Source organism: Miniopterus natalensis, chromosome 13 (assembly GCF_054644295.1).
Source record: "Miniopterus natalensis isolate mMinNat1 chromosome 13, mMinNat1.hap1, whole genome shotgun sequence".
NCBI classification, from domain to species: domain Eukaryota; kingdom Metazoa; phylum Chordata; class Mammalia; order Chiroptera; family Miniopteridae; genus Miniopterus; species Miniopterus natalensis.
The window spans coordinates 63,888,719-63,960,807 of NC_142093.1; the positions used below are offsets into that span (position 1 = coordinate 63,888,719).

General features: G+C 46.6%; 1 protein-coding gene across 1 annotated transcript; it reads left to right on the plus strand.

Moving 5' to 3' along the window:
• The first annotated feature begins 6,980 nt into the window (after positions 1-6,980).
• RFX8 (regulatory factor X8) lies at positions 6,981-57,684 on the plus strand. The gene is given in 12 exon segments (XM_016207174.2): positions 6,981-7,095; positions 36,293-36,400; positions 36,950-37,003; positions 39,602-39,645; positions 39,647-39,713; positions 40,990-41,140; positions 43,271-43,329; positions 45,414-45,552; positions 47,821-47,915; positions 51,032-51,146; positions 53,164-53,480; positions 57,508-57,684. Coding segments are annotated over 12 exon segments (1,398 nt in total). The 5' UTR covers positions 6,981-7,023.
• Positions 57,685-72,089: the final 14,405 nt, after the last annotated feature.

The following is a 72,089-nucleotide window of genomic DNA, read 5'->3' on the forward strand; positions in this document are numbered from 1 at the left end:
GGGGCGTGGGCACCGGTAGTTTCAGGGAGACCAGGGTCATCCCACAGCGGGCGGGGCCGGGGCCAAGGCAGCGAGAGGCCGCTGGACGGGGGGGGGGGGGGGGCTGCCTCGCCTCTGTCCTCCTATATTTAGACCCAAGGGGGGCTACCCCTGCCCCCAACTCTCACAACGGGGTGCAGGGAGTGGCCCAGGCGCCCTCCGACGGCAGGCCCCGCGCCCCGCCTGGCTCCTTGGCCCCGCGCCCCCCCCCCCCCCCCGTGCCCCGCGCCCCGCCTGGCCCCCCGCGCCCCGCCTGGCCCCCCGCGCCCCGCCTGGCTCCTTGGCCCCGCGCCCCCCCCCCCCGTGCCCCCTGCGCCCGCCTCTAAAGTCAACGCCCAGAAGCCGACGGTCCGACGGCGCCGCGGGGGTCCCCGCCATGGCCCAGGGGGCGCCGGCCTCCCCGCCCGGGGCCTGGGGCAGCCGCGGCCCGCACAGGGGCGTCCTCCAGTGGTGAGCCGCCCGCGCCCCCACCGCGGGGCTTCCAGGTGGGTGGGGGGAGGGGGAGTCTCTCTGAACCCCACCCCGGAGGAGGGGCGGTCAGGAGGGGGCCTCAGGCCACAGTGCAGACCGACCACCTGCTCTCAGCCCAGGGAAAGGTCTGAAAGGACGGCCGGTGACACCCAGGACCGGCGACTGTCGATGCTGGGTGCCTGGGCCACAGACAGACTGGGGACAGACACACACACACACACACACACACTCAGGAAAGGCCTCCAGGTCTGGACAGACAGACACACACTCAGGAAAGGCCTCCAGGTCTGGACAGACAGACACACACTCAGGAGAGGCCTCCAGGTCTGGACAGACAGACACACACTCAGGAGAGGCCTCCAGGTCTGGACAGACAGACACACACTCAGGAGAGGCCTCCAGGTCTGGACAGACAGACACACACTCAGGAGAGGCCTCCAGGTCTGGACAGACAGACACACACTCAGGAGAGGCCTCCAGGTCTGGACAGACAGACACACACTCAGGAGAGGCCTCCAGGTCTGGACAGACAGACACACACTCAGGAGAGGCCTCCAGGTCTGGACAGACAGACACACACTCAGGAGAGGCCTCCAGGTCTGGACAGACAGACACACACTCAGGAGAGGCCTCCAGGTCTGGACAGACAGACACACACTCAGGAGAGGCCTCCAGGTCTGGACAGACAGACACACACTCAGGAGAGGCCTCCAGGTCTGGACAGACAGACACACACTCAGGAGAGGCCTCCAGGTCTGGACAGACAGACACACACTCAGGAGAGGCCTCCAGGTCTGGACAGACAGACACACACTCAGGAAAGGCCTCCAGGCCCAGGTACCTGGGGACTTCCCTGGGGCCACACTTCTGGGGAATCAGTCCAGCCTGCCCCACCGGCTGGGCCTTGTTGGTTGAACTGACCCTCACATATACCTCTGAAAGTATATGTTGTCCAGGACAGGAAAGGTTTTCTTAGTCTGAGATCCAGAACAGGATGTTTCCTAACTTAAAGCAAAGCAATTTTTAGCTGTAACAATGGATTCCACATCTTTTGTGAAATTCTCTTCTGGCTGTTTAAATAGAGGCAGAAAAAACTGGAAGGAAAATACCATTAGCCCTTGGGACACATGAAGCTTGTGGGTTTGTAACACTTCATAAGCAGGAAAATAATTTAATCCAGTCCTGAAACCTCAGTTTTATAAGGTGAATAACTAGTGGAAATCTAATTACTTTAAAAAAAAGCTTTAAGGAATATTTCTCAGGAAAGACTTTCTGAAAAAGTTATGTGAGTGAGAGAAAAAGGAAGGGTGAATTTGTGATTATAACCCCAAAATGCCTACATGGTTATTCCTTTCCTCCCAAGAAAAATTTTTGATGTATTTTGTCTTGCGTAAGAGAAAAAAAGAGAAAAGAATAAATATTAAAACACAGTGTTTTCAGAGTGTTACATAGCGATGCCCTGTTACTTTTGCATTCACTACCTCAGACCCCTTGGCGTATCGACACCTTCTCAGAAGGAAAGGCTCCGAGGACGCCTTTGTCAACTATTTCAGGTCACCTTTAGTCAACTAGAGTTTCTGGGGTTTGCTCTTATGTTCCAGAGATTTAAAAGAATGATTGCGTTTAAAAAGTACCTGCACACTCCTAAAGTTGTGTGTGCACTGAGGAAGTGTGGGTGTTCTGAGTCACTTGGGATGGTGTGAGTTGCAGTCACAATTCAAGGCTTAAGCCACAGATTCCTGCCCCTTCAGGCTCTGACCGACCCTCCAGGCTCCTGTGCTTCAAGGGGAGGGTGGGGTCCTGGCCTGTGTGGCTGATTTGATTGAGTGCGCCCCCTGCACCAAAGGTCGCTGGTTTGATTCCCAGTCAAGACACACACCCAGGCTGTGGGTTTGATCCCTTGCGCATGCTCTCTCTCCCTTCCTCTCTTTCTAAAAAGTCAATAAAGACATATTTTTTAAAAAGAAAAAAGAAAAAGGAGAGGGAGGGGCAGTGGAGGTGAGAGGGGCTTAGTTTCCTTGGAGGACTGCTCTTAGGCATCCAGTCTAGGAGGGTGTTTAACAGATCACTGACTGTTGGCATTAGCACCAACACTAAAAACACAGGCCCCACCTCTTACAGCCGTTGGGGTGGTCGTTACCAAACGAAAGGAAGTAGAAAATAAGGCGTGTTGGCGAGGATGTGGAGAAGTTGGAGCCCTTGGGCACTGTTGGTGGGAATGTAAAGTGGTGGCCACTATGGAGAACAGTAAGGAGGTACCTCAAAAAAATGAAAGTAGAACTAGCATATGATCCACCAATTCTGTTTCTGGGTATGTACCCCCAAAGAATTGAAAGCAGAGACTCAAACTGGCATTTGTATCCTCGTGTTCATAACAGCATCACTCGCAATAGCCCAGGGCGAAAGGCACGGGAACCTGCACCCCAGGTGAGCGGGGAGACTAAAGGTGTTCAGCCAGCCTTCAGCAGGGAGGGGTCTGACAGGCGCTGCCCGGGGCGAAGCTCGCAGACGCTGTTCCACGTGAAATAAGCCGTCACAGAAGCACACGCACTGTGTGAGTCCTCTCATACGAGGTACCTAAAGCCAAATTCACTGAGGCAGAGAGCAGAGAGGTGGCTGCCAGGGGCTGGGAGAAGAGGGGGTGGGAAGCTAGTGTTTAATGGGTACAGAGGGTCAGTTTTGCAAGATGAGTTCTTTGCAATGTGCAGGTACTTAATGTCTCTGAATTGTACATTTCTAAATGGTAGCATTAATGCTGTGTATGTTTCACCACAATTAAGAAATACATTTTTTTTTAAAAACAAACAAACCAGAACAGAGCCCCTCAGTTTGTAACCCAGAGCCTCGGCATCCCGGCGGTGTTAGGAGACACCCAGGGAGCCCAGCTTCCTAGCAGAGCAGCAGTGGGTACCGGCAGGCGAGCTGGGGCTTCTGAGTGAAAGACCAGGGAGGGACAGACTGCTGTCCGGGGGAAGAAATGCTCCATTTTCAGCATTACTTCACTGTAAACTTTTCCAGTCAGTCACTACGTAGGACCCACATCTCAGAGGCCTCAGTGCCACTGTTATCAGCATGTGAGGCACTCTCCAGGGAGAAAGAGAGGTCCTGCCAGAAGCAGACAGGCTCTGGAAACAGAAGTAGTAGTTTTCTGTTCCACGGACAGGGAGGACTGTAGAAATGGGGACAGAAGTGGTCAGACCTCTGGTGAGCACACAGAGCTACAGACCAGTGATCTGACTTCCCCTGCTGGGCGGTGTGACTGGTTGGCGCCCTGGCTTCAGACCTCAAGTGAAGCTCTGAGAGTCTTCTAATCCCTGTGCATGCTAAGCCTGGCTGTGGGCTGGATAACTGTCTCCTGCATGTAAATAAGACTTTTTCAGATTTCTGCAGACTCTGCTGAAATTAAGAAAATAATTTCAAAATAATTTATTTTGAAAGGAATAGATTTCCTAGTAGCTTTTGATCAAGCTGAACCAAAGGGTACTTATACCCAGGAAATGTGAGAACCGCAGGACTGGGTGTGTGGACTCTAAAGATGGCTATTAACAGATTGTCCATCACTCAAAATAAGGAGAGCATCATGCATGTTCCCAAGATCTTAGCCAACAACTTCACCCTACAATGAGATCGGGAAAACCCTGTCATTATGCAGCTAAGCAAGGAATTGGGTGATCAATCCACTTCAAACTTGGACAGCTTTATAATGGCATATCACCCAAAGACATTTGGGGGCATGGTGGAAAAGCCTTGGCCAATCCCACCTGCCAGTGGATCTGCCCAGCCCTCCTGCCTGCACCTTCCCGTTGCGCCTCTCCTTGGGCCCACACGTAGGGGAAAGCCAGGCTCACTGACCACAGGCGCTTCTGCGCTGCCAGCCTGCTAACATGGACATTTTTCTTGCTTCCATTCAGGATTTTGGAGGTAGACATAAAAATGATAACATGAGCTTCTGTGTGCCAGCCAGTGTACTCGGCACACTGCATACTTGTTTTCTAATCGTAGAAACTGTGAGTTGTCTCAGAGTCCTGGGTGATCATCACCAGCATAGTTTCCTGTGTGTGTGGAGACAGAGTGGGGAAGCAACTGCTGTTTGAGCTGAAGTCCAGGCCCGCCTCCGAGGGGAGGCGCTCCTCTCGTACAGGGCAAACCAAAGCCCACTTTCAAAACGTCCCTTGGCCCACTTACCGGATGCCTGCAGCTACCACACCAGCCCCTGAGGTCAGGCCGGGAACTCTGGGGAAAGGACCACGGGCTCATGGTCACAAACGGGGCAGGTCAGAGCAGGCTGCACGCCGAGGCGCCCTTCCCTGACGTGTGTGGGAGGAGGGACTGTCACGGGCCTTCACTGCTATTCCCGTGGAGAAGCAGGAGGACAGCAGTTCGCTGAGGCCTAGAGCAAAAGAATTGCCCTGGCACCTCACAGAAACTCGGAGTTCATTTTAAGGAGCGGCTGTTTGGTGGATGGCTTTTTCAGGAGACCCTTCCTGACTACACCAGTAGTGCTATGAATAAAGAGTGAGCCTGCGCTCCCTGCCCGTTGCCTCTGCCGCAGTCCCCAGCTCCCCAGCTTAGCCAGAACCTTCGCCTTTCTGGGACATGGTAGCTGTAGGTTTTCACACATCAACAAGTGGCATCTTCACCAAAGAAAGAGAAATACCACCTACGTATGAATTTGCTACTCCCCACTGCAGTAGACGTCTCCCTGTATTCAACCTTGAGCCAAATAATTGGTGCCATAACAGTATTTAAACCATGAGCAACACTGAGCTGTCCCATCCCATGTGATTTTATGGCAGAATCTTAGAAAATCCTGTCCCTGGGCTGCACAGTGTGAAGGGTCCCCGCAAATGGCATGGCCCTCCGGAATTTCAGAGAGTAAGCTTTTTTGGAAATAGGGCCATTAAGATGAAATCACACCAGGTTAGGGTGGGCCCTGCCTAGATGACTGGTGTCCTTGAGAAGAGGAGAGAGGACACTCAGGAGAAGGCCAGGTGAAGACACAGGAGCCAAGGGTCCTGGCTGTCCCAGGGCTGGGAGAGCGCATGGAACAGGTTCCCCTCGGGCCTCGGGACCCCGCGGTGTTGGACTTGCGCTTCCACAGCTGAGACGGGAAGTTTCTGCTGTTTTCAGCCGCAGGCCTGTGGTAATTTGTTACAGGGCCAGGTACCCCTGCCCCCGCCCCCCCATGTGTTGATTTTCCTTTCTTCCGGGAAGTCCATGGGATCGACAGTTGTGACTCTGGTCTTTAGCTCTCTAGGGAAGTAAATTTCTGCCTCGCTGTGCCTCATCCCAGAAAAATAAGCAGCATTTCATCAGTAAGAAGGGAAAAGATGTGTGGCTGGTGAATGCTAAGCAATTCTCGTGCTTAGAAATTGTGCTGGCTGGCTTTATGTGTTTCTTTAAGAGCCTGAGGAGGAACCAGGCAGTGTGTCCTTCACCAGGAAGGGAAGGCTGTGACTGGATGTCACTGTGGACCACACTTTGTGACCCCCGTCACCCTCACTACTTGCCCCCACACACTCACATGCCTGTTGCTGGAACAGGCACCCTAGGGGTGAACCTGTGGGCCCAGCTATAAGCTGTGAGTCACTGGCAGAGTCCTCCATTCCCAGGGGATCCCCACCAGCCCCAGGGCCTGAACACTTGGGCAGTTAAAGGCCCCACCCAAGCAGAGCAGAGGCCCAGGGCCTGCACACACCCTGAGTGCCACGTAGTCTTGTCCCCGGCAGGAAATAAAGGAGAGTGAAGTGTGCTGCTTTTCTGTCTCTTGGTGTCCTGCGTTTTACAGCTCATTGCAATTTAAAGAATCAAAATATAGTGGACTGCTCCAGACCACTTGGATTTGAAAATCATGCAAGCAACTGCCTCAGGGATAGAGAGGGGAGGGGAGGGGAGGGCTATGCACTGGTGCCTGGGTACAGGCACACGGGGGACTGGGAAGCCGCACCAGCTCCTACAGCCACCTGTAGGGTGGTAGACTCTGGGAGAGGGCTTGCTTGGTGTCTTAGAGAAGAAATAATTTTCCACTCCATAGTTATAGAGATCTCGGCTGCAGCCTTTATAAAGGTACATGAAACAGTGTCTGCTGAGCCCAGTAATTTGGACTTCTTTTTGGAATGGCTTCAGGCCAAAAATATAAAACAACAACAGCAAAATCTACCATGTTGATAATCTAATGGCCCAAAATCAACACACAGGGTGAGGCAAAAGTAGGTTTAGTTGTTCGTATGGGAAATCATGCAATAATTAATAAATAATAGTAAAAGAATTAATTCTGTGTTTCAAATACTCACAATTGTGAACCTACTTTGCCCCACCCTACATGAACTCTGGGCTGAGAGCAGAAGGGTATAATACATTTACTGATTGGTGACCCTTTGCATTTAGTAAATTAAACATATATCAAAATGTCCTGTTCTAGGAAAATGGATGCCAATTTTCTCTTCTTCTTCTTTGCCCAGGTTGGTGGACAATTTTTGTGTTTGCGAAGGGTACAGTGTGCCTCGCTGCCTCATGTATGAGATTTACATGGACACCTGTGGGCAAAATGCCCAGAACCAAGTCAATCCAGCCACATTTGGGAAGGTAAGTTGTGAAGATAAAAGTACAGTGTTCATTGAGTTTAAAAAAAAAGGAAGTACCCACATGAATTGATGAGGCAAGGTTAGGATTTGTTTGGCTCTAATGGGTTCTCAGTGGGTATAATTTGGCTCTGCTTGGAGAAGCCAACCAGTTGGCCAACACACTACTGCATCTCCATGGAAAAGCCATCCTTTCTTTGCCCACGCTTCATAGTGAGGGCCCAGGAAGGTAAGGAACGGGGTGACACCTCAAGAGTGCCACTGTGGCAGCTCCAAATACCTGAGTTTGCTGGGCCCTTACTCCCTGTGTGGAAATGCCCAACCTCAGCTCCACATAAGCTCCAGGAGCCACTTTGTCGCATCAAACAACTGATGTTTCCCACAATTTGGTCTTACTTAGAGAACTCATTGACTCTTAAAGATTTCCTCTGAAAGTTAAGAGCCCTGTCAGGAACTTTGTTTAGACCATATAATATTCAGACAATGTTAACACAAGGATAGTCTTCTGAGACCCTCCATATTTAATAAGTATTTATTGAGCAGCCTCTGTGTGCCAGGCACTGTTTTAGATGCTGGGGATACAACAATGAAAAAGACATTTCTACCCTCACTGAACTTATTGTATTATGGTTGGGGGAGACAGGGAAATTAGATAAAATATATAGTATATTAGATGGGATAAATGCCAAGGCAGAATACAGAGCAGAAAGAGCTAGGACTCTAGAGGAAAGAGATATCTTGTCCAGTCCAATTGCAAGTTTGACTGGGTCTCATAGACTCTAATCCAGTGCTGTCCAATAGAAATTCAATAGGAGTCATGGACATAATTTTAAATATTTTACTATCCTCATTTTTGAAGTTTTTTAATGGTGAAAATAATATTTTATAATTTTTAAGTTTAATCCAAAATATTAAAAATATTACCTTTTCACCAGGAAATCAATATTAAAAATCACCAAGTTATTTTTTCAATCTTTTCTCCAACAAAATTTTCCAAATCCAGTGTATTTTACATGCAAGCCCATCTCAATTCAGACTAGCCACACTTTAAGTGCTTATCAGCCACATGTGGCTGGTATTTCCCATCTGGGTCAGCGCAGCGAATGGTGGGTCACCAGGCAGCTCCTCCCTCCCCCGGAGCACCCCTGGGCGGCCGGGGCTCTGCGGCGCTGCACTGGCTGGGCCAGGCCCCAGCCTTCTCCTGGCTGCCTGCCTGGCTGTCTTGTCAGGTGGAAGTGGGGTGACTTCTGCTTGACATGCTTTGGTTCTGTAGGATCCTTACTTCCTTTTCTAAGAAACCAAAGACTGTTTTTCAAAATCTGTTTTAGATTTTCTTAGAAGTTGTTTCAGTCCCACTGCAGAGTATTCCACAGGACAAGTTAAAAAGAGACTCCAGTGTACAATGGGCATTTCATTAGCATTTTTCATCTTAATCCTGCCTTAGCATCCATTCCCCAAGACACTAGCTTGCAGCTCTCCTTGGGAATTCGCCTGAAGAGTGGGCCAGTCCGGTGGAGCTGGGATTGGGAAGGGAGCCTTTGCTGCCGGCTCTGTGACAACAGAGAAGGGAGAGGAAGGGGGACAGGATATGATACCAAAGCATGTTTACAAGAGAAACAACAAAATACCCAATTCCCGTTTCCTCCCCGCTCCCCCGGGAGCGGAGTCAGTTCCCGGCTCCACAGTGGTTCCTGTGCAGATGTGAGAAGGTTTCTCATTCCTTTGGGCAGTGCTGGGCATGTGAGGGCGACACTCATTCCTGCTGCAAGTGATAACCTTACTGGACGAGGGGATTTCCATAGCACTGACTTCCTTTTAAAAATAACTTTTACTCATGTTTTTCCGATTATAAAAGTAACACATTCTTTTTAGAGAAAATGTGGGAATTAGAGAAAAGCGTATAAAAAGAAGAAAATAAATACCGGCTATGGCCTTGCCATCCAGAGATGTAGCCTGCGTGTGGTTCATGTGCATGCTCATGCGCATGTGCACACACGTGCCCCGCCGGAGCTGGGGAGAGATCACACAGAGAGTTTGAACCTGCTCTTTGGGTGGCCCTTCCTAGGCCCCAATGAGCCTTGGATCTGGCAGCGGGACCTCTCTGGAAATCCTTGGGTGCTGCAAAGCCCTGTTGTCACTCTAATTTATCCAACAGTGTCAGTCTGCTGCTTAGAATGTTGTTCCACGTTCTGAACTGGGGTCAAGGTGGAAGCTTTTCCCACCTCCTCCAGTGTGGTTTCTTGCCAGCAAAGAACTAGGTGTGGGGCTGCTTCTTCCCTCCCCCCTCTCCTGCCCCCCCTCACTGGGGGTTGGTTTGACCCCTCCAGGAGGGGAGGTGAAAGGGGCTGGGAGGTTCCTCCTGCACAGCTTCCCCAGTCGTGTCTGGGGACTAGGCAGACTCTTATCTCCTGGTCCCTTCTGTGGCTTCTTCAGAGCAGCCCCCGGGGGTGTTCGCACACGCATCCCTTGCCTGGGTGACTGACTCGTTCTGAAGCCTGACTGCCCGTCCCGGGGCCCTCGCGAGGCAGAGCCCGGGCTGTCCCACACGGCAGCTCTTCACGGAAACTCCTCAGCCATTGTTGACGTGAGAGGACTATGGGTAAGCCCCCTGAAACCAGGGCAGTAGCCACTCTCCCCTGCCAGTCCACCAAGGCCGCTGGCCAGCCTGTCTCTCATCTGCCAGGACTCCTGTGCCACAGCCAGACACTAACTGCAGGAGCTTCACAATAACTCTCTAGTGAGTCCATGAATCCCCTTCTGCCAGGCCCATCGCACACACCCTTCCCAGGTAAGAGAGTGGTCTTGCCACAAGAAATGCCCTCACACTTCCTTTTCTCTCTACCTCTTTGTGGATGATTGGAATTTTAAAACCAAATTTTTGCTAAATGCCTGAGAGTGTGAGCCCCTGCTATGTGTCTCACAGGTCACTCTGCTTCCTGTGGTCTTCATGGCTCATCCTGCTGTACGGATACTATGTAGGTGGATGGACTGAAAGAAGGATGTATGCATGGATGTACAGACAGACTGGTATTCGGACAGACAGGTGGGCTGACAGATAGACAGAATGCAATTTGGCACACTTTTTGTCAGCACTAAGCCTAGAATCAGACTAATTAGGTTATAACCCTGGGCAAGTTATTTAACCTTTTTGTGCCTCAAGTTCGTCATCTGTAAAATGAGAGTATTCATAATGTTAATAGTACTAACATGATGACATGCTTTTAAGAAATTAATGAGAAAGCACACGTAAAGAGAATTAAATAATCTTGGTGCATGGGAAGCACCCAAGAAACATTAACTATGATAATTATATGCCTGTTTTCATCCAGAACATCTTAAACTTTCACATTAAAATATTCAGTGCACCCGGCCGGGTGCGGCTCAGCGGTTGGGCATCAGCCTAGGATCCAGGAGATAGATGGTGGTTCGATTCCCGGTCAGGGCCCGGGCCCGGGTTGGGGGCTTGACTCCCAGCTGGGGGCGTTCAGGGGGCACCTGATCGGTGATGACTCTCATCATCGATGTTTCCCTCTCTCTCTCCCTTCCTCTCTCTGAAATCAATAAAGACATATTAAAAACACACACACACGCACACACACACACGCACACACATTCTCCCACGCACATTGTAAAATGGCTAAAGATCCTTTTTGGATGTTCCAGAACTCTTCCAACCATCCTCTTTCCTGGAAACTTAGGTTAAGATCTTTCTCTGTTATAAGTAACATTAAGTGCCTGGTCATCTCCCCAGGAGAGACTCTAGACAATTACAGCCAATTCACACCGCTCGTGGCCGTCTTGGCATTCTTACCCAAACCTGTAATGTCCTTAGCCTAGAACACTTGCTGGTGAAGGACTGTGTTTCGCTGTCTCCGCGTGCGTGTGGGGTGGTCAGGAAGGTAAGCACTGTGGCAGGTGTTCTGGCCACATGTGCATTATGTGTACACGTGACACCACCAGACCACTTTCTGTTGGTGCGTCAGTGTTTTTACTATGGATTTATGTGAGCTCTCTCTATATTAAGTATGTAAATTTTTTACTTATTACATGTTTTGGAAATAATCATCTCAGTTGGTTTTTAAATTTTAACTGTGGTGTGCTTGATCATAAAATGAAGTCACGGGGTCATTTGGGGTTGGAAGTGCTCAATAAAGCCAACTACAGGTTATTACACCTCCAGACAACTAGGCAAGTTATTTCTGCTTCTCCCTCCAGAACACCAGACTACTTCCCAGGGCTTGAATCTGAGCCTGCTGTATGCTCTGTAATAATCCCATTAGGTACCTACTATCTTTCAACTAGACACATAGGGAAGGTTTTAATTGATCTTCTTAAGAGGAGATGAAATTGTAAGAATCTGTTGTTGAAAGTAAAATTTCTGGCTTCTAATTCTGCACTTAGACTTCACTGACTTTTTCTTTGATCTCCTATCATTTATTTTTCATGTGTACATTTTGGTCTCCTTCCCTGAAGGAACCTGTCAATTTGGCCTCATGACCTTGACGTTTAATTGTGCAGGACTTGCCTTCCCTGTTCCTTCCTTCTCCTCCCCCACACCCAGACTTGGGAGGCTCCTGTAGGGAGACGTAGGACCTGGGGCCAGACAAGAGGAATGTTTTATGACACTGTCAAATCCTGCTGCTTGGAAGCTAAGGAAAAAAAAAAAGAGGGGTGCAGCAGGAAACCACCAGAAGCGGAGGCTGAGTGATTGTGGAGGGGTGTAGAAGAAGAGCAGAAATCCTGACCTGACTGTTGGGAGCACCGCGTCTCCTTGCCCCGCATCTGTGCAATTTCATCAGGCCGCAGGGCCTCACTGTCAGCAGGCATGCCTTTGGCCCACGCATGCCCTGGCCCTCTCATAACGAGGAAACAGAACAGACTTCTATTTTTTTTAATGTTATTGATCATAAACATAATATCAGTGCTACTTAACAACGTGCATTAAAATGGTAACTGGGAGGTGAGAAGCGGAGTCAGAAGTAGCTATGTTATTCAGAGTTGTAATAGCCTTTGCTAACAAAACCTGTACAAGGAACAAATTAGGTAAACAAATGAATAATAAAATGTGAAAATGATCACGTTGGAAAAAGAGGAAAACAGTAAAATTATGGGGCACTCACACGATGGACTATTATGCAGCTGTTAACCCCTGTTTTCAGAGAATTCGTAATGACCAAAGGAAATGTTTGTGGTTCCACGTGGAGGGAAGCAAGTGGAAAGCAAGACTGCAGACATGCTCGTGTGGTGTCAGTCGTTTCATGTATGTAGCATAGAACACGGGCACCTATGGAGACTTTGATAAAAGACTAGACGGAACCACATCGGGGTGCAAATGGTGATTTCCTCTGAGTGGTATGTTTTCTTCTTTATACTTGTCTGATATTTTTCAAATTTCATTTACACATATTTTCTTTATCATCGGAACAGAGGAAGTATAGTTTATGTAGTGTGAGAGGAGAAATCGGAAGTTTTATTTCTAAATTTTTGAATTAAAACTTGAAACCTGACTTATTATTTTAGCTTGTGCACTTGGTTTTTCCTGGTCTTGTCGCCCCGAAGCCAAGCACGAGAGGAAGTGCCAGGTAGGTTTGTCATTTTTGTTTTACTTTAAATGTTAAAAAAATTTTGAAAAAAATCACAAACTAAGTGACTAAAAAAGTTCAAAATGAAACAAACTATAAATATCAACTCTTATCAGAGAGTTCCCACAATTCAAATGGAGATCCTAGTGCCTAAAATGATTCAGGTAATGTTAGAACCAAATATTAATGTCTGTTTTCTCAGCAATTTTGTTGAAATACAAAAGTCCCAATATATATTTTTCTGTCTCAGCAACTTAAATACTTAGAGATGTAAATGTCTAATTGTTGAAATATTTAAATAATTACACACACAGAATAATAGAACTGTTTTAATTACTGTTTGAGCTAAAGCTTCCAAGTATTCATCTAATTAGCATATTTGAACTATATTCAGGAGACTAGGTACCCAGGCTATATTTTTAACACAAAAAGAAATTTCAGTGTTATATGGTGCATGGTGTTATAACTGTCACTCAGTTATCATTGTTACTTGTTGTTTGTTTTAAAACAAGAAAAATCAGGAGATATCAGGAAATCAGTGGGAAGAAATGGAAGCCAAGTTAGGAGAGGGGCCTGCAAGCTTGAAGGAGTGAGTCGAAAACAGGGGAAGAGTCTGCCAAACTCAGTACTGCCCAACAGTTCATTTGAAAACTTTAGTTGCACTGCTAAGAGCCTGGACCAGCTGCGGCTCAGCAGAGGAGCCCCTGGGGTGCAGAGGGCCCAGCCCAGCTCCCAGGGCCCAGCTCCCAGTGTCCAGCTCCCAGCGCCCAGCTCCCACCTCCCAGCTCCCAGCTCCCAGCTCCCACCTCCCAGCTCCCAGCTCCCAGCTCCCAGCTCCCACCTCCCAGCTCCCACCTCCCAGCTCCCAGCTCCCAGCTCCCAGCTCCCACCTCCCACCTCCCAGCTCCCAGCTCCCACCTCCCAGTTCCCACCTCCCAGCTCCCAGCGCCCAGCAGAAGAGAACCTGGGTGTAGCTTCATGTTACTTTAAAGAGGTTAATGGCTGCAGCAGCAGGAGGCCTCCCCTGTTGAGTCCCCCCCATTAGAATGAGCCTCATATACTGAGAACGCAGAGTAGAACATTCACAGGCCCTGTTAAAAGCTGATGCTTTTGAAATAGTATGAAATTGTTGACCTACCAGAGCTTGGTCAGGCTGAGTGACTGTTAGCTTTTCCTAATAAAGGGGGCCAATGATAAAGCCTGGAGAAGCCCACGTGTGCATTAGCTAGTCCGTTTGAGTTTCTATAAAGCATGCCAGTGGCTTGACATGATCTTTAAGACAACTTCATTTTTCAGGTGTCATTATGATGGAATCTGTATCAAGAAGAGCTCTTTCTTTTATGGCCAGTATTGCTACCTTCTGGGTGAAAAAAGGTATCAGAGGTTAGTAGCTATTGTTTAAGTATTTTGGTCATCGGTCACGGCTCTGTTAATATCAGAAGAATTCATATTTTTGTTGAATCTAACTGGCTTTTTGGCTTTTCGGCCATTAATCCTGGTTCAGGGTGGAAACACACACATCACATCCACATGCCTTTGGCATGGGCAGAAAATCAGTCTCTGGCAATATCACGGGCCAGGGAAACCCATTTCCGGTTCCTTCCTTAAATGTTTTTCACCTTAGTCTTTATCTCCGCTGCCAGGTCCTGGACGGGTCCCTGCTCGCCTCCGGGTGGCTCCCTCCCCGTTAGGTCCGCGCTTTGCTGAGATGCAGCCCTTGGCACTCAGCGCGCTCTCCCCGCTGGCCCGGGGCAGGCCTCGCGCTCTCTCCCCACTGCTCGCTCCGGGCCGCCGCCCTGGACGTGGGCGCTGGCCCAGCTCTCCACCGCCAGGGCTCCTCTCGGGGTCTGCCGGACGCTTCCGTGCAGAGGGCACACCGGTGCCTCACACTCGGCGCGTACAAGCCTAAATGCACCGTCTCCGTCCAAAGCACCTCTGCCGCTTGCCTCCTTATTCCAGTCTGTGGCGCCCACGTCGCATCTGTGCGCGGCGTCCCCCCACACTGTGCCCGGCTCCCTGGGCTCACAGAGTGCTGTTAACTCGGCCTTTTCCGTTCTCCTGGCTCACGCATTCCGGTTGCCAGTATTGCCCCTGAATTCCTGTCACCTGGCAGATTCTTTCCGGGCCCCCGGCGGCCTCCCTCTGCTCAGCCTCCCCGCTCTCTGAGCGCGACCGTGGGAATAACCTCCCTAAACTGCTGCATTTTCTTCGTCTCCTTTCTGCTCAGAAACACGCAGTGTTTGCCGCTCTTCCCTCCTGTGTGAAGACGCCCCGACACACCCCGGCGATGACTCCAGCTTCCTCCAGCCATGCTGCCTGTTTCTTCTCCATATAAACCATCAACTTCAGCCACAAACTCTTACTCTGCGCAGATCAAACGTGGTTCTGTCTTCGCTGCCGCCGTCCTATCCTTCCGCGATGTCATTTCTTCTTCCCTCTGTCTAGTTGGACCTTCCTGAATCCTGCTCCTTCCCTCCAGACGCACCCCAGGGACCACCTGCCCAGTGGAACCACCCCCAGCAATACCAGCTCCGCCCTTTCACGCTGTTCACTGCTGACGACATTGTAAGCATCTCCACTTGACTCAGAAACTGCTCCCCGAGGCCTTGCCATATGGAGACCACATGTGACCAAGTAGCCAGGGACAATTTTAGTTTTACTTGTAGCCCGGCATAATTATTAAGAGTGTCCCCTTTCACTCTCAAAAGTGTTCTAGTTTGGACAATAAATTATAACAAACTATATGGTCACCTTTTGTAGAAGGTACCCTGTGTGGGAAGCAGCTGCTGAGGTGGAGCCACCAACATGGAGAAGACACGGGACCTTCTCTCCAATGGCTTAATAACAGAGTTAGATGCACATTGAACTTGGTACCAAGCGCAACGCGATGGGTATCGGAAGTACACGAAAGGTCCCGTGAGAACTCAGAGAGCAGGCGTCCTGGGCAGGGTCATGAGGGGCCTGCGAGGGTCTCGCTTTGAGCTAAGCTCTGGAGGACAGTTTAGGGTGTTGACAGGTGGGAGGCGGAGTGAGAGGGAGCAGGGTGCAGAGGCTGTCCAGGCGTAGGGAGGAGTGTGCGCAAGGACGCGGGGAAGGGAAGGCGGAGCTTTCCTGCTACGTGGGGAGCAGTGGAGCTGCAGCCCAGGATAAACCTGGGGCTGAGTTCAGAGGGCCTTGAACCCCAGGCTCGGCCCCGGTGTCCATGAGCCTTCGAGCCTCCCTTTGAGAAATGGGGTGGTATCGCCATGGGGATCTCCACAAGGGCAGGGACCCTGGAGTTTTACTGGGGCACTGAATCAGCCGAGGAAGGACCGAGAGGTCTGAATTGGGGTTTAGGAGACTGGGCTGTAAGGAGAAAGTGAGGGCGGAGAGGCGGCCCCACTTACTCAGCTGAGCGCCCGAACCAAAAAGGAGGCCGGTCGGAGAGACCTCTTGGCGCAGGCCTTCAGCTGGCCGCGTCAGTGTCCATGGGAGGGAACAGGCGACTCAGCCCAGCCTGTCCCACCAAAGCCTCAGCCTCACCTCAAATAGAGTCACTGTGCTCAGCTCCCAGCCAGCCCTTCCTCTTCAATCTCCTCTTCACCCCTTAGTTTTACGATGGAAAAATTACATCCACTGAAACGGAGAAGTTAGGGGAGAGAGATGTATTTCAGTGACAGTGAGAGCTTTCCTTGGGCAGCTGTATTCTCTCACTGGCTGGCCCGCGCCCCCCTGAAAGGCTGGGCCTGGAGCCTGCCACCCGAGCCCGGCAGGCGGGTGCGGGGCCTGCGCACACTCGTCAGGGTAAAGCAGGTGAGGCCCGCGCTGTGCCCGGGTGGGGGCCCCAGCACCGGGTCTCTGGGTTGATGTCGCAGAGAGCAGGGCTGGCACCAGCCTTTGCTGGGGGAAAATAGGCTCTATCCTTAGGGAGGAAGAGGAGGGCAGGGCTGTCGGTAACAGATGACGAGGGAAGGTGACATTGCTTATCCATGAGATAAGCCCAGCAGCAAACACTTTGCAAGTTCTCTGCTCAGCGCTGGCTTGATAACTGATAAAGTCGCAAGTCTTGGCCAATTAAGAGATTTTTTTTAAAAAAGAATCAAGATTTAAGGGTAACTTCTTTGCCAATTCCACACCTTAAGAAATATTAAATATCTATTTTAGAAGGCAGAGTCACAGTAAGTGGTATTCTGTTGTTAATTTTATGAGCTATACTAATGAAAATGTCTTCTATTTTATTACAAATTTTGTATAAGGACTCATGTGACAAATTCCTCTTAAAAATTAGGTCTCAAAATACAAACTTTATCTCTAGTTTTCAGATAATGAAAACTGCATAACTCATCCATTTATTTATTTGTTCATTCAACGAATACTTGAATTCCTGCAATAAGTCAGGCCCTGTTCTAGCTGCTGGGGGTGCAGCAATAAACAGGGTGAACGAGGCCCCCTCTTGTCACTTTTGGTGAAGGAAAGACAATAAAAAAGAAAAATAGCGAGATGGATCTGAGCAAATTAAATGGAGTCGTGGACGGCTTCCCGGAGAAGATGCCATTGGAGCAGAAGGAGTGAGGAAAGAGCCTGAGGGGGATGAGTTCCAAGCACAGCAAGAGTCGGAGGTGGGTGGCGAGTGAGCAGGGAGGAGGGAGGGCAGGGAAGGAGCTTGAAAACAGGCAGAAGCCTGGAGGTCTGAGGGAGGAGAAGGGTGTTATTCCGAGTGAGAGGGGAGCCCCGAGCTGAGCTGGGGGTGAAGCAGTGTGACTGCGCTTTAAGCGGAGCCCCCTGCAGGCCTGCTGAGACTGGGCCCCGAGAGGCCGCAGGGGGAGGCTGTGCGCCAGCCCTGGCAGAGGGGCACTGAGATTCCTCACTGGCCTAAATATAATCCTCTCCGAAAGCAGGCGGCGAATGCAACGCTGCCCGGGGATACGAGCCAGGCTCTGGAGCAAACGGCTGGCTCTGCGACCAGTAGGCTGCCTGACTTGTTTCACTTAGTGCGATGCTCTCGAGGGCTCTCCAGGACGTCGCAAATGATAACACGGCCTTCTTTCTCATGGCTAAACAGTATTTCTTTGTGTGTATGTACCACAATTTCTTTACCCGTTCATCTGCGGATATGCACTTAGGTTGTTTTTATATCTTGCCTATTGTAATATTGCTGCAGTGAACATGGGGTGCATGTATTTTTTAAGTTAGTTTTTTCATTTCCTATGAATAAATACCCAGCAGTGGAATTGTTGGGCCGTAAGGTAGTTCTCTTTTTAATTTCTGAGGAAGCTCCAGACTGTTTTCCATGGTGGCTGCACCAGTTTATATTCCCACCAACAATGCAGGAGGGTTCCCCTTTCTCCACATCTTTGCCAGCCTTTGTCATCTCTTGTTTTTGTTTTGTTCTGTTTTGTTTTCATAGCCACTCTAACAGGTGTGAGGTGGCATCTCACTATGGTTTTGATTTGTACTTTCTGGAGGACTCCCAATGTTGAGCACCCCTCAGGTGCTTGCTGGCCATCTGTATGTCTTCTTCGGAAAAAACCTATTCAGATGCTCTCCCCATTTTTAATTTTTTTTGTTTTTGTTTTACTCGAGTTGTATAATTCTTTATATTTTTGGATATTAACCCCTTATATATGATTTGCGACTGTTTTCTCTCACTAAGTGTGTTGCCTTTTTATTTTGTTGATGGCTTTCTTTGCTTTGTGGAAATATTTTAGTTTGATGTTGCCCTACTTACTTATTCTTATTTTATTGCTTTTGCTTTTGGTGTCAAATCCAAAAGTCATGGCCAAGATCAATGTCAAGGAGCTTACCTCCTATCTTTTCTTCTAGGATTTTTATGTTTTCAGGTCTTACATTCAAGTCCTAAAACATTTGAATTAATTTCTTTGTATGGTGTAAGATAGTGGTCCCGTTTCCTTCTTTTGTGTGTGGCTATCCAGTTTTTCCAGCACCATTTATTGAAGAGACTGCCCTTACTTATTGTATATTCTTGGCTCCTTTGTTGCAAATTAATTGAACATGTGGGCATAGGTTTACCTCTGGGCTCTCTATTCTGTTGCATTGTTCTATGTATCTTATGAGTGATTTTCTTTTTTCTTATTTATTTTATTTTATTTTATTATTATTTTATTTTATTTTATTATATTTTATGTTTTCCATCACCATTTATCCCCCCTATACCTTCTTCCACTTTCACCCCCCCAATCACAATTGTCTGTGTTCATGAGTTTTCTCTTTTTTCCCTTTTTGCTCAATTCCTCCAGCCCCCAGCCCCCACCACCTCCCCCACCACCAGAGCTGTCTGCCTGCTCTCTAAGAGTCTTTCCTTATTTTGCTCGGTAGTTCAGTTTGTTCATTAAATTCCACATATGAATGAAATCATATGGTTCTCGTCTTTCTCTGACTGGCCTATTTCACTTAGCATAATACTCTCCACTTCCATCTATGCTGCCACAAAGGGAAAATATCCTTATTTTTTTACGGCTGAATAGTATTCCCTCCTGTAAATGCACCACAGCTTTTTTATCCACTCCTCTACTGATGGGCACTTTGGCAGTTTTCATATCTTGGGTATTGGAAACAATGCTGCAATGAACATAGGGGCGCATGTATTCTTTAGAATTAATGTTTCCTCAGATATATACCCAAAGGTGGAATCACTGGGTCATAAGGCAGTTCCATTTTTAATTTTTTGTAGTAACTCCGTACAGCTTTCCACAGTGGCTGTGCAGTCATACACAACCAGCAGTGCACCAGGCGCCCCTTCCCCACACCCTCGCCAGCACGAGTCATGTGTTGATTTGTTGATGGGGCCATTCTGACAGGTGTGAGGTGACACCTCATTGTGGTTTTAAGTTGCAGGAGTTCTTTATAAATTTTGGATATTAACCCCTTATCAAATGTATCATTGGCAAATATGTTCTCCCATTCAAGGTTGTCTTTTCATTTTGTTGATGGTTTCCTTTGCTGCACCAAAAACTGTTTACTTAAATGTAGTACCATTTGTTTGTTTTTACTTTTGTTTCCCTTGCCCAGGGAGATACATCAGAAAAAATATTAGTAAGAGAAACAGCTGAGATTTACTGCCTATGTTATGGTACCAAGTCTTACGTTTAAGTCTATAATCCATTTTGAGTTTATTTTTGTGTATGGTGTCAGAAAGTGGTCTAGTTTAATTTCTTTTTGCATGTATCTGTCCAATTTTCCCAACACCATTTATTGAATAGACTGTCTTTACTGCATTGTATGCCCTTGCCTCCTTTATCAGATGTTAATTGACTGTATAGGCTTGGGCTTATTTCTGGGTGCTCTATTCTGTTTTATTGCTCTACGTGCATATTTTTATGCCAGCACCATGCTGTTTTGATTACCATGGCGTTTAGTATAGTTTCATATCAGGTAGCAAATTTGATTTCTCTAAATTTGTTCTTCTTTCTCAAGATTGCTTTGGATATTTGGGGTCTTTTGTGGTTCCATATAAATTTTTGGAATATTTGTTCTAGTTCTGTGAAATATGCCATTGGTATTTTGATAGGAATTGTATTAAATCTGTAGATTGCTTTACGTAGTATGGACATTTTAACAATGTTAATTCATCCTATCCATGGACATTGTATAAGGTTCCATTTATTTGTATCTTCAGTTTCTTTCTTCAGTGTTTTATAATTTTCTGAGCACAGGTGTTTTACCTCCTTGGTTAAATTTATTCCTAGGCACTTTATTTATTTTTATGCAATAGTAAGTGGGATTGTTTTCTTAGTTTCCCTTTCTGATAGTTAATTATAAAAAATGCAACTGATTTCTGGATATTTATTTTGTATCCTGCTACTTTACTGAATTTATGTATCAGTTCCAGTTGTTTTTTTGGTGGAATACTTAGGGTTCTCTATATACAGTATCATGTCATCTGCAAATAATGTGTTTTACTTCCTTCTCTCCAATGTGTATGCCTTTTATTTCTTCTTTTCTAGTTGCTGTGGCTAGACTTCCAGTACTATGTTGCATAAGAGTAGTGAAAGCAGACATCCCTGTCTTGTTCCTGATTTTAATGGAAATGCTTTTAGTTTTCCCCCATTGAGTATGATGTTAGCGTGGGTTTGTCATATACGGCCTTCGTTATATTAAGGTATGTTCCCTCTATTAACACTTTGCTGAAAGTTTTTATCATAAATGAGTGCTGGATTTTGTCAGAAGTTTTTTTGCATCTATTGATATGGTCATATGATTTTTATTCTTCATTTTGTTTATGCAGTGTACCACATTAATTGATTTGCAAGTATTATACCAACCATACATCCCAGGAATACACTCCACTTGATCATGTCATATGATATTTTTAATGTATTGCTGAATACAGTTTGATAATATTTTGTTGAAGATATTTGCATCTATATTCATCAGGGATATTGGCCTATAACTTTTTTTCTTTGTAGTGTCTTTATCTGGTTTTAGAATCAGGATAATGTTGGCCTTATAAAATGAGCTTGGAAATCTTCCCTCCTTTTGAATTTTCTGGAAAGTTTGAGCAAAATAGGTGTCATTTCTACTTTAATGTTTTGTAAAATTCACCTGTGGAGCAATCCAGTCCAGGACTTTTGTTTGTTGGAAGTTTTTTTTATTACTGCTTCAATTGTATTAGTTGTAATTTGCCTCTTCAGATTTTCTGTTTTTTCTTCATTCAGTTTTGGAAGATTTTATAATTCTAGAATTTTATTAATTTCTTCCAGATTGTGCAATTTGTTGGCATATAGTTGTTCATAATATTTTCTTATAATCCTTTGTATTTCTGTGGTGTCAGTTGTTACTTCTCCTCTTTCACTTCTGATTTTATTTATTGGGGTGCTCTCTTTTTCTTGATAAGTATGATTAAAGGTTTATCAATCTTGTTTACCTTTTCAAAGAACCATCTCTTGGTTTTATTGATGTTTTGTATTGTTTCTTTTAGACTTTATTTTACTTATTTCTCCTCTGATCTTTATTATTTCCTTTCTTCTGCTCACTTTGGGATTTTTTCATTGTTCTTTTTCTAGTTCTTTTGAGTGTAAGGTTAGATTGTTTTTTGAAGTTTTTCTTATTTCTTGAGGTAGGCCTGTAATGCTATGAATTTTCCTCTTTGTACACTTTAGCTGTGTCCCATAAATTTTGGGTGGTTGTGTTTTCATTTTCATTTGTTTCAAGGTAACTTTTGATTTCCTCCTTGATCTCATTGTTAACCCCATAATTGTTTCAAAATATGTTATTTAGCATTCATGTCTATGTGTGTTTTTCAGTTTTTCCTTTGGTTGATTACTATTTTCATACCATTATGGTCAGAGAAGATGCTTGATCTAATTTCAATGTTCTTAAATTTATTGAGACTTGTTTTGTGTCCTAACCTGTGGTCTACGCTAGAAAACATTCCATGTGCACTTGAAAGGAATGTATATTCTGCTGCTTTGGGGTGGAATGTTCTGAAGATGGCTATCAATTAAATCCACCTTATCTAGTATGTCATTTAAAGCTGCCATCTCCTTGTTAATTTTCTGTCTTTAAGATCTATTTATTGATGTCAACAGGCTGTTAATATTCCCTACTATGACTTTATTCCTGTCAATCTTTCCCTTTATGTCCATCAAAATTTGATTTATATATTTAGGTGCTCCTATGTTGGGTGCATAAATGTTTACAAATTATATCCTCTTGTATTCATCCCTTTAGCACTATGTGCCCTTCTTTGTCTCTTATGATAGCCTTTGTTTTAAAGTATATTTTGCCTGACATAAGTATTACTACCTATCTTTTTATCATTTCCATTTGCATGAAGTATTTTTTTCCATCCCTTTACTTTTAGTCTGTATGAGTCTTTTGTTCTGAGATGTGACTCTTGTAGACAGGATATATATGGGTCTTGTTTTCTTATCTATTTAGCTACCTTATGCCTTTTGATTGAAACATTTAAGCCATTTATAGTTAAAGTGATTATTAATAGGTACGTATTTTTTACCATTTTATTCTTTATAACTATGTTCCTCTTTTTCTTTTTTTCATTCTTTTTCTTAAAGAAGACCCTTTAACATTTCCTGTAATGCTGCTTTGGTGATAATGAACTCCTTTAGTCTTTTCTTATCTAGGAAGCTCTTTATTTCTCCTTGAATTCTAAATTATAGCCTTGATGGGTAATGTGGTCTTGGTTGTAGATCCTTGCTTTTCATTATTTTGAATATTTCATTCCAACCCCTTCTGGCCTGAAATGTTTCTGTTGAGATATCAACTGACAGTCTTGACGGAGCTCCCTTGCAGATAACTTTCTGCTGCTTTCTTGCTGCTTTTAAGATTCTCTCTTTGTTTTTAATTTTTGGCATTTAATTATGTATCTTGGTGTGAGTCTCTTTGGGTCATCTTCTTTGGGAGTCTCCGGGCTCCCTGGACATGTACTTCTATTTCCTTCACCAGGTTAAGAAAGTTTTATTTGTTATTTCTTCAAATAAGTTTTCAATCCCTTGCTCTCTCTCTTCTCCTTCTGGCACCCTATGATGCAGATGTTGTATACTTCATGTTTTCCCTTAGATCTCTTATATTATTGTGATTTTTAAAGTTTCTTTTGTCTTGCCTTAGCCAGTTTTGCTCAGTGGTTAGAGCATTGGCCTACAGACTGAAGGGTCCCAGGTTGAATTATGGCCAAAGACATGTAACTTGGTTGCAGGCTTGATCCCTGGCCCCAGTCGGGGCTCATGTGGGAGACAACCTGTCAATGTATCTCTTTCACATCCGTGTTTCTCTCTCTCTCTCTTTCTCCCTTCCACTCTGAAGAGCAATGAAAAAAATATCCTCAGGTGAAGATTTGAAAAAAGTTATTTTGTTTTTTTGCTGCTCTGATTGGGAGTTTCCTGCTACCTTGTCTTCCAAATCACTGATCCTCTGCTTCATTTAACCTACTGTTTATTACTTCTAGTTTATTTTTTATTTCAAATATTGTATTCTTCATTTTTGACTGGTTCTTTTTTATAATTTCTATGTTCTTTTTCATACTGTTGAAGTTCTCACAAAGTTCCTTGAGAATCCTTACAACTATTTTTAAAAATTCTGTATCTGGTAGATTGTTTGCCTCCATTTCTTAGCTCTGTTTCCGGAGATTTCTCCTGTTCTTTCATTTGGGGCATGTTTCTTTGTCTCCCCATTTTTGCTGCCTCTTTGTGTTTGCTTTTGTGTATTAGGTAGAGGTGCTGTGTCTCCCAGCCTTCATGGGGTAACCTTAAGTAGTAGGGGTCCTATGGGACCCAGAGGTGCAGTCTCTTTGATCACTTGAGCTGGGTGCTCCAGGAATGTCCCTTGTATGGGTTATGTGAGCCTTCCTCTTCTAATTGAGTCTTGATTGCTTTTGGCCCATTTGTGCATAGAGTCGACCCTCAGGCTGGCTGACTTTGAAGATTGACCCTGACCACAGTGTATTAACTCCCATAATGAGGAGGCACTGGTCAGGCTCACAAGAAGGTGAGAGGAATGGCCTCCACCTCAGAGTCACAGAACTCAATCACTGGCATCCCCTGAGTCTCTACACCTCTGGCAGCTGGCTCTTCCACAAGGTATGATCTCTGAAGGGCAGAGTGACAGGGAGTCTCGTGGGTGGGGCTAATGCAGTCTCCCAGGCTGGTGCCAATGGAAGGTAGTGTTCTACACAAGAAAGGTGGTGTCTGCAGTGTGGGAGGGGACTCAGCACAGGGACCATGCTTCAGCTCTCTCTCTGGAGCCACAAACCCTAGTCTCTTTTCACACGACTCTAGTGGGCTCCAACTTCCCTCTACTAGAGTCCGGAGTGAGTGGTTGCATATGAGATCTTGTGTGCTTGCCCTTTAAAAGGGCGCCTAGGTCTCTACCTTATCTCTCCCTCACAGACAGAAATCCCACTCATTTTCACAGCGAGACGTTATGTGGGCACCTTTTCCCATCTTGGTGCTCTGGGCTGGGGAGCTCAGCTTGGGTTTTAAGCTCCAGAGTTCTCAGTGGGAACTCCTTACAGCTGAGATCTCCCTCTGGATTCTCATCCACAGCACATAGGTGCAGGGACAGCCCATTTGGCTTCTCTGCCCTTCCTACCAGTTTCGATGTGGCTTCTTCTGTAAATCCTTGGTTTTAAGACTTCTGTTTAGCTAGTCCTTAGTTGATTATTCAGGTTTCTTGCTCTATATTTTAGTTGTAATTCCAGTTTGGTCCTGGGAGAAGGTGAATGTAACTTCCAGCAACTCTGCTGCCATCTTGTTTGTGTTTTTTTTCTCTTTTTTTCCTGGACCTTGTGTAAAGGAAAGAAATGGAAACACCACTAAGAGCATAGAGAGACCTGGTCTGAAACCAGGGTTGATGGCAAAGAGGCGAATTTAAGGGACATTGGGGGGCTTTGCTTCCTTACACCCACCACCTTAGGCACTGCAAAGAAGCATATATTCTAATTAAAATAAATTTAGTCTCAAGTAAGCCCCTACCTCTTCCCTATTTCTCTCATATTGCCCCTCTTATGCCACATCAGTATAGAATTTCTGTGCCCAGGTCTCTATCACCATCTATGCCACCACCTTATCTTACGCCAGCAGAAGCAGCAGGTAGACATGGTCCTGAGCCAGGGACGGTGGCACTGCTGATCCCCTTAAACGCCCCACCTGCATAGGCGGCACTGGTGGGGGTTGTGGGGAACTGCACTGCAAAGTGCTGAGGCAGCACCTGCCCTAGACCCAGGAGAAGCCAAGGCTCGGTTTTTAGAACAAATGAAAAGCTTGAGGCTTTGTGTGTGTGTTTTTAAAGGAAAGTAACTGTAAATATGCAGTGTGCACCATGTGAAAGGGACCCCTTCATAAAACCTAGAACATTTTGCCTCTCTGCTCCCCTCTCCAGGGTAACATCATTTCTCAGGGAGTAGGCCTCCCAGATTCCTGTCTTGTTTAGCTGGCAGCCAGCTTGAGACTTGGACCCTGGTACAATTGCTGACCTAGAAACTTACTGAGGAATTGAGGCCAGTGTAGAAAGTGCTTTATTATTGTCTGGGGAGAAGAGGGGAATGGAGTAGTGTGTGTGTGTGTGTGTGTGTGTGTGTCACATCTAGGAAAATAGTTCTGCTTAACCACCACTTAGGCAAAATCCCTGGTTAATACGTTTCAAAGAAAACTTGTTTGTTGTTTTCCAAATAGATGAATCCCCAGTCTATCTAATGTAAATTCTAAAATTAACTGTACAGAGTCTCATGTCTCTTAGAATAAATGGAAACTAACCTTTGCTCTCATTCCTACTCCCTCAATGCGCAGGGGCATGCACATGCACAGCTTTTTCAACTTAACATATTAAAGACCTTTAAAAAGCTTCTAAAATTGTGCCTCTAACATTGTGTCTTTGTTCTATTCCTTTGTTCTTTTGCCAGCTCATGAGCTCAGGGGCTGCCTGGCCTTGGCGGGTCCTGGGGAATCTGGGCTGTGGGTCCACAGCTGGCTGGCTGTGCTGCAGAAAGGCACAGGGCTTATCTTCAGGCCCAGCCTTGGTGGAGGAGAGGGAGTTGACAGGGGAGTCAGCTGGCCATGGTGGCCACTCCAGGCCTGCTGATGTCAGAGAGACACCAGCCTTCCTTCCGAGGCACTTTCCTCCCCAAGAAGAGCTGCTTTTCCTTTGTTTGTGCAACTGTGGCACCTCACCTTCCTGGGTCTAAGCCTCCCTGCGAGGGCTCTGAGGAGCCCCAGAGGGCCAGGCTCTCAGATATTAGTCAGGTGTCCAAGTGGCGACCCACTGTTTGGCCCTGTCCACCTTGTGGTGTTCAAGGCTTGTGAGAACTTGTTAAGGTTAAAAAATATGCAATTTGTTTTCTAGCAGCTCAGAAAACAGGTGTGTGGAGAATTATGCCCTAGAGTGACCCTGGCTTGGGAATGGTTTAAAAAGCTGGTGATGTTCCTAAGCTCCCTTCACAGGGAGTATCACATTTGCTCAAAGCGTCCCTCCCTTGCCCATCTCCAGCCCAGAGACACCCACTACAAAGCAATGCTCTGTTTGCTGTCTACTGGCGAGGCCTGACCTCCAGCTGCTCAAGGTGAATGTGAATGAGCTTGACTTTCAACACTTCCAAAGGTGTCCCCCTAGGTCATCATTTTGCAATTAAATTGTTCAGAGAATTGAATGGGTTAGGATAGAGTTAAACAGTATAAAAACACCCACTGCAATGCAGAAAATGACTAACCCACAATTCTGAGCAAACCACATTTAAAAATAAGGTTGTTCTTTCCTATTTTAAGATCCAAAGCTGTCTTCCTTTGTCTTCTTGTACACATTACTTTCATCACACACGCATATTTTACAAGACACGTTGGAGTGAGTAATAGAGATGAGGCCCTGAAGTCAGAGCTGGGCTTCCAGACCTACAAATTCCATTTGTCTTTTCTTGTACGTAAAAGGAGGTAATAGTGAATTGCTGTCTACCTACTTGATGGATTATCGTGAGAATTAAGGTAATCCAAGTAAGCACTTAGCAACGAGTTAGTGCTCAGCATATTTCAGTGATTAGTACTAGTGTAATCAAGATGATATTAAATACAGTGTTTTGCAATCATAATGACACGTGTCCTTATATGAATACATGTATTTACTATTTTAACTTTGGATATAAAAATATTCATTAAACTAAGGGTATCTTCTCCTAATCCAAACCAAAATAATTAGTGTGCTTTGAGTAAAAATTGAACTGAGATCCTTTAACGACTGGCAGACGACGCACCTCTGTGGTGCAACCTGACACTTCACAAGCATGGGGCCTGAACTAGGTCTTATTACATTTTTACCCTCTTACCTTGATAATTGCTTCAAGTTGTTTCGTTGCTGTTCAAGTGATCTGAGAGGGCAAATTGCGATGCCAAAATGATGTAAACGAAAGTCTGGATTAATGACAAATGATGTCAAAGCCTGAGAATGTGAACTCAGACTGTAGTTAGGCTAAAAGAAAGTTACATGCCAAAAGCATATCAAGCTAACACTACACTTGAAAGATTTTATGGGGGAAAAAGATGAGTTGTGTGCCATATAATCATTTCTCAATCCTCTTTACACTGGACCTTTTTAGCCAAATTGATCATAAAGCTAATTAAAGTAAGATGTGGCTGTCCTGCTGTGTCTGCAGGGCCCCAGAGAGACACTTCTGCATTCTCCTTGCGCAAGGCCCAGGAGGAATCTTTAACCACCGTATAGGCCTGCAGGGCACGGAGGCCACCTGTTCACAGCAGACAGGCTCTGGGAACTAGAAAGGGTCTTGGGAGTCCTCAGATCCCATCCTCCCTTTTGAGGGGTGGAAAATTGAGGCCCTCACAGCTCAAGCAGTGTGCCTAAGGCCACATAGCAAGTTAGTGGCAAAGCTGGACAAGGAGGCTTGTTCTGTCCTGGGCCTGTCCCCCCGCCCCCAGGCCACCCTGTCCTGCTCTCTCTCCCTCCATTCCCTGGCCCTGGCCCTTCCCCCCAGTAGTTGAATCTTAACATCCTGTACCCACCTGGCTTGGGCCCTGTGGAGCAGATGCTGAGGGGACAACTCACAAGGAACCCAAGTGACCTCCCTCGGCTGATTCACCTCAGGTCACTCACTTGTGTGCCATGGGCCTTTCTCTGTCATCATGATGTGGCGCCTTAAAGCATCTCAGGCCCTCAGAGGACCATGGAGGGAGACTTCTTTGTGGACTGGAAGTCCTTTCACAGCAAGACCAGCTCAGGATGTTTGCTGTGGTTGCACTAGAGCCATATTTTTTAATGACTGCTTTTGGTCATAACCTGATAAATGTCCTGTAGGACTGACTCAGAACCACATACAGAAATGACACAGAGGCGGTGACCCCAGAGCAGGAGGCCATCCTGGCTGGTGCCCTGAGAGCTGAAACTGTTAGCTCTGATGCTGCTTTGACCTTCTGGCCCTAGTTGCCCTTCCTCTTGCGGAGTAGACCCCAGTGTGCAGAAGGGGCACCATTGGTGGACCACCTGTCTACATAGTCTCACTTTCTAGCCCAGCCCAGCCTTGCCTGCAAGGTTAAAGCACAGCCATTGCCTGCAGTGCCCATTCCACCTAGTTGGCCAGATCTTCTAGGTTCTGATGCCCTTGACTTGGGCCCTTCTCTACCACCCTCTTGCCTGAGGCTGGTCTCCAGCACTGATTCTCTGCTCAGCTGCTCTGTAGCCTGGCTCTAATATTGCCTCCCACTCACCTTCTAATCATGCATATTTTCATGGATCTTTGTTTGCATACATGCTCTAAGATGAGATAATTTTTAAAATAAATAAATTAGGCTATCACCAAACCTACATGTCTTCCCCCTGTGATGAGCCATTCATCTGAATTAGGGCATTTCAATTATTGTGGCCTGGGCAGATAGTGATGGGGAGTGTTTTACAGATGACCTCCTCTCTCCATGAGGTTGATAAATATTTTTTCCCATTGTTGTTTCAATGAATAAAGTCCCTATGTAGCATTGAAACAATAATTATTGAAACTACAAAAATAACATAGCTCCCCTATGCTGGGATTGTGCCCCCTTGTCTGCTACACATAAACCTCTATATGGCAGGAATTTCCCTTTCAGTCTTCCTTATAACAGTGAAGAGGGTGATACCACTCTCCTTTCAATGGCTGTTGAATTAAACTCATTCTACATTGAACACATGGTAGAAACTTGGGAGTTTCATTTAAAAATCCAAAATAATTGATAGCATCACTCAGCCAATTGGCCTCCAAAATGACCAGGGTCAGGGTTGGGGAGAAAGGGGAGTGATAGGTGATTTTTTCAAATCAAAAACTAGACCTTCTAGCTTTCAGATTTGTTTCTGTGTATTCAAAGGCATGACCCATGAAGATTATTGTCATCATGGAAAGAGCTTAATAAGTGTTGTCCAAGTGTGGTGCTGTGATATGTGTCGGCCAAAGCACACAAATAATCCCACTGAAGCTCTCTTGAGCTTATCCAGCTGCCATTTTACAAGGATGTAAACTGTTGCTCTAATAATAGAATAGGGTGCCCCACATAGAATGTGTTGGCCAATACCCTATATTTCAGCTGTCAAAACCTTCCCTCAATATCTTTGAAATTATTTGTGTAACATCTTAGGCTATAGCCTGTGTGAGAACAGGCCTTGTCTGCCACAGCTATATCTATGAAGGCCTAGCACAATGCCTGACATAGAGTAAGCACGCAATACTATTAGATGAATGAATAAGAAATGGGCAGGTGGATGGATTGATGGATGCAGTTGAATATATTTCTACTATGGTCTTGCATTCGTTTCCAAAAAAAAACATATTATGAGTAGCATATTAACACAATGTGGAATGATAGAGAAATCACCCTCCTTCCAACTTAGTTGAAGAAACTCTCAAGTGGTTTTTACGGCGTCTCATAAAGGTTGATGACCACCCTTTACTCAGTGAAACTTCCTTTCTGACAGTTTCTTCTGTCTTCTTTTATTCTAGGTTTTATTCATTGTTTTATTGTCGATTGTTTATAAATTTTACCTAGAGAAACTCCACCATTGTCCATACTTATCCAAGAAGATACCTTTGAGACACGACAAATAGAATTCTAAAGCATTTCAAATTCTCACCCTTTGGCTCCTCTTGTATCATCCTATGTGGTGATATACAGTTGACTCTTGAGCTGCATGGGTTTCAGCTTCATAGGTCACTTATATGTAGATTTTTCCAATTGACCTGCTCAGTTAAATTGACCCAATGAGTTCAATTGACCTGTGCAATTCAAATCTAGTTGTTCAAGGGTAAACAGGTGGTTAGAAATCCACAGTATTCGAAGGGCCAGCTTAAGTTAGACATGGATTTTCAACTTTGAAGGTGATGGGCAACCAACCCCCACCCAATCCTGACCCTCAGCATTGTTCAAGGGTCAACTGTGTATATATTTGTGTGTGTATGTGTGTATCCCTTCCAGTTTGAACATATCCTATGTCCTGAACAGTTCAAATTTCAATTCCTGTTGTGATAATAACTCTTAGTAAGTGATAAAAGGAGAGTGGCTTTTTAGTGGGTTTGTTTCCAGACCCTGAATCTCTCTGCCCTGTTTTGAATAGAGTGTTACATGGAAACATTGACCAGGTGGGTATCAAGTATTCTGCCCAGTTTTCCATGACTTGAGTTAGACAGTGAACTGACACAAACCTTCACAAGAGAGCTCCCAGGACTTTGGAGAGGCTGGGAGGGGATGTAGGACCTTTATGTGTGAGACGAAAGCTATTTCCTTTCACCTCCTTTCTGACTCCCACCCCCTCCCAGACCATCTCTTCCTTGAAGACATTGCTTCCAGAAGCACAGCATTAGTCTGCTCCTTTCCTCTTTTCTTTGTGTGTTTATGTAGAGTTGGAACAATCAGGTGGAAGGACATATGTTGGAGGAACAGAGCTGCCACAGCTCTGAAGATAGTGAGGGAACTGGGAAGGAGATGCCACCACCTCTGGCATCTGAAGAATGCACATTCCCTGTGCAAAGCTGGGGTCCCTGGGTTCCCAGTTTCTCAAATGTCCACAATTAAAGGGAAAACATACCATACCACATGGATAAAACTGAGTTTGTTCTCCATGACACATTTATGTCTCCAATATAACCTTAGAAGTCCAAGAGGCTTGGTCAAGTGGAACTTCTATCTTACTCTCATTTTCCTTGTTCTGCAAAGGTACTCTGCTATATACATCAATGCAGAGCCTATCATTGTTTCTGAATTGATCATTTAAAACCCCAGATCAGAAAAGATGAGACTTCATGTCCATAATAAGCTTTCATTTCTCACAGGAGCAAGCTCTACCCATGATGACATCATATCCTCCTTCTATAGGGAATAAACCTTTAAAAATAAATATGTGGTTGTCCTAGTTATAGAAATAGATTTTTTTATAACTGAAATGAGGAGATAATCACTGGTTGTGGATATAAACTTGAAGGATGGTTTTGAAATAAAAGTTGTACCCCTTACAAATAACCTCGCTGCAAAAGAAACTTTATTTCTTTGCTCAGAAATAAGTGTCTTACTAAAATTATTGCTCTGTTATCTGTTCTGTCACAGTGGAGACATCATTGCCTTTGAAAAATCTACTAATTATGACAGCATCACCCAACAAGACGGAACAGTGAGTGCTGAATAAAATAGATTTACTATAATAGCCCCAGAAATATTCAGTAATTGCTTAATTAGATGCACCTATTTCCTTGTGTGTAATGTTCTTATTATGTGTAGCCCTAACCACTCAACCATTTGACCAGAATTTTTGAGTGTCCACTGTGTGCCACACATACTGCTGGGACAGATGAGGTCCTTGTCATCAAGGAGCATACTGTGTGGCTGCCCATCAGCTGTTTAATGTGTTTCTTTCACTATAATTAAAAAAGTTGTATATCTTGTGAACAATAAATATGTGTTAAGTGTCTCTATATTACAGTTATAACTCTTTGAATTAGGAAACAAGAACTATTAATAGCTATGCCATCACAAGTTCAGTTTTAGTTGTCCAAAACAATATGATAGCTCTTTGATGCTGTCTTGTTGACAAGTGTCATGGAATGGACAACCTTTTAAGAACCTGTCTTGTGACTAGCACTCTTGAAGACTGAATGAGGTATGAAAGAAAACTGAAAACACTAATGAAAAAACTATTCTCCCTATATTTGAATAGAATACAATTTTGGATACTTCCAGTCAAGGTGGCAGCGTAGGTAAATGAAGTACTCAAATTCTTCCACAACTACATCAAAATTACAGGTAAACTACAAAACAGCCATTATTCAGAGCCTCCTGAAATCTAGCTGAATGGAAGTACTACAACTTGGGATTTAAAGAAGAAGCCACATTGAGACTACATTGACTCCTACACAGGAGCTCCTCACTGTAGTTGCAGCCGGTCCTCACAGCCAGTTGGCCTGAGAGTCCATCCGTTTCAGTGATGCCAGCAACAATCACCTACAACAGGACAGTGCACACAGTCCATACAGGAGCACACCTGGAATGCCCAGCTTGGGTGACTGGGGAGGCTGTGCCACTGGGCCCTACACGACACCTGCTACACAAGGCCACTCTACTGAGTCAGGGAGATGTAACTGCTCTACCTAATACATAGAAACAAGCATAGGGAAGCAGCCAAGATGCAGAGACAAAGAAAAAGGCCCCAGAGGAAAGAACAGGAGAAATCTCCAGAAAAAGAACGAAATGAAATGGAGGCAAGCAAACTACAGAATACAGAGCTGAAAACAATGGTCATAAGGATGCTCAAGGAACTTAGAACTTGAACAGCTTAAAAAAGAACACAGAAGCCATAAAAAAGAACCAATCAGAAATGAAGACTACACAAACTGATATGAAGAATAATTTACGGGGAATAAAAATAGAGTAGATGACACTGAGAATCCAATCAGTGATTTGGAATATAAAAAAGCAAAAACACTCAATCAGAACAGCAAAAAGAAAAACGAGTTAAAAAAATGAAGATATAGTATAAGGAGCCTCTGGGACAACTTCAAAAGTACCAACATTCACTTCATGGAGTGCTGGAAGGAGGAGAGAGAGAACAAGAAATTGAAAGTCTATTTGAAAAAATAATGACAGAAAACTTCCCTTACCTGGTGAAGGAAATGGACATACAAGTCCAGGAAGCACACAGAGTCCCAAATAAGATGAACCCAAAGAGACCCACACCAAGAAAATGCTAAAAGTTAAAGACAAAGAGAGAATCTTAAAAGCAACAAGAAAAAAGCAGTTAGTTACCTCCAAGGGAGCTCCCATAAGACTGTCAGCTGATTTTGCAACAGAAACTTTGCAGGCCAGAAGGGAGTGGCATGAAATATTCAAAGTGATGAAAATCAAGCACCTACAACCAAGATTACTCTACCCAACAAAGCTATCATTTAGAATCAAAAGGCAGATAAAGAGCTTCTCAGACAAGAAAAAGCTAAAGGAGTTCATCACCACCAAACCAGTATTACATGAAATGTTCAAGGGTCTGCTTTAACAAGAAGAAAAAAAAGATAAAAAAATATGAACAATAAAATGGTAATAAATACATATCTATCAACAGTTGAATCTAAAAATCAAAATAAATGAGCAAGCAGAACAGAAACAGAGTCACAGATACAGAGAATATTTTTGGTGGTTGCCAGATGGGAGGGGGGTTGGGGGGATGGGTGAAAAAGGTGAACAGATTAAGAAGTATAAACTGATTATTACAGAATAGTCTTGGGGATATAAAGTGCAGCATAAGGAATATAGTCAATAATATCGTAATAACTATGTATCGTGTCAAATGGGTATGAGATTTATTGAGATGATCTCTTAGTAAGTTACAGAATGTCTAATCATTGGAGTGGACACCTGAAACTAATATAATATCCCATGTCAACTGTAATTGAAAAATAAAATTAACAAAAAAGAATACAGCTTTATAATTGGGGAGCAGAGATAGACATGAAACAATTGTGTTCTATTCAATGGGCAATGCATGCTATCAGTGGTGTGGGAACCCCAAAGTGGGAGGGAGGAAAAAAGGTTGTGTTTGGGTTTTCCTGGGAAAGGAAGCCCATGTTCATTTCCTATTGCTGCTGTAATAAATTAGCACAAATTTGATAGCCTAAAACAACACAAACTTATTATCTTGCAGTTCTACAGGTCATAAGTCCAACACAGTTTCTCCTCTTCTTTAGGCTAAGATCAAAGGGTTGGCAAGGCTACGTTCCTTCTGGGGGACCCAGGGGAGAATCTGGTCCTTGACTTTTCCAGCTTCCTGAAGCTGCCCTGTTCCTTGGCTTGTGGCTCTTCCTCAGTCTTCAAAGCCAGCAAAGGCAGTCCTTCTCCATGCTGCCACCTCTATGATTCTCTGCACCTGCGGAAGGTTCTTTGCTTTTAAGGACCCTTTTGATTATATTGGGGGCCACCTGGATGATCCAGAATAATCTCCCCATCTCAAGGCCCTTAGCCTTAATCATATCTGCAAAGTCCCTTTTGCCAGGTAGGGTTCCAGGCATTAGGATGTGGACATCTTTGGGGGCCATTACTCTGCTTGCCACACTGCCCTTGCAATGGTTCTGGAATGGCCACAAGGATCCTTCTTTAGGAGCTATTCATCTTGAGGGCGTAGCTTGAATTTGTGCTGGGAGGTATGTGGGCAGTGAGGAGCCAGAGGTGAGGATGCTGGGGAGCAGGAGACTCTGGGTGAGGTCCAGATGGTCGACAGCTTGTCAGTGCCAGGCTGAGGAATTTGGATTTCATCCATTGAGGCATCTTCAAAAGGAGATGCATTTGCTTTGGAAGTGATAATTCTGGGAGTAGTGTCTTCAAGGATGCAGGAAGAACAAAAGACATTGAGGAGAATTGATGGAGTAATCAGGGGAGGCAGGTGGTTCCTAGAGGGTTGGGTCATGTCAGGAAGACCCCTTATTGTATCTCTAGGGATTGCCACATGGTATGTGTGCACTGAAGGTTGGTGGAATAAATGAATGACAATAATTCCAATCACATTTCTTGGATCTGTTGAAAATCCCAAATTGCATTTAATATACCTGTAAAATCTAAATAGAATTTCTCTTTTTTCTTTGTTATTTTGCCAAATGACTTCTCCAGACTGGGAATCCCTCTGGTTCTTTCCTGAATGCCTCCTGCAGAATTCAAGCTTGAGTAGAGTTCTGTACCACACTTTTTAAGATTTCTGATTGTTTATATGTGAAGAGAAGATTTCAGTGCATGATTAAAGTTTTTTTTACCAAAAGATCAGTTCTTTTCACAGGAAATGGCCTGAGGGAATTGACTTCAAAAAACACATAAATTTACTTTTATTGTTTTATTTTGGAATAGCTTACCCTTATATTCTCCTTGTAATAATTTCTGTAATAATTACTACAATACTGTATTTTCAGATGACTTCTTCTGAGCAGGTGAAACTGTGATGCATTTGCCATGTTGCAATATAGAGATTTATGCAGAGTTGGACAAAGAACAGTCTGCTTGGAGCTGATGCTCTCAACTTGAGTGTACATGTGGCTCATTTGGGAAGCTACCTACAATGACAGATTTCTGGTGTCATTTGACTTACTAAGGCCCTAAAAAGGTGAATCCCAAGCACCCCCAGGGATTCTAATATAGATGGTTTCAGGACCACACTTAAGAACTATTGGCTTTGATCATTAAGGTTACCTTTTTCCTCCTTGATAGAAACAGTTTACCTTTCTGTAAATCATTCTTCTAAAGAAAAGTCTACACCTTTCGTTTTCCATGGTAGTTAGGGCCCAAGGTTTCTGATACAACTAGCCATTTTATAATATAGACGGGGTGACTCAGGGAGGGACAATTAGGTGAACGAGGGTTGTAAAATTTATTGGTGGCATTAAACTATTTACAGATAGTATTTTTTATTGCACGTTACTATACAGCCCTTGTAATAAATGACCACAAGAGTGATAATTTTGGGTAATATATTAAGTTCTAACTCTTCCCTGGTGACCATAGTTCATAGAATTATAAAGAAAGGTTAGTATCTTTTGAAATGAAATGAAGGGAAACATTGCTGAGATCAATAATGTGTGCAGAGGTAAGGATAAAAGACTACATAATAGCAATGTGATTATTGCACAGTTTATATGTGAGAAAAAGCATTTTAAAGAAATAATCCATTGCTTAAGTGGTTTTCTAGTGTGAAAATCATTCACTGATAACAGACCCAATTGGATTGCCTTTGTCTGAATTCAGGATATGTTTATTCTGAGAGCAAAGACTGGCAAAGAAAAACTCCTATAGAATGGTAGGTTTGCATGCCTGGGGGGCCAACTTCTCACACCTTTAATACCCCAGGCAGTGCGTGTCTTCTTACTTGCTTGTTAAGATTGTTGTACCAGATGGAGTGATATTTGCCTTCTCCCAGACCCATGAGGACCAGCATTTCCTCCTGGACTTGGTGGTGGTCAGGACATTCAGGTCTTCCCCTCGTCCTATAAAAAGGCTGCACCTAGGCCCACTCTGTCATCTTCTAGAGTGAGGGCCTCCCATGACCGATAAGGCAACCAATATGTGGATTTTCTAGAATCTGGGACTAAGTAATATGGAGAGGAAAAATTGGGGTTTAGGGAGAAAGATGTTGATGGTTGATGACCTTTATAAAGATTGGCACAGACCCTGGAGTTATGACATCAAACCTGAAGCTACCTCAGCATTGGGCCGATAGAGTATGCATCACTCCATAGAGGGAGGAACTCAGCTACTGCTGAGCCCAAGGACCTCAGAGAGGCCTTCGCGGAGCACTTAACTCCTGGAGCAGCCTGCAAAATGAGATACTTTTCCATCTCCTTCCTAGATGGCCTTTCTTGCTGATGAATACTGCAACTACTGTCAAGACATTTTACAAAGCGTGAGGAACCAAGAACTTGAGAGGGTAGGATTTTACCTATAAAATACAGACATTTATGACTCACTGTTAACCGTTTTACTTGAAAAGACACTTCAAGGGATGTCTTGTGGTAACTGCACTAAAAGGCTTAGAATTCAGCTATTTTATAATGAATGAGCTCTTGAGGGTGACATTTTTATTCAGTTTAATCACTTGGGAATTTTCCAAGGTGCTAAGATAGCTAACTCTATGCTTTATATATATTTACACCCTGCCCAAGTAACTCGGTTAGAGCACGGTCTCTGTAAGTCACGGTTGCAGGGTCAGTCCCTGGTCAGGGCACATACAAGAATCAACCAGCCCGGCCGGGCATAGCTCAGCCGTTGAGTGTTGACCTAGGATCCAGGCGATCGGGGTTCGAATCTCTGTCAGGGCACATGCCCATGTTGGGGGCTGCAGGAGGTAGCCGATAAATGACTCTCTCATCATTGATGTTTCTCTCTCTTCCTCTCCTTTCCTCTCTCTGAAATCAATAAAGATATATTAAAAAAAAGAAAAAAAGAACCAGTGGTGCACAAATAAGTGGAACAACAAATCCATGTTTCTCTCTCCCTAAAGTCAATAAAATAAATAAATATGATTCAGCTATTTTCTAGACCCTAATTCCAGCTGGTTTTGAATAAAGCATTGGTAATATTATTTGCCCTGGGATTTTCAATGATGCCAGAGTCATTCCACTGCCACGTGCCAACTGCGAAAGACGCAAGGCTGGAACGGGTGCTCTGACCTGGATATTGTAATGATTGGATGGCGGAAACATGAATACGTCTTCTAACCACTCTGAGTTTTATCGTTTGCAGTGCAAAAGTGGAAATCTAGGGAGACGAGTATACATTTGAACAAAAGCTTTTCTAGTGCCTTAGTGTTCTAAATACTTAACTCTGGGCGATAAGATTCATTCAGCCTAAGTACATTCAGTGCTTATCAGTGTAAAGCACGCTAGTGACATAGAGACCAAGATGTCTTCGGAAGGGCCTTGTTTTATTGATGTAATGCTTAAAATATACACCCATGTTGGATATCTAGTTCCCCTTTATTCATTCATTAATATTAAATCAATTCTTACCCTGTGACCAGTAACTTTTCTGGAACTAGGGAGGTATTTTCCATAAGGCTTGATAAACTGATAGTCTGGTACTAAAAGGAGCACTATAAGTCAATACATATGATACGGTATGGAAAGTTCTAGAGTAGCAGTATGATTGAACAATCCTGGGTGCCCAGAGGTGGAGCAGCAGATATGGCGAGAGAGTGCTCCCAGGGGAGGCCCTGTAGCTGGGCTCTAATGGGAAAGCAGAGGTTCACCAGACTAAGTGGGGTGGGAAAGGGATGTCAGGTAGAACAGGGGGTGTGGGCCCAGCGTGCACCAGGGTGCTCACAGGCACATGACAAAAGGGTCCTCAGACTAGATTTTATTATCTCTGAAGGAGAGAAGCCAGAGGGGAGGCAGGAAAGTGGGCTGGTGCTAGAAAGGGCCTCGCCTGCCCTGGGGAGAGGTCTGAGTTATTGGGAAGACAGGCTGGGGCAGCGACCAGATCGCCCTATTGGAACAGAGAGGGTTCTGTTCTGGGCAGGGTCAGAAGTGCCTCAGGAGGGCCCTCAGGTCTGGAGCAGTGACAATGACATCACAGAGAAATGCTTCTGAAGCAGATGCAGCAGGATCTGGTGACTTTGGACATGGTGGTGAGGGATTAGCAGAGATGAGCCTGTGGCTGCTGCCTCACTCAAACCCACCAACCCCAAAGGCCGTGCTTCCAACTTACCAACCTGAGAGGCAAAGGATTAATATTCCCCGCCCCTCCCACCCTCTATTTTTTGTTGACTGTCTGTGAGGCTCCTTGGAGATGCCTCCTCTGGAATTCATGCCCCTAGCAATGGCTCAGCTTCAGGTCGCTCAGGAGTCGGCCCTAACTTCCGGGACAGCTGCAGGGGCGGGTCCCTGTCAGGGTTGCGATGCCTCAGAGTACTTGAGCCTGCAGAAACCCCCAATAGTCAAGAGACTTTATTAACTGGCAACTCAGACTGGCCACCTGGTCAATCGTGGGCTCTGAAAAGTCAAATGGGGGAAAATAAAGGAAAGGAAAGAAGCTGCCACTTTGTTCCTCAACAAAAGCTGCTCTTGTCAGCCTTACGGGAGGCTCCTGCACAGAGTGAGCCCAGGCCCCTCTGGCTTACACAGTCCTTAGGCGAATTCTGAGTCATTGTCAAGGAGGTGGCCTCTTTGCTTGCACGCTGTTACCGCCTTTCAGAGCTGAGAAATAACTGAAGGTTGGACAGTCCATGAACATTTCTCCTAAACTCTGGTCTGTGCCCTCTGGCCATCCTCTCACCCTATTATAATCAACAGGGGCCCCCTTGTGGTTAAAACATCTTTCCTTCCAGAAAACTTCCACATGAAAATAGGTTCCATCCAGCTAGAAGAGCTGAAGGGCCAGGCTTTCCATTAATTGGAATGAAATTCACCCCACTATCACTTGGGGCTGGTTAGGTATCTATGGGGGATTAGTCTCACCAGGCACAAAGTGAGTTTTCAGAGATCTGTCCGGTTCCTTACTTCAGGTGGAGGACTTGCTTACTTCCTTCTGGAAATCTCTGCCGCAAGACAGTTGTGTTCATGTCATTGCCTGAAGTGTGCCAGCTTTTTAAATGCTATGATGTCCAGATGTACAAGGTAAGAAGATGTTCCTTTAGTTGCCGGTTTGACCCTTCCCAGAAGTTGGTCCAGATGCAGGGTTAGGACCACAGCCCTTCCTCCCTGCAGCTCCATGACGTCAGGCCTCTGAGGGGTGACCAGTGGGGCTGATGGGTCACAAGCTGTGGTCCTTTCCTGACACTCAGCTTTTGTTTTGAACCAGTGAGAGTCTGTACTACCTCATGTAAAGAAAAGCTAATACACATGGTAGCCTATGGCTTCAGTGACCAGGGAACCCCAAACTGAGCCAAAGTTCTTTCTCTGGGAATTTCAGCAAAAGAAGACTTTTAAAATGAGTAATTAAAAATCTAAAGAACAAAATAAACTCATGGACAAAACAGATCCAGAGACATAGAGGCATGGAACAGACTGAGGGATCTCAGAGGGCAGGCGGGGTGGGTGGGTGGGTAAAGATTAACCTAAGAACTTATATGTTTATATGCATAACCCATGGACACAGACAATAAGTGTGGGGAAGGCCTGGGGCGGGGGGTGGGGGTGGGGCAGAAGGGGTCAATGGGGGAAAAAAGGGGGACATCTGTAATATTTTCAACAATGAAGATAAATTTTTAAAAATGAGTAATTGGAATAATTGCTTTGAAATATGCATAACTGCCAAGGGGTTTGTTTCTTTGTTTTTAAACTATCTCTAGAGTGATTATTATAGTTCGGGGGTCAGTTATATTTTCTCTACAGTTTCTGTGGTGAAAATCTGTTGTTTTTTTAAGCTGGTTATGAACTTATTTTTTAATCTTCACCAGAGGATATGTTTTTATTGATTTTTAGAGCGAGAGGAAGGGATCGAACTCACAACCTGGGTATGTGCCCTGACTGGAAATCGAACCCACCACATTTTGGTCTACTGGCTGATGCTCCAGCCAACTGAGCCATTGGGCCAAGGCCACTTTTTATTCTATTTTTTTAGGAAACAATCTTGTGCTTCTAAGTTTTTAACACAAAGGATGAAAACCAGCCCCTGGGTTCAGCCATTAAAATATTTTGCTTTAACCCACCTAGTGTTGGCCAGTATAGAGTTTTTTTAATTTTTGGATCAGTTATCAATATTTTAAGCTCTTTGAAAAAATTCAGAGTCTTTTCCTGCACAGTGGGCTGTTTCAGGGGCTGCATGGTGGCTGCCCTCTTGGACCAGGTGGGACCTTCTCTCTGAGCTTGTGGCACATGTGACCTTTGGCTGCTGGTAACCAGTGGACCCCGGCACTGGCTGGCAGTCACTCCCTCTCCACACTTCTCTTAGGGAATTGAGGATGTCCTCCTTAATGATTTTCTGGAAGATGTTTCTATTCAGTACCTGAAAGCTGTCCGGTTATTCAGTAAGATGTTTAAGCTGTGGCTACTGAATGCCTTGGAAGGTTTTCCAGCCCCCTTACAGATCTCCAAACTCAAAGGTAGGCTTCCGTGGGGAATAAATAAGCTCCGGGGGTAGATTCAGAGCCTGACTTTGAGACGGAGCAGGACTCCTGGCTGTGTAATGCTCTTCTCCCTCAAGCAGGATGCAACCCTGCTCAAACCTTGGGCTTGCTTTCCAGTGCCCACGGTGCATTCCTGTGCAGGTCCACCCCAGCCTTTACCCGTTCCCCTAATGAATAATAACAAGGAATCTGGGCAGGTCAAGGGGTGGAGATGTAGAAAAGAAGCCTGACTGCCGTTAAGGTAGGGAGAGCCGGCTGGTGCAGCCAGGCCGCCCCCTGCACACCACTCCTCTTCCACCAGCTCCCCCGGCAGCCCGCAGTCCTCACTCCTTGCCCCTCAAGCAGGGCTGACCAGGGCTCAGGCACCAATATCCTTCCTCCTCTCTGTGCTCTATGACCTCCCAGAAAGCCTTCAAAGAACAGATTTCTCCTTCGAAAGTCCTCCCACATCCTTCCCTTTCTCATACCTGTGGGGCCACCAGGGTGCTGGCAGCTTCTCAGTGCCTTCTCCCTCCTGACTTTCTAGAATACTTTTCTTTCTGTCTGGCTGCCCGGCTATGGTCCCTGAAACAACTTTCACCAGGCCACCTGTCCATTTAAGGCCAACCAGGGCTTCCAACCTGCAGTGTGGATGCCAAGCCTGTGCTCCTGGAAACAGCCATTTCCTCCTCCTGCCTTTGTGAAGCTTTCCCCCTCATTGCCTAGAGGGGCACCCTCCAGCAGACCCCACCCAGGCCTCTTTTTCTTGGGCCAGCTCAGGGCCACTCCTATCACCGGGCCCTCCCCAGTTACCTCCTTCCTCTTTGCACAGCTTTGCTGGCTTCTCAGAGGGCCCACAGAATAAGGGGCCATGTCTAATTTTCACCCACCACCCCTGTAGCATGACACCTTGGGAATCTTGATCCCAGTTTGACCCACTTGAAAATTTTCACCTGGCCAGGCTGGGCCCATGGGTGCATGTGGTTGCCAGCCAAGAAGGCAGCAGGGTGGGGGCACCGCAGAGAGAAAGTGAGGTCCCACTGTGAGAGAGGAAGAAGCCGCTCCAGCTCCCTGGGGTGACGTTACCACCTGCCCCGACTCCCCTCGGTTTCTGTCCCTCCTCTGGCTTGCTTCTGTAGCTTCCTAGTTTGTTGACCATCCTGCCCCCAACCTCAGTCACATGCCCCTCCAGACCCAGTGATCATTTTAAAACAGTGATTTGATCAATTAAAACCTTCCATAAACCCACCCCCTGAAGGGCCGGCTCTTCTTCATTCATTGTGCAAAGTCGTTCACCCCTGGCCTCCAGCCCCATTCCCCAAGGGGCTCCTACTGGTGGCCCTCTGCAGCACAAGGCTGGTTGTCCCCAAAGAGGCCTTTCCTGCTGCTTTCCCTGCCCGTTGCCCGGCTAACTCTTAACTTACACGTTCAAGCCCAGATTGAATGTCACCTTCTCAGTCAATTCTCTCTGACACCATCTTCCAGACAGGCCGGCCCCTCCCCTTTGCCTTTCCCCTTCCTCCCAGCCTACACAGGGCGGGGGTGGGGGACTGACAGACACACACACTTACCTGCAGCTGGCAAGTCGTTTGCACATCTGGTGGCCCATCCTCAGAGGGTGAACCCCTTGAGGGTGGAAGCTGCCCTCCTTTCGTCCAACAATTCAGCAAACAGCCAGCAAACATCTGTGGGGCAGACACTACAAGTGTCCCATAGAAATCTTTGTCACATGACAAAATTAATACATTCAAGACGAGAGCACCTTCCTCTCTGTTTTCTCTTTTCACCCTTTATTTTCCTGTGGTCATTTTCTGAGGCAGTCCCCGTAGAAATGAGAAAGTTCGGGGCCTCGGTGTCCAGGCAAAAATCCCAACTCTTTAAGCAGGCATGGCAGATGCTGGGATTACATAATTTTTCTGGGATGGTTGTGAAGTACTTTAGTCAAATTCCCCTGCCGAAATCTCCTAGGCACCTGGGAAAGAGCCAGTGGGCAGGGGGAAGACCAGGAGCGTGGAGGCCTCCCTGTGTGAAGGCGGCCGAGGCACGCGTCTTGTTCTCCCCGCGACCCCACAGAAGGACGCGGCGCTGTGGTATCAGTAACGGCCATGTATTTATTGTTCTTAACAGAAGTTACTGTGTTTGTGAAAAGACTAAGAAGAAAGACATACCTTTCCAACATGGCAAAGGTAGGTTTCTGCCGACCAGACAGGAGGAAACAGAGCAGTGTTCTGAAGTGAAAACTGAAAGCTGCAAGTCTGTCCTCAGAGCAGGGAGGCTGCTGCCTCCACCCAGAGGGCAGCCGGGAGGACCTCCTGGCCCCTGGCTGGGCTGCCCGCTGGGCCCGACATGCAGCCAGAGCCCACCCTCGCCTCCCTCCTCAGGGGGCCCTTCACCAGCTCTCGCTCAGGACAGAAAGCAGGGTGAGCGGCCACCGTTCTAAAGTGTCAGAGGCAGACCCCACGGGGCAGCCAGGGCAGCCAGGGTCAGAAGTGACAGGGCACGGTAGCAGAGCCTAGAACAGACAGGGCCCCTCCCATTGCCCATGGCCCGTGGGCGCTCTGTCCCTGCTGCTGGGTGCCTCCCCTGGGGTGATTATGTTACTCAGTGTTAGAGGAAGGCAGAGGAGGAGGCGTTAGATGCTGGAGGTGGGCCACTCAGGAATCTGCTCGGAAATCCCGTGGGCGTCCGATCAGGACAGAGTCAGGGACTGTCACCCTGTTCCAAACCCGTCCAAGCTCAGAGGGGCTCAGCTGAGCCTCCCATTTAACTGTCTCCATTCCTGACTGGATCAGCTGCTGATGGCCCTGCGGCAGCCCAGCCCAGCTCAGGTGGCCAGCTCGGATCCATCTTCATACTTTCTATCACTTGGGGAAATTTACTGAATGCCACAGGCGCCCTTGCTTTATCCTTTGCAAAACGGAGGTGGCTCCAGGGGTGTGAGGACAACCTACAGACCCTGGAAATGTAGGGGACTGGGTTGTCCCCAGTGGACAACTGATAATATCAGCTCCCAGGGGCTATATTCACTGTCCAAACCTCCCGAGAGGAGAGGACAGAGACAGCTTCTGAAGCCCAGCAGCCACCCCCAATTGGTCAGCACTGTGGCTTCTTTAGAGCCGCACTCTCCTCCCAGACCCTCCCTCACTGTTTTCCCCAGGAGAGCAATTAGGCTCGTGGAGTGAGTGCAGTGCAATGGAGTGGAGTCGAGTGGAGTGAGAGGAGTGAGTGCAGTGGAGTGGAGTGGAGTGAGTGGAGTGGGTGCAGTGGAGTGAGTGGAGTGAGTGGAGTGGGTGCAGTGGAGTGGAGTGAGTGGAGTGGGTGCAGTACAGTGGAGTGAGTGGAGTGGGTGCAGTGGGTGCAGTGCAGTGGAGTGAGTGGAGTGGGTGCAGTGGGTGCAGTGCAGTGGAGTGAGTGGAGTGGGTGCAGTGGGTGCAGTGCAGTGGAGTTAGTGGAGTGGGTGCAGTGGAGTGGAGTGAGTGGAGTGAGTGCAGTGGGTGCAGTGCAGTGGAGTGGAGTGAGTGGAGTGGAGTGGAGTGAGTGGAGTGGGTGCAGTGCAGTGGAGTGAGTGGAGTGGGTGCAGTGGGTGCAGTGCAGTGGAGTGAGTGGAGTGGGTGCAGTGGAGTGGAGTGAGTGGAGTGGGTGCAGTGGGTGCAGTGCAGTGGAGTGGAGTGAGTGGAGTGGAGTGGAGTGAGTGGAGTGGGTGCAGTGGGTGCAGTGCAGTGGAGTGGAGTGAGTGGAGTGAGTGGAGTGGGTGCAGTGGAGTGGAGTGAGTGGAGTGAGTGGAGTGGGTGCAGTGGAGTGAGTGGAGTGAGTGGAGTGGGTGCAGTGCAGTGGAGTGAGTGGAGTGGGTGCAGTGGGTGCAGTGCAGTGGAGTGGAGTGAGTGGAGTGGGTGCAGTGGAGTGGAGTGAGTGGAGTGGGTGCAGTGGGTGCAGTGCAGTGGAGTGGAGTGAGTGGAGTGGGTGCAGTGGAGTGGAGTGAGTGGAGTGGGTGCAGTCCAGGCAGAGGAAGAGCTGCAGGGCTCTGAGAGCCTTAAGCTCACCTGCCTAGGAGCAGAAGCATTCTAAGTGCTGCTTTTCAGGAAGGCAGCTCTAGAATGTGTGAAAATCGCACGTTTTAGTTGTCCCTGAGGATTCTATTTTAATGGGTAATACCCTAATCCACTTTTCTTTCTTCTCAACAACAAAAACATCTTGCTAATTTGGAGAGGGGGTTAAGCCAAAGTAAAATGACAAGATTTAATGAAGTTTTATGCTTCCCCCTTATACTTAGACTATGAGAATGGTTTTGGAAAATAACAGGAGAGTCAACACTCTGAAGTCAGACCTGCTGGCCATCGTGAAGGTTCCTAAGAAAGCCCAGCCAGGCACCCCGAGCAACATGGACGGCCCAGAAAGCGCAGAGATGAAATGTAACCTTCCTTCCTCTTTTTTGGAGTGTGTGGCATATATTTGGGGCTGGCATAGCCTACACTAATTTAGGAATTTCTTAGTAGAGGTAGAACACAATGTACTCATTGATATTGTGATTTATCTGCTCTTGCAGGGGGTGAGAAATGCTCCAGAGTGTCCCCAAGTGTCCACCCAGCAGTCAGTGCTAACACATGTTTGTTGAGTGAATAAATGAGCAGATGAGTGGTGCTGCTTGATAAGGATTGTTTCTGGAAATCAGCCTGGGGCCTCTTTTTGGGGGGAAAGGGCTGCACCAATCTTGTACTTGCGGAGTCCACAGTGTCACTTCTCTCCTGTCTGAGTTGGATTGAGTCAGCTCTCTGCTCAGCAGATTCCGCTGGCACTGCTCTTAGCATCAGCAAGAATTCTTTTTAACAGTGCAAACCATTGTACTTCTACTGTATTTCACTACTTTCCAAACAAGTGATATGAAGCATGTGGATATTCTTGCCCTTTACTACCTGATAATTGTCATTATTTTTCAAAACCAAAAAAATATCTCTTCCACAAAGAGCTCCACAAGCTGGCTGACAGTGTTGTTGCATCCCTGGGGCAGGGCGGGGGGGGGGGGGGGGGGGCACAGGACAACCTGAGAGCTGTTTCAGGAGAGAGCTGCAGAATGTTGACGCCCCTTCCCCAGACTCCAGACCAACCTCTAGGCCTCTGTCTGAGGGTTGCTGAGAGGGGGACATGGGGACTATGCTCCCATTTCTGCCCTTTCCAGATATGCCTGCCAGAATGCCCCCGGAAGGTCTAGCAGCTTCTTCCTGTGTGCTGAGCCTTGCCCTGGGACACTCAGCTGCGCCTAAACTGCCTCCCCAGTACCTGTGGGCTCCTTCAAGTGTCAGCTGCATCTTACGCATCTTTGTCCACCCAACACAGTGCTGGTTCATGGGAGCATTTCAGTATTTCATGAGCTGATAGACACAGGGGTTCAGCAAAGCATGCAAGCACCACAAATTACCCTGTTGTCTTTCTTTGATCTTGAAATAAGGCTGACTTTGGTCGATTGTACCAGTTATTGAAATACTGAAATAGGTCCATTCTTGTTGGTAAGCAGCTTCTGCTCACCTGTTCCCTTCCCACCCCACCTCCTGTCCCTCGATTATCTCCCCTGCTTCTGTCACTATCCCAAATCCCAGCTCCTCCCCTAGATATTACCCTGTGGACCAAACCAGCAACGAAAAGGTGAGCACCTAAGCGAGCAGGTTTCAAAGCTATGGAGAGCAATGCCTATTAGTAGGAACCCAAAGGACACCCTCCTGGGCTACTGGCTTCCCCAGAAATACCAGGTGGTTGCCCAAACCCTGTTCTTGCCCTCAGGGAGGGCATGAGGCCTCTCTCCTAGGTTTCTGCCAGCATGCCCACCAGCCTGCCCGGGGCTCCTGTGTGCCTGTTGGCATCCTTGGGTGTCCTTCCAAGAGGACACAGAGCCGGCAGGGAGCCTGGCATGCTGGTAGCCACTGCTGACACATGGCAGGCAAACGTGAAGGGTGTTCCCGGGAGATCTGTCAGGTGAACAATGACAGAACCTCGGCCGGGGCCAAGGAGGCCGACTGGGTTTTCTAAACTCTCCTGGGACCCTGCGGCACCCGAAGGTGGAAGGCCACAGGCTGGCTCATTTGTTCCAGTGCTGCCCATGCAGGCGGGGGGCTCAGGTCCCCATGTCACACATGCTCAGCCTCCACCCCCCGTCTATACCGCGTCTATGACCCCAGAAGGCACTGAATAAACTGCTCCTTCAATGAAAATGACAAGGATAGGCGAGGGCATGTCTGTCATGCGATGAGCTCATCTGAAGCCAGGTCTGTGTAATTAATTACAAGGTGTAGTTATTATTTCGAAATATCTCTTTCCAATTCAACAAGTGGCAGAGGTGGTTCCTAGGAGGCAAGACCATGCAACTCTGAGCTGTGTGGCCACAGAGGTGACAAATCTGGACTTAGAATGCAAGCTGTGTGTTCAGACTGAGAGCGCAGCCTCTGGGAGTGCTTTTGAACTATTGCGCAGATGGTGTCCCTGGTTACCTGGTACACAAATGCCTACAGCAAAATTCGGTTGCATTGCTGGGAAACTTTTTTTTAACAACAGTACTAATGGCCTTTATTGGCTGCAACAGGGAGTGGAAAAGGGAGGCATACGACAGCTCCGGCTCCTGGGGCCGCTTCACAGACTGTGGCTGCCTCCAAAAGGCTAGCAATCTTTTTGTTTGTTTTGTTTCTTCATAGGTTTAAGCAGTTTAATTTCTTTGCTGGGGACATCGACAGACCTCCACGTATTCCTGAATTGTCTGTCTTCAAATCTCCAAACATTTGTCTTCCAGGTACAAAACCATATTTTTTTTAAAGGGAAGAAGTAGGTGTTGGTCATTCTAGCTACACAACAGCACCAAGTGCCCTTGACCTGGTGGAATGAGAAAGATTATTCTCTGGCCAGAAATGTGCCAAGGCTGGTGTGGGTGTTAAGGGCAGGGAAGTGTCTCACTCCCGTAGCAAGTGGGAGTCAGAGGCTGGCACATCAGGCAGGTGTGTGTGCAGGGGGGCACACGTGTGCGTGGTGAGCATGTGAGCTCAGGTGTGTGTGTGCAGTGAGCCTGTATATGCGGGTGAGGGTAAGTGAGCGTGTGCGTGGGGACCATGGGTGAGCGTGTGCACCATGGAGAGCGACGGAGGGGCAGCGGTTTCCTCTGTCTGGGAGAACAGTACTCGTTTGTGTATTTTGCAGAAACATCCCAGTAAAACATCAGGCTCGATTTTGCAAAATCAAAGATGAATTGGTGTTGAACGTGGGTGGATTTGGTCCTTCTGAAAGGCTAGCAATCTTTTGCTCCTTCGGGAGCTGTTTCAACAGGGCCCTTCGGCTCAGTTGTCAGCACCATCTGCCTCAGCAGTCACACTTCCTGAGCTGACAATGCCATCAGAGAAAACCACAGCGCCCTCCGCCCAGTGGGCCCATGGGGGCGCGGGGGGAGCTGAGGCTGTGCATGGAAATGTAGACCAGAGCCAGGCAGCCCAGGCCACCCGCCTGGGGCATTGCCCATGCAGGGAGGCAGTTCTGAAGGGCCCGGGGGGGGGGGGGGGGTTAAATGGGACGGGAAGGGTAGATAAGATGAAAATAACATAAAAGGATGCTTCCGAGAAAGAAAGCCCCGGGCAGAGTGGGCATGTGGAGCATGGGGGACTGTGAGGGTCAGAAGAGGGCATCTGGAGCAGAGCAGATGCTTGGAGGTGGCGCTGGGAACGGGACTTGGGAGGTTTCTCCTTCAGGCCTCGGTCACACTTCTCTCTCTCCCCTTCACTCCCCACCTGGCCTTGTCCGCATCTCTGTCCTCCCAGGGGAAGAGAAAGGGCTGAGGTAATAACCGGGCTCATTCCCAAAGACTGGGGGGGGCCCGTGGGGTCGCAAACCTCATCGAGACGGACCAGAGAGCTCCGCAGGAAGGAGCCTGTGCCCAGGCTTTGCTTCAGGAAGATCGTCACCGCAGGTCTGAATGGTGCCCTTGCCCGGTGCGGAATTGGCAAAGGTTCTCTGGCACCGAGGCGATGTGCCTGCTCGTCACTGGATAGGCTGTCCCCGAGCGTAGCTTCGCTCCTCACTCAGCCGCTACCTTTCACCATGCTGAGCCCGAGACCCTCCAGAGCAGCCCTCCCTGGAAGCAGCCAACAGGCCGAGCTCCATTTAAACCGTGTAACGCCACGTGCCTCCCGAGCCTCCATCGTCATATATTCAGCCTTTACCAAGGGGCATGTTAGAAAAATGGTGTCTCCTCACTGCATGCCTTTGAAGGGCTTGTTTTTGTAAAACAGGTTGGCTGATAAAAAAAAACAACAAAAAAACACCACAGGCTACTGTCAATAAAATATTCAGACAGTTGAGATGTAAAACCTTGGGCTTGTCAGAGGTGGCTCATGGCTCAGAGTTGGCACCTGGCAGCAGCCAGCAGGGGAAGTGCCCGGCCGTGCACTGTGTCCCACTCTCCCGGGTCCCACGCAGTCGGGCCCACGGGAATTTCTAGGTGTAGGAGCCGGGAGAGCCACACCGGTGGTGAGCGGAGGAAGGCTTGGTGTTTGTGCTTCATGTCAAACATTCGTGCGGAGAGCGCCAGCCACCCGGAGCTACTTCTCCGGGTTTCTGGAGGGTGTCCTGGGCTTGTTGACCACCACGGTTCCCTCCAGGAGCTCCGTTTGGGGTGATCAGAAGCACCGGCCCACGTGGTCAGAGTGGTGGGGAGGCTGCTACTGCTGAGGAAGTTCAAGGCGCCCAGAGCTCAGGACAAGCCTTCAGTACGTGGGGGGGGGGGGGGGGGGGGGGGGGTTCAGTGGGGCCAGAAGGCAAGAGGAGGGAAGATGAGAAGGGACATGTCCCCATGCTCAGCCAGCCGCTCCATCTCTCCTTCGGAGACGGGCTGAGCCAGTGGGTGGTCCACACGCATATGATGAGACTTAGGGGGGCTTCGGGGCCACTCATCCCAACATGTGCCTGTGAAATTAATGTGACTCCATTGCTTGTAATTCATTCACAGAGTGGCCCAAGGCTACTCTCACTCTCCATGGAGTTTCTTTGTCTGTCTGTAGAAGCCTCTCGCTGGCGCCGGGCTGGTTCCACTCAGGCTGTCAGATGGCCTCGGCTCTGCCAGACACACAAGTAGACCCTCCAGTCCTCAGATAAGTGACGCGGTGCGGCGGCCAGCCCTGTGCTTCCAGAGGCAGCACCGCTCCTTTTCATGGGCAGGGGTCCTGCACCCCTGTTCCAGTGTCAGGCTTGGCAGAGGTCGAGCACCCACCCACCCCCTTCACCGCAGCGGCCAGCTGGACTTCGGTGAGGCTGTCCCTGAAGTATTTCTTTGTCACACTTCACAAGTGACCGTGTTCTAAAACTTGGGTGTTGTTTTAAAAAAAGGAAAAGGGCTCTTCCCCTGGCTGCGGAGTCGCGGGGCCGAGAGGGAGGCCCTGCTGCCCCCGGGCTGCCCTGGACGGTCAGGCCGCTCCCCCGGAGCCCAGGCGCCCGGTTGGCGTCAGGCCGGCGGAGGCCCTTTGTGCTGGACACCAAAGCCACCTAAGTCCGGTCGGCTCAAGGAGCCAGGGGAACAGCAGGCCGGTGGCGTGGAGACAGGGCTGGCTGTGGCCGTGAGGCGGCCGAGGCCTAGGGCAGGGCCTCCGGCCAAGGAGGTCGCGGAGGAGCGCTTCACACGCAGGGGCGCACTGTGCCCTCGGCTTCCTTCTCAGAGAGAAAGAGAAGGGAAGGAGGCCGGCTTCTCAGGTGCTGCCCTGGAGGCGGCCTAGAGGAGAGGGGCTGGGGTCCCTGCCCTGTGCTCCCCTCCTTCCCGCTTCCTCTTCTCGCCTGACTCTTGAAAGGCCTGACTGGTGTGTGCATTTGAAAACCTGCTCCTCATTTTGTCATAAAACCCAGATTTTTTTTTTTCTCACAAAAATGCAACAGCCGAGCAGAAGCAGAGAGGAGTTCGTGCGGCTGGCTGCCGGCTTCCAGCTGAACTGGAACTTCGCCCTCACGGCCGTGAGCAGGGCCATGACCCTGCGCCACAGAGACAGCTTCGGTGAGTGCGACCGACCCCGCACTCTGCCCGCAGGAACCCCTCACAGGGCTGGGGGGCCCAGCCAGCCTCCTGCAGCCTTTCTACGGAAAGTGCAACGTAGGCACAAAACTGGAGCCGCTTTCCAAAGTGGCAACGGGAGCGGCCACCACACCGTCCAACTGCACTCGCTTCCCGCTCCTCACCGCTGGGTGCCGGAAGCATCCCCTTGTCTTTGAATTTGTGCTTTGGGACATTTTGAGAAAAGCACCAAGTGAGACAAGTCACACGGAGAAAAAAATGAGCTCTCGGGGGCACCCATATATGACTTTCAGGAGTAACGGGACAGTCACCCGTGCGTGCAGATGGCGGAGAGAGTGAAGCAGTATCCATCCTGCGAGCTTCCTGGTGGCACAGACGGCCTTTCTTTGTCGAAGGTCGCGCCTGTCACCTCCGTGGCGCAGACGCGGCAGAACAGAGTTGAGGGAAGGGCAGTTCACCAGAGCCCTCCAGCCCCACGGAAAGGATGAGTCATCGCGACAGGCACTGACTGTGTCCCCGAAAAGCCCAGGCACCTTCCTGGGCCCCGGGCGTGGAGCAGTGGAGGACAGGCCAAGCCTTTGCCACAGTGAGCTCGCCCACCAGCCAGGGCGAGGAGCCCTGCTCCGAGGGCGGCCCGACGCCCCCAGTGGGCAGGGGGGCGGGGCGGACGAGACAAACCCTGCTCTGGGTCACCTTCGCAAACACTCTGCAGCTCTTTCAAGGGTGGCGGCTTACGGAGACAGCTGTCGTGAGACCTCCCCTTCCGTGGGTCCAAATGGCTGCTGTGCGCCAGAGCTCTTCCGGGCTAACGCGGGAACAGACTCCTGCGGCCGCTCTTGCTGCTGCCCCAGGAAGTGACGGTGTTAATGCCGGCGTCTTCCTCATCGCGTGGACCCTGACTCCCGAGGCTAAACGCCAGGGGTTCTAGGTCAGGCTCGTTCCAGACCAGGCCATGCCTTCCCCCAGCCCGCGGCTGTCACCACAGGGCCAGCAAGGAGCCACATGCAGTAACGGGCTTTGAAACGGGCAAAAAGGCTCAGCCCCCTCTGAGCGTCTCCGCCTGTCGGCCTCAGAGCTGTCTTACAGCTCTGAGCCTTGTGTCAAACTGATGTCCCCCCAGAGACGCAAGCTGGTGCCAGCGGATGCAGCTGATTACCACCCCCTCGCACCTGTTTGTAATTTGATGCCAGCGTTCTCTGCTGTCTATATACGTTTGGTACTTTGAATTCTTCTTTGAACTGTTTGCAACAACTTACCAGTTCCCTCATTCATTCATGAGTTACACATCTTTGACACGGTTCATTTTATATCTGTATAAGATTTGTGCTTTTCCCTGAATTAAAAAATTATTTTTTAAGCATTGCACTAGGCCAGATCTGCCCCTCTGCTTCTCAGCTGAACATTAATTATTCTTTTTTTTGGAAGACCAAAGGCCTTAGGATCTAGAGCAGTCAGCTGAGGCAGCGAGCCCTCCTGTCTCTCCTCGTGACAGTCCTTGCAGGCCCACATGGGAGAGCGTCTGCTGCTGAGCACCAGCACCTTCCCTCACCCACGGCCCCAGCGGGAGACGCAGCCACACAGCGCAGCAGGGAAAGGGCTCATTTCGAGCATCACAGGTGGCAATGGCAGCCGGACCCCTCTGAGCCCTGCCTGCACCTCCCGCCACCCTCTCCCTGCTTCCCCTGGTGCCAACCACAGGAGGCTGAAGGGCACGTTCTGCTGTTCTGAGAGTGGCACCCATTTCTCTGTAGGATTTGCTTTCCCCCATCTCACACCAGCTGGGTTTTAAGTTCCCTTCCATGGCTCGGGCTAGTTAGCTCTCTGTGCTTTCTGTCCAGAAGTCACCTCCTGGGGTGATGTCCTGCCCAGGACCCCAGGACAAGCTATGGGAGTGAGGCTCTAGTGGACAGGAGTTAAAAGCCCCAAGAAGTTGTTAGTTTCACGGTGATCTGTCTACTTGTCTACCGAGTTACTCACTTTGGTTGTTATTTAAATGTAGGGTCCTGGCATCTGTTTCACCTGCTGCTTTTGGAATACGTTACTCATATTCTGCAGTCATGCCTAGAAGAGGAAGCGGAGGAAAACGGCGGGGGAGAGTTCAAGGGGATACCTCCAGAGCACCAGGCTCCTGTCCAGCCAGACCAGGCCCCTTGCCAACCTCCAGATTCTTCACCCTCTCAGGAACGTGAAAGCCCGAGCGCAGATCCCCCCCGGACGATGCTGGAACACGTGAGCCAGAGCCAGTGTCCCGTGGGAGTGAGCTGCGTGCTCCTCAGGGTCCTGGGCTTCCTGGTGGACACTGCCACGGGCAATAAGGTACAGATGCCAGGTGCCAACTCCTGGCCAGTTTTTCAAGGGCAATAAGAACCACCAGGTGGTTAGGAAACCCATAAAGACCCATCGTCCAAATGAGTGATCTTTGCGTTAGGTGGTTTTGCCAGGAGTGATTTTAATAGCTTACCTGTTGATCTCTGCTTGGCTCAGTTTGGGGTGCATTATTGTGAGCCTGGCATGACTGAAGTGTGGAATATGTGCATGGCCTGGGCCTTGCCTTCCCAGAGCTTCCCTGACATGGTCGGGCTGACTGAGAAGGAAATCGCATGGGAGCTGCACTGAAAAGGCCTCTGGTACCAACAAAGGAAACATTGGGTAGAATGAACAGAAAGGATTTTGAAAAGATGGAATTAGGTACATATTGAAAGGTATAAAATTAAGGACTGCTGTTTATTCAACACCTAACATAATACCCTTTACATACATTATCTTGAAGCCATGCGATACTACAGTGTCTGTTCTGATCATTTTCATGTCAGGGATGAGGAAACAGGCTCAGAGAAGGCAGGTGACTTGATCAGTCATACAGTAAGCAAACTGTGACACAGAGGTTGGAGCTCTGGCCTGCCTGGTCTGCTCCCACAGCACTAGGAGGCGGAGTCATGCCCGAGAAAAGGAGACTGCAGGTTGCCAGGGTCAGAGATCGGGCATTGAATGCCAAAACGGGGAGCCAGACTGATGCAGGAAGCAGCTGGAATACTTCCACTGACTGAGGGGAGCAGCTGGTTTACAAAGTCTTGACAATTGTCTTGGTACCAATTTTAAAACTTCTATGCCTATGTTTGGAAGTTTAGCCAGTTTACATAGTATCTCTTCTGGTCCATGAGTTACCCTTTTGAGTAGATGAGAGGTGCTTAGTAGGAGACCATTAAAGGCAGGGCACTGCCCTTAACTGGGGTTAATAGTGGTCATGGCCATGGGATGCGTCATAGCCTGAAAGTGTTCAAGCCTTATAGTCCTCAAAATAAGCAGAACCTTCCAGGGCCCTCTCCTTCCTGAGCAAATGCTCTTTCCAAGTTCTCCAGAGTGCAGAGAACCTGTACATGCCGTTATTGAGCACAACTCTAAAAGAACACTGTGCTGGACAAAAATAATATGACCAGGAGCAAAGGAAATGCATCTCTCAGGTTTACTAATTCTCTGTCTGTATTTGGTCTTACTTTGCAATAGCTAATTCACGTATCCGGCTGTCTTCAGTGACCTTGTGCAGTAGATTCAGACATGTGTCTGTAAATAAGAGACTCACCTCTTCTGGGAGTGTTAGTGTGTGTGAAGCAGACTTGATTGAGGAGGCGTGAAAGAGTGAAATACTGACCCCCAAGTCAGGGACCCAATGGGAGAAGGGGTGGGAGTGGGAGGAACTGGTCCTCCTTGGAAGAGGAACAGCTGGCGGCCGTTAAGGCACCACTCACCAGCTGGTGTTTCAGGGCTCTTGGCAGAGAGAGGCCCAGTGAGATCTGAAGAAGGGACTACCTAGTTAATATATGGTGACAGGAGACGATATGACTTTGCGGGGCACACAGAGCAATATACAGATCTTGTAACATAGAAACCCACATCTGAAACCTATATGTTCATATTAACCATTGTCGTCCCAATAAATTTAATTTAAAAAGTAAAAATAAAGTGGGGAAAAAAGAAGAAGGGACTAGTTAGCTGGGCTGTGCCCAGGAGAATGTCCCTCGCTGCCCCCTGACCCCCAGGAGAATATGCCCCATCTTAGCAACAGGGCCCGCAAGGGCTGGCCGGTGGGAAGCTCCTCTGAGTAACTCTGAAACCTTCCGTGCAGCCCTAGCAAGACAAGCATTTGTGCTGGGCTTTCAGCTCCAACAGTGCAGGTCTAGGTCTCTCTGCTCACTGGCTGGAGCAAGAGCTAGGACCTTAGACAATTTGACATGCCCCTTAATCACCAAGGTAACTGGGAATAAACTTTCACCTCTTCGGCCATAGTTGGAAGTGGGTGGAGAGCAGACCCTGACGGGTGTGTACACGGTGGTCCCATGAGATCAGAATGGAGCAGAAAATTTCCGTCACCCGGTATCGTCCTGGCACAGCGCACGCATCCTCGCTGGGTGCGGGGATGGTGTGAGCACACCGCTGCGCCGCCAGCTGTAGGAAAGCGCAGCGCACCCACCGCGCCCAGTACGTGATCCTTGCCAGTGAACATACGTGATTGTTACTGGTTTATGTGTTTACCATACTGTGTTTTTATCATTACGTCAGAGTGTACCCTTTCCACTTACAACACTTGTGTGCTATAAGACGGCGCGCCCTGTTACGCGGGCTGCGGCCTCACACAGCGCCTCTCGTCGCAGATTTTCTCTCGTGCCTGGGCTAATCTCACAGTAACACGCTGTACAGCCCCGTGGCCTGGGAGCATTGGGCCAGCCCGCGAGACCTAGCTGTGTGGAAGGCTGCACCGTCTAGGTTTGTGTAAGTGCACTTTATGAGGTTCAATAATGATGAAATTGCCCAATGACAAATTTCTCAGAACGCATCCCTGTAGTTAAGAGGCGCATGACTGTATATTTAATTGGTGGAAACAACAGAGAGGATATTAAAGCTTTGCAAACAGATGAATGTCAGATAAGCCAAGGTACTAGACATTAGAGGTTAATTAAGCCTGCTTCGGTTGGTGAATGCCTGCTGAATTAGCCATAATGACTGAATTGGACGCCAAAAAGTTAGGCTCATTTAAATGTCATTCACTGTTCAGTGTCGCCCTCAGCCCATCATCCACCCTCTGAGCCCATTGCGCTCCTCGGCCGAGCAGCATCTGTGCCGGCCGCCTCTTGGGACAATTAGCGCCGTCCTGCACCCGCGGGAAGAGCCGAGGTCAGCACTGACTGCCATGGCCAGCTGTCACTCCTGCATTCTAGCAACGTTCAAATACTAAGACGCCAGGGGGTTTTAAAGTACAGTAAAAAATTACACTGATACTAAGTAAAGAATAGCCTTTTGAGAAATAGAGCACACAATTTTCACTTAGGCCGTGTGGCTCACGGATTAAAGCACAGCAAAAGAATAAAAAAATAAGGACTCCAGATAGAGGGTAAAGGTCAGGACAGGTTTTTTTGAGAAAAGAAAAACATCTTTGCATTGGGTGACGATGGTTATTATCGAACTTACAGAGAAAGGGTGAGAAACGTGCTTTTGAGAGCTTGCGCTCCAGGTCATCTTGCGCACATCTTTGTCAAAACATATTAGCGTGTTGGGGGCTTATTAATGGAATCAGACCAAGAAAATATATATCTATTGGTTTTTTAAAGTAATCAAGTGCAAAGATTTGCCAGTCTTCCCTCGGGCTAAGGGAAGATGGGGTCTTACCCTTGTTAGGACAGGAAGACTTGCTCTGGCAAGTCAGATGGCTTATCTGAGAGCTGGCACCTCAGTTCATTTCAGAATCTGCGACCCTCTCAAAGCCAGCACTACGCAGCTGTGTGTCAATTTAATCGATGATTGTTTTCACAGATCTTTCCGTCCTTACCTCCTGGTATAATTGATGGATGGTGGAGGGAGGGTCTATGTGAGATCTTCACCCAATCATGTCAGCCCAGAACCAACAAGAATGTGGGATTGGTGTCCGCCTGGAAGGCAGCCAAAGTGATGTGCGCTCCAGCCCTCAGGGCCACACGAAGCCCATGGATATTTCACGGGCTTCCTCTTGATTTTCACAACGGAGCCCCGCTCTCCCATCTGCGACGGGAGAGTGTTGTTGTTCAATCAGTGTCTCACAAACTGGCAGGCAGGCCCCCGTTCCTTTTCCTAAAGAGTCGGTCCACCTGCTCCCACTCCCCACGGCCTGTCCTGCCCTGTCCAGTCGGGGGGTGAAGATTCCTTCCAGAAAGTCCTCACCAGACCCTGTGTTCCCCTGAGAAATTAGGATCTCCTGTAGCAGAAATAAATCCACAAGCTTCCCAAGATCGGGTAGGAAAATTCAAGTGGTGAGTCCTGCAGCAGGAAGCAGTGTAACGTTTTATCTTTTGCTTTGAACATTTCCCTCTTGCAGCTCGTCAAGGTATTGTTGGAAGACAAGGCCACCGAAAGCACCGTCAAGTTCAGCCTCCCTGTGGGACAAGAGGCCCTCGTCACCCTAAAAAATGGACAGAAGTTTGTGATTCACATATCAGATGTACCCCAAAGCTCTGAAAATAGTCATTTCAGGGAAAGCAGTGCTAATAAGTAAAGTTATTTATTTGAATAGGACATGAATAAACAGATTTTGATTCTTAAAAATATACAAAATTTCAAAACTTTTGTATTGATAAGAAAAAAGATTTTATGTACATAAGAGATGTAGCATTGTCTATTTTATATTTATGTGTATTTCAAGGAGTTGATTTTGATGAAATATATAAATTGATTTGGAGAATAATTTTGGCCTCTGTTGCTTCTCTTTTGGGTTTTCCAAGCATTTCTATTTGAGGACTTAGCAGAAGAGAGATCTGAGAGATCGTGTTGGGAGTAAAGAAATGGATATGTTGTGGGCCATGGGAATAGCAGTGGTGTTAGACGGGTGGGGTCAGACCGGACCTGGGCTCAGCAACCTTGGTACTTGGGTTCTGGCTAGGAAAGAATTCAGAGGCAAGGATCAAACTGTAAGAGAATATTTATTCAGAAAACCACAGAGGGAGAAAAAGTAATTTGTAGAAGAAATGGGCTTAGGAAACAAGTTATAGAGGCAAAGGAAGGGCCTAGGAGTAAGGGAGCTAATGGTAACACACCTGGGGGGGAGGGGGAAGTGAAAGGTGCCGGTGTCCTCTTGGGAGGGAGAGCGCTGGGTCCTCTGTCCTAAGGGTTTTGAGGGTGGAGATCTTTGGGGAGGTCCTAGGGGAGGATCGCAATAGAATATTCGGCAGTTTTCCAGAATATTCGGCAGTTTTCCAGGTGTGTCCTTTGAGTCAGGGTCTCCACTGATTGGTCAGCCCCAGGGCAGGGTCATTATCCAATGCAGCTGGGCCTGAGGTCAGCTGTGGCTGATTTTGCTGCTTTTCTGGGCCTGGAGCTGAAATACAAGTGAGGCCTGGATGTTATCTCTAGGGAGGAAAGGTCAGGGGGTCCAAACCGCATGACCAGCCATCTGCTAGGGGAGGCGAGGTCCCACCCTACAATTGCCTGTTGCTAGGCACCTGGGGCTTTCCTCCCTGGTGACCTTCTGTGCCTGGCCCGTCCTTGCTCTGCTCACATCTGTCTAACTGCCCACCACAGATATATTTCCAGAGGAATGCAAAATGGCCAGTGGTAATATTGTTGTCCTTCCCCTTGGTAGTGCCCCAACTAAAACAGAATGTGTAGAAAGATCTCAGAGAGTGAAGAACGAAAAAAACGACGGTGCCGTTAGACCCCTTCGCTGGTCGCTCTGCCTCCCCAGCTCCCTTCGGCTCACCCCTCGGCCGCCTGAGAGCGCGGTACAGCTTTGAATCCAGCAACTTCGGCATCACATGAGGATGTCCTTCTTTGAATCACTTTTTACCTCTTTGTAACAAAATCCTAAAAAAATGTTGAAACTAAAGACAGGTCATTGTTAAACCAGATCCATTTTTATGTAACTGGTTATAATATTTAAAAGAAATTGAACAATTCATGCTTAGCATGATTCCTGGTATAAATGGAAGTAAGGGAGAATGTTTACTCATCTCATATTACAAAACAAGTGGATTAAATTTCCCCAAATGCTCGGAAATTTAAAAAAAACATAAGAGCTATATATTGTGCTAGATTCATTATTTGTCCTTATGGTTTAAAAAGTAATGTTTTAGAGCCCTTCCCCTGTACATTTAATATATTATCTCATTTCTTAAGCTGTCCAGGGGTCGTTATTTATCAAAGAATAACTCAGAGGTGTCCTTGGTTCACTGTTGCCTGACTTTGCACATCATTTGTTTGCTCACAGGCAAGCAGACGGGTGGTGGACTGAGGCAAGGAACAAAGGCAGCAAGATTTATCAGTGTGGGAACAGTGAGATTTTGTTGCATATTTTGGGGTAAACTGATTACCTGAGAGCCAGCAGAGGGCATTCTGTCCTTGAAAAAGCTAACCTGTTTATCAAAGAAAATTTAATTCTTTGTCTGTGGGGTTGGAAATTAGGCGAGGAGATGAGGCTGGGGTGACAGGAGCAGATGGGCCTCAGACCCTCCAGCACTCCAGTTCTTTATCTGGGGGCGGCCATACAGCGTGCTCGGCTTGTGAAAATGTGTCCCAGAGCTTCCAATAGGGTTTCATTTATGTATCAAAGATGTATTTTTTAAAATGGAAGGCACTGTGCACATTATGGGGACTGTCTTGGAGGTCCCTGGAGGAAGATGGGCTGGGAAGCACCCAGAAGGGTTCCCAGAGAAAGTGAGTTGGGCCTGATGAGCCGCCAGGGTCAGCAAGCACTGGGGTGAGGTTGGCACTGCACCTGCCGCCCGGGTCTCTGTGTTGCCCTCCCAGCTGATGGGCGGAGGCCGAGGCCGAGCAGCCACAGGCCTCAAGCCCTAGCACACTTTCAGCCAGCAGAAGAGAGAGGCTTTTATCTTGAATAAAGTTTGACATTTTTATTATTACACTGGGCTGGAAGTTCTAATTACTAACAGAGACAGCTCTTACGATTGAAAGTAACTGGTAGTGTTCTATATTTGAAAGTGAACATGACGTGAACAGGAATGTCCTGTAGACCCTCCCCCAAACTTGGATTTTTGTCTAAGAGCCATAAATAATCCACAGAGAAGGTGCAAGGATTGCTTTCTGCTTGCACCATCTATGGGTTCACAGTTGCGGCATTGCAAGCTAATCTTGATGGCTTAAAACAGCCACCATCGATTTATGACTCCTCAGCGAACCACAGGATGCTTGGGCAGTCTGTTGCTCAAGACTGGTCTTGGTGAACCTCAGCTGGATCTGCTCAGCCATCTGCTCCCCTGACAGGCTCGTTGGGGGCTGGATGGTCTAGGATGGCCTCATTGGAATGACTGGCTCTCCCTGTGTGACCCCACATCCCTCCAGCAGGCTAGCCTGTGCATACTGCCATGGCAGAGGTGGGGCCCCAGAGAGCGAAAGTGGAAACACACAAGCACGTTTTCATGCTTCTGCTTGTAACAGTGTGTTCCTGTCCCACTGACCAAAGCGAAGCAGAGAAGATGTGAACACAGGACATGATGTGGACACAGGGAGGTGTCAGGCAACTGCAGTCACTGATTTCAATCTACCTGATCAAGTTCAACTCAATACAATGTCTAAATCATTATCCCAAATGTCCCCTTAGAGAAACAGTCTTCTGGGGGACACGACCTGCCCAAGGCCATCTAGACAGCACCAGGCAGACCCCAGTCCCCCACGGCATCATTCTCTGTGACACCGTCGCAGCACTGGCCCCCCACGCAGCCCAACGGCACGAAACTGGGCAGCTGACCCTCGATTTTGCATGAAGGTAACAGTGTTTTCCGAAACAGCAGCTTGAAAGAGAAATAATAATGAGACTCTGTACAAACCGAACCTACCAGGGCATATTCCTGTTGCCAGCGGAGCTCTTGCAGAAAGAGAAGCAGCTCAGATTTTCTTTGCTTTGATAACAGCTACGCCCAGAGGCCTTGGAATGTCGCTTTACTCATGGTGCTGTTAGTGGAGGCGCAGTAACATTCTGGCAGCAAAATATCCAAAACCAGATATTCAATCTAAACTGTACAGCACTGTGTTCCAAAGTTATTTGTCATGTATTTTTTCTTTTGCTGGGTAGTCTTAAAATATCAAGGGTCACCAATGAACAAATGGGCAAATCCATGTCCTTAGGCAGTTTGTATTCCAAGTAGAAGGCTGACACTGAACCGATCAACAAATAAAAGCCTAGTATCTTAGGTGGTGATTACTATTACTAAGTGTAAGAGTGAAAAAAGGCACACAGTAAGGGAGATAGAAAGTGATGGGGATGCCGGGTTTTTAAGCAAGGTCTCTCTCCCAAGGCATAATTTGAAAAGAGATCTGAAAAAAAATAAGAGAAAAGAAAGGTGTGAGAGTCCTCTAGAAGGGGGGGAGAACCAGCCAGACAAGTGGAGCAGCACTACCCGACCACCCGGCCGCCCCAGGCCCATCGACATTAAGGGCCACGACTTTTAAATGATTGAGGGATTTAAAATCCCTGATTTCCAGGAATATGGTAAGCTCGTTTATTTGAACCAATTCATCAGGTAAAAACAATTACACATGTGGGAAAAAATATGTAAATGTCATTTTAAAAGCATCGAAAAGCTGACAAGATAGAAAATCTCCAAGTCAGAATCGGATATGGCCAGATGGGCCAAGCACCAAGGCTACTCTTTCCGACCCACGCAATTTGGATGACTTCTCCTAACGTGAAAGGGACAACAGTCAAACACCCGACCCATCTAGGGTGGGACCTCTAAACTGAGATACCCACAGGGCTGCACATTTCAGGAAGGGGGAGCAGAAGCGAGGTGCTCCTGCTCCCCACCCCCAGGAATAACGAAGTTGCTGAGCGTGTGAGTAAGGGGACAGCTGTCATTCTAGCCCCCGGCATCCACTTCTTACCCACAAGTGATATTCTGTTGTACGGATACACCACTTTTTATTTATCCATTCATCATCTGATGGCCCTTTAGGCTGTTTTCACATAATGGAAAACATGAATAGTGCCATTTCCGCTTGAGTGATGTCTATACATATAAACACTTGTGGACAAGGCTTTGTGTGGACGTATGTTTTCCGTTCTCTTCAGAATATACACCTGGGAGTGAAGTTGCTGGTTCATGTGGTAACTCTATGTTTGACTTTTTCAAAAATTGCCAAACTGTTTTCCAAAGCGGCTGCACCATTTTATATTCCCACAGAAATGTGAGAAGGTTCTACATTTTCACCAATTTTTATCACCTGCCTTTTTGGTTATGGGCTTCTTAGTAGGTGTTAAGTGGCATCACATTACACTTTTAATTTTGTATTTACCTAATAACTAATGATGTTGAATATCTTTCCATGTGCTACTGGCCATGTGCATAACTTCTCGGGAAAAATGTTTATTTGAGTCCTTAGTACAATTTTTAATTGGGTTATTTTCTTGTTACTGAATTGCAAATGTTCTTTGGACATTCTAGATACAAGTCCCTTGTCAGGTACATGATTTACAAAAATTGTAAAGGTAAATACTTCAGTATGTCTCTGTAACAGAATTACTTTCCTAACCAAAATTCCTTCCTCACACCTAATTAATGTTTCAACATTCTTGGTCTGTATTCAGATTTCTTTACTTATCTCAATAATGAGATAATTGCATTTTATCTTATGTATCCTAAATATTTTCATATCTGCAACTCTATGCCCTTGATTTTTAATACCATTTATATATTGAAGAAACTGGGTTTGTTGTGCTATGGAATGTACTGTACTCTAAGTCATGTAACTTTTCCATTGTGTTCTGTATTTCTGTGCACTTAAAGTTAAACCTAGAAGTTTGGGTGGATTCAGGCTGAATTTTTTGTAAAAGCCTTTTATGTGTGCACTTCCTATCACATTCAACTACATCACATTAGGAAATATCTAAAGTCCCTGTAATGGGCTGTTTATATTTTCTCCAAAATCTGTATATTAAAGCCCTAAGCCCCAATGTGACGGTGTTTGGAGGGGGGTTTCTGAGAGAAAATTAATATTGGTCATGAGGATGGGACGCTTGTGGTTAAATTAGTGTCCTTATAAAATGAGAAAAAGACAAAAGGTCAAGTGAGAACACAGCAAGGAGGCCACCTACAAGCCAAGAAGAGAGCTCTCACCACACATCAAACCTGCTGGCACCTGGACCTTAAACATCCCAGCCCCAAACCAGGAGATAAGTGTCTGTTGTTGACACCACCCTGTTACAGCCACCCAAACAGACTACAAGAGTCCTTGGTCCCACTTTTGGTGAAATTAAGAATTGAGATTGATAAGTGGGCTCAGGTGATCTATCCATTATAAGACTCCACGTCAATGTTTTATATAGTATTTTTATGTATTGATTGTTGTTGCCTATATTGATTATTTCATTAGGATTTGCAAAATAATTATTTTTCTAATTTTATCATTCCTTCTAGATATATTAGTTAAAATTCTTCTAGAAAGCAAATTCTTCCCTCATCAATGATTTAGTTACCCTGACATATAATTCATAGAGGAAAAAGAAAACAAATGCTTGAATTATTTTTCTTTAAAAAAAAAATTTCAGTCCAGTCAAAATGGCAGTGTAGGTAAACATGGTACTCAAATCCTCCCACAACCACATCAAAATTACAACTAAACTACAGAACAATCATCATTCAGAACCTCCTGAAATCTAGCTGAATGAAAGTCCTACAATTAAGGAATTAAGGAGGAGCAGAGATGCAGAATAGACTGGTCCCATTTCCATGTGTAGTGGATAAAATCGGGAGGGTTATCTCAGCTACAGAGGTGCCCCGTAAGGGGTGAGGGGCCCCAGACCCACACCAGGCCCACCAGCCCAGGGTTCCAGTGCCAGGAAGAGACGAATCCGTAACTTCTGGCTGTAAAAATGAGTGGGGGTTGTGGCTGAGTGACAAGGAGGCTGCTGGAGTCCCAGGCAGTTCCTCTTAAAAGGCCAGCACACAGACTTACTGGGACTCAATCCCTATGAGCTCTAGCGCTGAGGCAGCACCTCGAACAGCATCAGGGACATACAGGAAGGAACAAAATTGTCTAGCTTCAAGACAAGGGAAAGGCAGGCAGCTTTCTCCCGACAAAAGTGCTGGCAGAGGCCATTGTTCCTTTGCTGAGCCTTCTCCCACAAAGCTGGCAGGTGGACAATATAACTGAGTCTCCATCAACCTGGCTCACACTGTTTGCCATGTCCCAGTGATTCCCAGAGCCCTGACCCACCTAACTTTCTGGCCCACCCAACCTGTTTCCAGTCCTGGCTCATGCTTCATATTTTTCTAAAGTTTCTCAAACAGGCAGCATCTGGCCTCAGTGAGCCAAGTACCTTTCACTTAGTAGCAGGAGGTCCAGCACTAGCAGCAGCCTGCATTGGTTCACAACTTAGCCACACCTGGGCACCTCCAAGCCTAACAAAAGTAGCAGCCATCTACAGATCGCTCTGTGGCTCATGCTTTGTGGCCCCAAGCAGAACACAGGCAGTGGCTGACCTTGGCCTGCACCTCCCAGGAGGCCCCCAGAGCCAGCCACCCAGTGGACAGCTTCAGACCATGTGGAAGCATCACCGAGCCACCTCCACAAGCAACACACTGATGGGGTGGACTCAGTGGGTACCACTGCCCTGGTGAAGTAAGACCTGCTCTGTGGGGTGGCCCCCTGTACAGATAATTTCCAAGGAGTTTGGTGGTCACAGCCAGTTCTCGCAGGTGATCGGCTTGGGGATAAATCCCTCCACTGACGTGCCAACATCAATCAAAGCTCAACTACAAGGGGAGGGCGTATACAGCCCACACAAGGGCTGCACCTAGAGTGCCCAGCTCAGGTGATTGGAGAGGCCATGCCACCAGACCCTACAGGACACCTACTACATAAGACCACACTGCAAAGCTCAGGAAACATTGAGAGCAGCTCTACCTAATACATAGAAACAAGCACAGGGAAGCAGCCAAAATTAGGAGACAAAGAAACAGGTCCCATATGAAAGAACAGGGGAAATCTCCAGAAAAAGAACAAAATGAAATGGAGGCAAGCAAACTACCAGATACAGAGTTCAAAACAAAAGTTATAAGGATGCTCAAAGAATATAGTGAGAACTTCAACAGCATAAATAAGGACCAGTCAGAAATGAAGGCTACACTAACTGAAATAAAGAATAATTTACAGGGAATCAGCAGTAGAGTAGATGATGCTGAAAATTAAATCAGCGATTTGATCAACTAATCAGAACAGCAAAAATAATCCAAAAAATAGAAAATACTGCAGGAAGCCTCTGGAACAACTTCAAGAGTTTCAGAATTCACATAATGGGGGTAACAGAAGGAGAAGAGAGAGAGCAAGAAATTGAAAACCTATTTGAAAAAATAATGACACAAAACTTCCCTAACTTGGTGATAGAAACAGAGATACAGGTCCAGGAAGTGCAGAGAGTACCACACAGATGAATCCAAAGAGGCCCACATTAAGACACATCAAAATCAAAATGCAAAATGTTGGCCCAGCCAGCGTGGCTCAGCAGTTGAGCATCACCTATGATCCAGGAGATTGCAGTTTGATTCCCTGTCAGGGCACATGCTGCCTTGGTTTCTGGCTTGATTCCCAGTAGGGGGCATGCAGGAGGCAGGCAGCCCATCAATGACTGTCTCATCACTTATGTTTCTATCTCTATCTCTCTCCCTCTCCCTTCTTCTCTCTGAAATCAATAAAAAAATAAAAACAGTAAAAAAATAAAAAATGCAAAAGGTTAAAGACAAAAGCAGCGAGAGACAGTTAGTGAACTTCAAGGGAGCTCCTATAAGACTGTCAGCTGAGCCCACTCAGCCTGGCTGAGCCATTGAGCATCCACCCATAAACCAGGAGATAGAGGTTTGATTCCTGGTCAGGGCACATGCCAGGGTTGTAGGCTCAATCCCCAGTAGGGGGTGTGCAGGAGGCAGCCGGTCAATAACTCTCCCATCATTGACATTTCTCTCTCTCTCCCTTCCTCTCTCTGAAATCAATAAAGATATAGATATATATTTAAAAGACTGTCAGCTGATTTCTCAATAGAAACTTTGCAGGCCAGAAGAGAGTGGCAAGAAATATTCAAAGTGATGAAAAGCAAGGACCTACAACCAAGATTACTCTATCCAGCAAAGCCATCATTTAATTTTTTTTAAAAAGGTATGTTTTTATTGATTTCAGAGAGAGGAAGGGAGAGGGAGAGAGAGATGGAAACACTGATGAGAAACATGGATTGGCTGCCTCCTGCACATCCCCGACCAGGGATAGAGCCCTCAACTGGGCATGTGCCCTGACTGGGAATCCAACCTGTGACTTCCTGTTGCATGGGACAGTGCTCAACCAACTGAACCACACTGACCAGGCAAACCTATCATTTAGAATCAAAGGACATATAATCAAGCTTCCCAGACAAGAAAAAGCTAAAGGAGGTCATCACCCCCAAACCACTATTGCATGAAATGTTAAGAGTCTTTTTTAAGAAGAAGAAAGGGGGAAAAGGGATAAAAAATTAAAAAAATAAAATGTCAATAAATACAAATCTATCAGCAACTGAATCTAAAAATCAAAATAAACAATCAAGCAGAACAGAAGGAGACTCATAGATTCAGGGAACATTTTGAAGGGAGGGGGTTGAGGGGCTGGGTGAAAAAAGTGAAGGGATTAATAAGTACAAATTAGCTGTTACGGAATAGTCACGGGGATGTAAAGTACAGCAGAGGGAATACAGTCAATAAGATTATAATGACTATGTATGGAGTCAGATGAGTACAAGATTTCTTAGGATGACCACTTAGAAAATTATATAATGTCTAATCACCAGGGTGTGCACCTGAAACTAATATAATATTGTGTGTCAACTATAATTTAAAAATAAAAATGAGTTTGAAAAACAGACATATAGATCAATGGAACAGAACAGAGAGCCTAGAAAGAAAGCCACACTTTTATGGTCAATTCATATTTGACAGAGGAGGCAGGAGCATACGATGGGGTAAAGACAGTCTATTCAATAAATGATGTTGGGAAAATTGGACAGATATGTGCAAAAAAATGAAACTAGACCACCTTCTTATACCATATACAGGAATAAACTCAAAATGGATTGGAAGAATTAAATGTCAGACTCAAAACCATAAACATCTTAGAACACATAGGCAGTAAAGTCTTGAATATTTATCATAGCCGAATTTTTTCTAGTACATCTCCTCAGGCAAGGGAAACAAAAGAAAAAGTAAGCAAATGGGACTATGTCAAACCAGAGAGTTTTTGCAGAGCAAAGGAAACTGTGAACAAAATGACAAGGCAGCCCACTGAATGGGAGAACATATTCGCCAATGATACATCTGATAAGGGGTTAATATTCAAAATTTATAGAGAATTTATACAACACAACACCAAAAAACACACAAACAGTCCAATTTTAAAAACAGACAAAGCACCTGAATAGACACTTCTCCAAAGAGGGGATACAGAAGTCAATAGACATATGAAGAGATGCTCAATGTCACTAATCGTCAGAGATGCAAATTTCAAACCACAATGAGATATCACTTCACATTTGTCAGAATGGCTATCACCGGATCCAGCAATATATTAAAAAGATCATACATCGTGACCAAGTGGGATTTATTCCAGGGATGCAAGGCTGGTACAATATTCCCAAATCCATAAACGTGATACATCACATAAACAAAATGAATGACAAAAAAATCACATGATCGTATCAACGGATGCAGAAAAAAACATTTGATAAAATCTAACACCCATTAAAAAAACAATCTTTATTGATTTCAGAGAGAAGAAGGGAGAAGGAGAGAGAGACAGAAATATCAATAATGAGAGAGTCGTCATTGATCAGCTGCCTCCTGCACGCCCCTAACTGGGGATGGAGCCTGCATCCTGGGCATGTGCCCTGACAGGGAATCGAACCATGATCTCCTGGATCCTAGGTCCATGCTCAACTGCTGAGCCACAACCAGCCCAACACACATTTTTCATAAAAACTCTCAGCAAAGTGGAATAGAGGGAACATACCTCAACATAATAAAGGCCGTATATGACAGATCTACAGCCAACATCATACTCAATGGGCAAAAACTAAAACCATTTCCCTTAAGAACAGAAACAAGACAGGATGTCCACTCTCACCCTCTTATTCAACATAGTACTGGAAGCCCTTGCCACAGCCATCAGACAAGAAAAGAGCATAAAAGGCATCCAAATTGGAAAGGAGGAAGTAAAACTATCACTATTTGCAGACAACATGATATTGTACATAGAGAATCCTAAAAACTCCACCAAAAAGCTACTAGATTTAATAAATGAATTCAGCAAGGTAGCAGGAAACAAAATTAACACGCAGAAACCAATGGCATTTTTATACGCCAATGATACACTCTCAGAAAGAGAAACTGAAAAAAAAAAAAACAATTTACCATTGCAACAGAAAAATAAGATACCTAGGAATAAACTTAACCAAAAATATAAAAAACCTGTACTCAGAAAACTATAGGACACTGAAAAAAGAAATAGAGGAAGATATAAACAAGTGGAAGAATATACCATGTTCACGGATAGGAAGAATTAATATCATAGAAATGTCCATACTGCACAGAGCAATCTACAGAGTCAATGCATCCCTATTGAAATACCAACAGCATATTTCACAGATCTAGAACAAATACTCCAAAAATTTACATGGAACCAAAACAGACTCCAAATAGTCATGGTAATCTTGTTAAAAAAGAACAAAGTTGGAGGGATCACAATACCAGATGTCAAGTTATACTACAAAGCCACTATAATCAAAACAGCCTGGTCCTGGCACAAGAACAGACATATAGGTCAGTGGAACAGAAAAGAGGACCCGGAAAGAGACCCAAGCCATTATGGTCAGTTAATATTTGACAAAGGAGGCAAGAACATATAATGGAGTAAAGACAGTCTCTTCGATAAGTGGTGTTGGGAAAATGGGACAAGTACATGCAAAAAAAATGAAACTAGACCACCAACTTACACCATACACAAAAATAAACTCAAAATGGATAAAAACCTTAAATGTAAAACGTGAAACCATAAAAATTCTAGAAGAAAATGTAGGCAGCAAAATCTTAGACATCTCTCTTAGCAATATGTTTGCCGACACATCTCCTAGAGCAAGAGAAACAAAGGAGAAAATGAACATATGGGACTGCATCAAAATAAAAAGCTTCTGGCCCGGCCGGGCGTGGCTCAGCGGTTTAGCATTGACCTAGGATCCAGGCAATCGGGGTTCCATTCCCGGTCAGGGCACATGCCCGGGTTGCGGTGCAGGAGGCAGCCGATCAATGACTCTCTCATCATTGATGTTTCTCTCTCTCTTCCTCTCCTTCCCTCTCTCTGAAATCAATAAGGATATATTAAAAAAATAAATAAATAAAAAGCTTCTGTACAGCAAAAGAAATCATCCTCAAAATACAGAGGAACTCCACAGTATGGGAGAACATATTTGCCAATGACACATCTGATAAGGGGTTAATTTCCAAAATATATAAGGACCTCATACAACTTAACAAAAGGAAGACAAACAATCCAGTTATAAAATGGGCAAAACACCTGAATAGACACTTCTCCAAGGTGGACATACAGATGGTCAAGAGACACATGAGAAAATGCTCAAAGTTGCTAATCATCAAAGATGTAAATTAAAACCACAATGAGGTGTCACTTCACGCCTGTCAGAATGGCTCCATCAACAAATCAACAAATGACACATAGTGGCGAGGGTGTGGGGAAGGGGAGCCTGGTGCACTGCTGGTGGGAACGCAGACTGGGGCGGCCACTGTGGAAAACAATGTGGAGGGTCCTTAAAAAATTAAAAATGGAGCTGCCTTTTGACTCAGTGATCCCACTTCTAGGAGTATATCCTAAGAATCTCAAAACACCAATCAGAAAGAATATATGCACCGCCATGTTCATAGCAGCATAATTTATAAATAGCTAAGATCTGGAAACAGCCCAAGTGCCCATCAGGAGGTGAGTGGATAAAAAGCTGTGGGACATTCACACCATGGAATACTACGCAGCTGTAAAGAAGAAAGATCTTTTATCCTTTGGCACAGCATGGAGGGAACTAGAAAGTATTATGCTGAGTGAAATAAGCCAGGCAGAGAAAGACAAATACCACATGATCTCACTTATATGTGAAATATAATAAACAAAATAAACTGATGAACAAAATGGATCCAGAGACATAGAAGCATGGAGCAGACTGAGGGATCTCAGAAGGAAGGTGGGGAGGGGGGAGTGGATGGGGAGAGATTAATCAAAGAACTTATATGTTTATAAGCATAACCCACGAACATAGACATTGGTCTGGGGAAGACCTGGGGTGGGGGGAAGTGGGGTGGAGGGGATCAATGGGGTAAAAAGGGAACATGTGTAACATTTTCAACAATAAAGATACAAATAAATAAATACAGGTTTCTAGCTGAAAGTGATATGCTTCACTTTCACCAGAAAAAAAAAAAGAAACCCACAAACAAGTGTTGGTGAGCATATGGAGAAAAGGGACCCCGAGGGCACTGCTGGTGGGAATGCAGACTGGTGCAGCCACTGTGGAAAACAGTGTGGAGGGTCCTCGAAAGAGTAAAAATGGAGCTGCCTTATGTTCCACTTCTGGAATATATCTGAGGAAACCAGAAACACTAATTCGAAAGACTATATGCACCCCTATGTTCACTGCAGCATTATTTACAGTAGCCAAGCTTTGGAAGCAGCCCAAGTGCCCATCAGTAGGTGATGGATAAAAAAGCCATGGTACATTTACACCATGGAATACTACGCAGCTGTGAAAAAGAAGGAAATCTTACCCTTTGAGACAGCATGGAGGGACCTGGGGAGCACTATGCTAAGTGAAATAAGCCAGTCAGAGAAAGACAAGTGCCGAATGATTTCACCCATATGTGGAATTTAATGGGAAAACTGAACTACTGTGCAAAATAGAGACAGACTTATAGATAGAGAGCAGGCAGACAGCTCTGGTGGGGGTGGGGGTTTAGGGAGGTGGAGGGATTGAGCAAAAAAAGTAAAAGTAAGAGCGAGAGCTCGTGGATGTGGAGAACAGCGTGGTGATTGCAGGGCAAGGGAGATGGGTGGAGGTGGAAGAGAGCATAGCGGGGATGGGTGATACTGGAAAAGAAAGAGCGAGAGGAGGGAAAATGCAGGCCACAGGCTGGGGAGAAGTACTTGTGGAACACACACTTGATAAAGCACTAATATGCAGAGTATACAAAATAACTCTCACTGGCAACTCAATTACAAGAAGACATGCAGCCAGGTTTTTCCAAAGCTTGGCTACTGTAAATAATGCTGCAGTGAACATAGGGGTGCATATAGTCTTTCGAATTAGTGTTAAAACTTTTAAATTTTTAAAAGTTTTTAAATATTTTAAAGCAACTATTTAAATAGATACTTTGCTGAAGAAGAGAGACAAAAAGTAAGTACATGAAAAGCTGCTCAACATTGACAGACACGGGGGAAATATAAGTACTCAACTGTGCCCCCACCACAAACAACACAGGGAGATGATTCTTCACACAGTAATTTTGACTGAAAGTACAAAGACGCAAAAATACATAGATATTCTACTTACATGAAGTTCAAAATAGATACAACTAATCTATAATATTTAGGGATGTGTAATATTTAGGAGATGGGATAGAGAAAAAGAGCAGGGGCCCGGTTACAAAGCGCCTGTATGCTGAGTTAAGGAGCTTGGCGTCTCCTGCTGGCTTTGAGAGGCCATTGAAGAATTTACAGCATGGGAACGAGAAATCCAATGAGAAAATGTAGGGATTGGGCCAAGTTAGTGGGAGAAAGCATGGAGAAAAGAAGAGATGCTAAGAGATTAAAAGTATTGAAGAGACAAAACACTCAGGCCCGGTGAATGGCTGGGTGAGTGAGGTCACGTGTTTCAACCTC